The sequence below is a fragment of the Haemaphysalis longicornis genome, unplaced genomic scaffold (assembly GCF_048455015.1).
Source record: "Haemaphysalis longicornis isolate Haplotype H1 unplaced genomic scaffold, Haemaphysalis longicornis Haplotype H1 scaffold_5, whole genome shotgun sequence".
In the NCBI taxonomy this organism is placed as follows: Eukaryota; Metazoa; Arthropoda; class Arachnida; order Ixodida; family Ixodidae; genus Haemaphysalis; species Haemaphysalis longicornis.
This window is the reverse complement of record NW_027526385.1, coordinates 119,088,155-119,160,243: the sequence shown is the minus strand read 5'-3', so window position 1 is coordinate 119,160,243 and position 72,089 is coordinate 119,088,155.

Below are 72,089 nucleotides of genomic sequence, written 5' to 3'. Positions count from 1 at the left end.
CTAAGAAGCATTGGCGGAGCACATCGACTGCCGAAAGCGCTTCATTTTAAGCGTCGGACGGCTTTCACTTGCGACATCATCGGGAACGCTGGCGAGCTCTTCCTACAGTTCACCGATGCTGCGGTGTCGTCCGGACTCGCGAAATGGGCAGGTTCCGTCGTGAGTCCCGCGCGTCGGAAACAGTTACGGAAACTGTCGGCGTCAAGTCGCTCCGTGCGAGGCGCAATGTCTCAGTCGCGGTTCTTGTTCCATGGTGTAAAGCTACGTCAATGTACCCTTAAATGGCGCAAGACATAAAAGGGAAAGAAAGAAACACGTAATGTAGTATTAGCTGAATAAAAATCGTGACCTATTTAAGGCCCTTTTAAAAGTGGGACTACGCATCTACACTATTTTGCTAAGATTTTATTTAGTAAGGTAAATTTTATTACATTTTTTTTGGATCATTCGTTATGAAAGTATAAAAAAGTGGTTCTGAGTCGTTCCGAAAAGATGAAAATAGTGGGGATCTGCATCGCAAAATTTGTTTCCTTATATTGAGTGAAAATGCTTGAGAAATTTTAAGAACTTTGTGGTTCCTTTTTGTTTACATAAATATGCCCAATTCTGAAACCTTGCATTATGCTGTGAATCTACTACCCATCTCGCAAAGGTAATACCTATATAGAGAAATTTTCGAATAATTGAATTAAGCCACAAAAAGTTGCATTGCCTCTAAACTTAGTTTAGATTTATGCGTTGCTTAGGGTTACGACGCAGAGATGGAGAGGAAGACACACACAACACGAACGGGAAAGCGCAAACTAGCATCAGTTTATTCTTTGGAACGGCTCCTGAAGCTAAGCACAAAAAGGAGGAAGCAAATACTAAAAAAAGGGGTGGGGGTGGAAGGGGGGAACTTAAGACCAAACATTTAGCGCCCTTCCACTCTGTGAAGAAGGATGACCGGCAAAGTAGCACGCTCTCCGCGGAGTGCACGAAACAAACACATTTGCATGTAATTTACGACTGAGCATACTTCCCAACCAATTACCTGAATAAAATTTGGATAAGACCTGACCTTCATCCTAGAGGACAAACGTAGAGCCGTCTCTTTCCATCCTGCGTCTTAGACATATTAGTGTGTGTGTAACACGCCAACCCAATTCATTCTACCACAGATGACATCAGACCAGTCGCATCGGGTTGTTTGACGGCCACGTTGAATGTCACGGGAACACAACGGACAGGTCATCAGTAAGGGTATGAAACCTATATCTACATGTGCCCCTCCCCCCCCTCCTACCACCCTTCTCTCCCAACCCGTGCACGCAGAAACGGGCAAGCGGTCTTGAGCGGGTGCTTAGAAGTGAAAGATGCTGTTGAACACGTCGCTCTGAAAGACCTTTAAGCTGAACGAGTAACATTGGCCCGCGGCGGCGTTCCAAGCGGGCCAGTTGATGTTCATCAGGGACGGATTCGCAGCTACACGACCAGCTGGAATGTGAGGCGGCAATGGTCCCGGCAGCGGCTTTCCGTGGCGGTCGCGCCCATTCACGCTTCTGTTCAGGCTGATGCTTCTTACGTTTCCGCTCTTCTTCCTCCAAGCACACTACATGCGTCCGCCCCATAGAGAGTTAACACCTCGAGTGCTTCCACCTGAATACTAGTGGACACACACGTGGGTGTCCCTTTCGCAGCCCAGTCGTAGGCATCTCATTGTCTGTGCAACCAACCAACAAATACCCAAACCGCTCGATGGCGGAGTACACCTGACTGGGCGCATTGAGACATCAGACTGCCACGTTTAAATGCCCCACCACCACAACGGGTATGTCATCGGTAGCGGCATTAAGCCTTGCGGTGCGTGCATGCACCCCACTTCACCCCCATCCCGTGCATGCCTAAACCTTCAACGGGGGATAGGCGCCTAATGAGGCGTGAAATACACTGGCGAATGGAGAGAGAGACTTTATATGCGATCAGACTAAGATCTATTATTATTCTTCCGCCAGAAGAACTATCACCAGCTGGTCATAGAAGAACTATGGACAAGAAGCGCCGCCGATGCGACAATGTGGTTAGAATGGCTTTCAAGCTAAAGAGGAATAATCTGCTCACGCCTGCGCTTCAATGGGGCAAGTTGCTTTCAATCGACAGGGGCGCGCAACTAGTGGGCGAGGTGGAATCTGAAGCGGCAACGGTTGCGGCTACATTCTCAGCCGCGACGGTGGTGGCGGTTTTTGGGCGTCTTTACACACATTAGCGCTGGAGTTGATCATCCGCAATCATCTGATCACGGCGCTAAGGCCGTTGTCATCCGACTGCGCAACATGTTAAAGACGCATCAGTAGTGGCAGGGTAAATAATTATTGTGATAACCGTTCTAAAAGAGGGGTCGGCGGTGGCAAGAGAGGCCCCTGAGTGGCGCCGGGTAAATATGCTTCACCGAAATGAAAACTGGGAGGTGAAACATGTACTGGTTTGCAGTAAAGGGAAACAAGGAAGCACAGCAATTTTTAGAGCTGAACTATTCAAGTCGAATGCGGAGAGGCCCTCTATAATTTTGTGGGCACACGGATATACAGGAGCCAAGGTACGCCTTTTAAGAGGGCAGTTTGGCAAGAACCGAAAGACAAGGACAGCTTCTAACGCATTCTTTAAATGTGCCTGATCCCATGCAATAGGACTCGTTTTGAACAGAGCTTCTGTCTGCTCGAATGAGCACTTGCATCCTGAAATTTTGCAGTGCGCGGGCAGGCTAACAGGCCCTGTGGTCGGCTCTCACGCGTAGCGGTGCTCCCTAGGTCTGGTGGGTAAGCACCAGCTTGTCCGTCCGATGTAGCTTTTTTTGCAGTTCAAGGGGATGCTGTAAAGAACGCCAACAGTACATTCAACAAATTATTTAGGTTTCTGCTTTGTGTTACACTGATCTTTTTCAGCCACGTTTACACATATATATATATATATATATATTTATATATATATATATATATATATATATATATATATATATATATATATATATATATATATATATATATATATATATATATATATATATATATATATATATATATGTATATATATATATATATATGATCTGACGAAAGCCGGTCCCTCGGCCGAAACGTTATTAAATCTGTTCTCTTTTTTACAGTGTCGCAACAATTTTTGTGTATATTTTACCGGCGTCCAGGAAAACTTTGTTCCTGATTGATTGTGGGGTTTAACGCGCGACGCAACGCAGGCGATGAGGCGCGCCGTAGTGGAGGGCTCTGGATTAATTTTGACCACCTGGGGATCTTTATCGTGCGCCGAAATCTCGTACACACGGGCGTGTTTGCTTTTCGCCTCCATCAGAAAAGCGGCCGCCGCGGCCGGGAACCACTCAGCCACCGCGGCGGGTAAAACTTTGTTCCTATATATATATATACATATATATATATATATATATATATATATATATATATATATATATATATATATATATATATATATATATATATATATATATATATATATATATATATATATATATATATATATGTATATTGCCGCGAACCATACATTGTGTTTGTTTATTTGTGTTTTGCTTTTACCGCCCGGCTGCGCCGGTCTGTGTTATCTCTGCGCCAAGGGAAGCGCGTGTTCCATTCTTTCTTTCTGTGCCGCATGTGTTATCTGTTGTGATAGGGAGAGCATTCCGATCTAACGTGAACAGCCCAGAATAATCTTCTTGGATCTACTATGTTCTCGATGCGAATCGACGTTTCGAGAACCACGCGCGCCAAAAGATAAAAAGCCTGCAGTGCGGACGCCGGGGCATTCGATTCGACGACACTCGCCTGTGCAAGTCACTTTGTTGACCGCTGCTTCGCCGCCTCTGTATTCTTTTGAGTTGTTAGGGGAGCACAAGTTCGCTCCAATAAACGTGTTTCTTATTCAACACCACTGCATCGTCCTTGTCTTCGTGACATCTGGTGGAGGTGCTGGGTACGCACCCTTCATGCCCACTACAACCTCGAAAAGCCGCCAAGCCAGTCCAACAAGAGCCAGCCCCCGCCTGCAAGATTTACCGCCCGAGTTCGGTCTTCTGCCAGAAGGGCCCAAGAGAAGGAACGCTGCAACCAACACCATGGTGCAAGAAACAACGTCGCCAATCATCCTGCAGCAGCCCCGAGAACCGCCATCGTTCCGGGGAGCCCCCGCTGAAGACCCCGAAGAATGGTTGGAGAAGTTGGAGCGCGTCCGCATCTTCAACAGGTGGGACGATGAAGAAACGTTCCGGCATGTCTTCTTTTACTTAGAAGATGCTGCTCGAACTTGGTTCGAGAACCATGAGAGCTCTTTGACCGACTGGACTCAATTCAAGAGGGAGTTCCTTAAGACCTTCACTACCGTGGTGAGAAAAGAGCGAGCTGCGCTTTTGCTTGAAACTCGAACGCAGCACCCCAACGAAGGAGTCGTGATTTTCGTTGAGGAGATGAAGCGACTTTTTCGTCGTGCGGACCCTGAAATGACCGAGGAAAAGAAGCTCAGGTTTCTAATGCGAGGAGTGAAGCAAGAGCTTTTTGCTTGTCTAGTCCGTAACCCTCCGAAGACAGTGGCCTAATTCGCGTCTGAGGCGGCCGCGATGGAGAAGACGCTAGAAATTCGAACCAGGCAGTACGACCGCCCTGTCAACGCGCTGTTCTCGGAGACCATCGGTGCTGCAAATGGAAGCTCCGATACATTGCGAGAGACCATCCGAGCAGTGGTCAGGGAGGAGCTTCGGAAGCTTTTTCCAACGACGCCGCAACCTCAAGTGGCTTCCCTGACCGACGTAATCCGAGAAGAAGTCCAAAACGCACTGGGAACTTCTACGCCGTCGGAAGCACCCCGCGAACCACAAGCCATGACCTACTCCTCGGCTGTTCGTCAACCCCGCCCTGCTCCAACCCGTCGTCAAGAGGCTGAGCCATACCGCCGTCCAACGCCGCCCGCCCGACGCCCTGTAGACCAATACCAGACGCCAAGGAAGACCGACGTGTGGCGAACGCCCGATAATCGCCCGCTGTGCTACCACTGCGGAGAGGCCGACCACATCTACCGTCGCTGTCCCTACAAGAGGCTCGGTTTGCGAGGGTTCTCCGTCGACGCCCCACGCCCCCGATACGGCCAGCGCCCTGCTGAGATCGAAGAATACCTCTCCAACACCAACCGAGGACCAGCCCGCTTCAACCGTTCACCGTCGCCCTACCCGTCTCAGTCACCAAACCGCCGCAGCACTGCTGACTTCTCACGTGGAAGGTCCCCCAGCCCACGCGGGGGAAACTAAAAGCAGCAACTTCGGGAGGTAAAGTTGCACAACGGCGGAAAAATGAAAACCCTCCAACGACGCAGCGACTCGCTGAAGACCATCATTCACGACATACCCTCATCCCGACGACCCGACCTAGCCCTAACGAGACTCCTGAACACGACGACAGCTACACGGCGCGACGCGTACCCGACCTGACCAAGACGTCCGTTGAGAAGACGACGACAACGACGATGCACAGTGCCCGACCATCAACACGTACAAGCAGAGATACGACGCCCCGACGAACCCGCAACTCGAGGACGACTGCATCTGACGTCAAGGTGTCCATCGACGGCTTTGACGTAGTCGCCCTCGTAGACACGGGAGCTGACTATTCGGTAATGAGCGGACCATTTGCGTCTAAACTGAAGAAAGTTATGACCAGATGGGACGGTCCGCACATACGCACAGCAGGAGGCCACCTCGTGACGCCAAGTGGAACGTGCACATCGCGCGTCACCATAGACGGCACAACGTACCCTGCGGCGTTCGTCGTTCTGCCTAACTGCTCCCGCGACGTGATTCTCGGAATGGACTTTTTGACGGACAACGGCGCAATAATTGATCTGCAGACCAAGTCGATAACATTTTCCTCCAATCACTCCACGACGCCGCAGCCGAACCCCGATCACCGTGCTGCTGTCAGGATCGCCGACGATCACATCACCCTGCCACCCCGCGCAAGCTTGATGATCGCCGTCTACTGTGAGGATGCTGCTTCTGACATCGACGCTATCGTAGAGAGTGATCGAAGGTTGCTTCTCGACCGCGGTGTCTCCGTCGCAAGAGGCATTGCGCACTTTAAGCAACGCCAATCTCACGTTTTGGTCACTAATTTCACCGAAGAGTACCAGCGTTTAAACAAGGGAGCTGCAATTGCGTTCCTCGAAGAAACGCAAGAAGCAAGTGATGTGATCGCAGTCGCCGACTTTGAACGCACACCCGTAGAAACATTCAAGCTCCCGCAGCCATTCGACGTGAATCCGGCGCTACCGCAAGAACAACGGAAAAAATTATTGGCTTTGCTGCGTCGCTATAGCGAATGTTTTTCGTCGAGCGCAAAACTACGTCAGACCCCTCTAGCGAAGCACCGAATAATAATCGAAGATGGAGCCCGACCTACCCGACAGTCACCGTACCGCGTCTCTTCACACGAACGGGAAGCCATCCGGACTCAAGTCGACGACATGCTGAGCGATGACATTATACAGCCATCGAAAAGCCCCTGGGCTGCGCCCGTCGTACTCGTAAAGAAAAAAGACGGCACATTAAGGTTTTGCGTTGACTACCGGCGACTGAACAAAATCACGAAAAAGGACGTGTACCCCCTCCCCCGAATCGACGACGCCCTCGACCACCTCTGCCACGCGAAGTACTTCTCATCGATGGACCTGAAGACCGGCTACTGGCAAATTGAAGTGGACGAGAGAGACCGAGAGAAGACTGCATTTATAACCCCAGACGGCCTATACGAGTTCAAGGTGATGCCGTTTGGGCTGTGCACAGCACCAGCGACGTTTCAAAGAGTCATGGACACTGTGCTAGCTGGCCTTAAGTGGCACACCTGCCTCGTATACCTCGACGACGTAGTGGTATTCGCCCGGACTTTCGACGAACACCTTGCAAGGTTGGAGTCTGTACTCGAGGCCATTCGTACGTCGGGGTTGACGCTGAAGCCTGAAAAGTGCCGTTTCGCATACGGGGAACTCAAGTTCTTGGGCCACGTCGTCAACGACGCGGGAGTCCTACCTGACCCGGCGAAAACTTCAGCTATCGCGAACTTCCCTAGGCCGAAAGACAAGAAGGGCGTGCGGAGATTTCTCGGGCTGTGCGCATACTACCGGCGCTTCGTCGCAAACTTCGCACGCATTGCAGAGCCACTCACGCGCTTGACGAAAGATAGCACCCCTTTCAGCTGGGAAAACGACCAAGAAAAAGCATTCGGCGAGCTGCAAAAACGCCTGCAAAGCCCGCCCGTGCTCGCTCATTTCGACGGAAATGCCGAAACGGAAATGCATACGGACGCCAGTGATATAGGCTTGGGTGCCGTCCTTGTCCAAAAGCAAAGCGGCTGCGAAAGGGTAATCGCCTATGCTAGCCGTGGTCTGTCGAAGGAGGAGAAAAACTATTCTGCCTCTGAGAAAGAGTGCCTGGCTATTATATGGGCGATTTCAAAATTTCGCCCATACGTGTATGGAAGGCCATTCAAGGTTGTAACAGACCACCATGCGCTGTGTTGGCTCGCCAATTTGAAGGACCCCTCTGGCCGTCTTGGGCGGTGGAGCTTGCGCCTGCAGGAGTTCGACGTTACAGTCGTTTATAAATCCGGCAGGAAACACTCCGACGCCGACTGCCTGTCCCGCGCCCCCGTCGACCCACCACCACAAGACTCTGATGAAGACAGCGCGTTCTTCGGGATCGTGACGGAGAGCGACCTAGCCGCCCAGCAGCGTGCCGACCCCGACTTACGCGTCATAATCGAGTACCTCGAGGGATGCGACGTTGCCGTTCCTAGGACCTTCAAACGCAGCTTACCAGCATTCAGCCTGAGAAACTCCGTCCTTGTGAAGAAGAATTTCAGCCCCGGAACAAGAGCGAATTACCTTCTCGTCATCCCCGCGGACCTTCGTGACGAAATTTTGGAAGCGTGCCACGACGACCCGTCTTCCGGACATCTGGGCACAGCCCGCACTATCGGAAAAATCAAGGCGAGGTACTACTGGCCCGGCCTTACCTCTGACGTCACCCACTACGTCCGGAGCTGCCGTGACTGCCAGCGACGAAAAACGCCGCCGACAAGACCCGCCGGACTTCTGCAACCGATCGCCGTCCCATCGAGACCATTTCAACAGATTGGAATGGACCTTTTAGGCCCGTTCCCTACGTCACGATCACAGAACAAGTGGATTGTCGTAGCGACAGACTACATGACGCGCTACGCAGAGACCGCCGCTCTTCCGAGGGGGACTGCACAAGAAGTGGCGAAGTTCTTTATAAGCCAGATTGTGCTGCGACATGGAGCCCCGGAAGTCCTAATCACAGACCGCGGAACGGCATTTACTGCGGAGCTGATGCAAGGAGTATTACGCTACAGCAACACGGATCACCGAAGAACGACGGCGTACCACCCCCAAACGAACGGACTAACAGAACGTCTGAACAAGACAATCGCAGATATGCTGTCAATGTACGTTGACGTTGAACATAAGACTTGGGACGAAGTGCTCCCGTATGTCACGTTTGCGTACAACACGGCTATCCAGGAGACGACACAGCTGACGCCGTTCGAGCTTGTCTACGGTAGAAGGCCGACTACGATGCTCGACGCCATGCTTCCGCACGTAGAAGACGACGACCTCAACGCCGACGTCCACGGATATCTTCAACGTGCGGAGGAGGCCCGCCAGCTCGCTCGAGTTCGTATAACGGACCAGCAGCTGGTGGATGCGGGCCGCTACAACCTCCGACGCCGAGACGCCGAGTACCAACCAGGGGATCGTGTGTGGGTTTGGACTCCCATCCGACGACGCGGACTCAGTGAGAAGCTCCTGCGAAGGTATTTCGGACCCTACCAGATTCTACGACGTGTTGGCCAACTTACCTACGAAGTGATCCCCGATGGTGACTCCGGCACATCACGACGACGCACGCGGCCTGAAGTCGTCCACGCGGTTCGCTTAAAACCTTTCTACGGACGATGACGAACTTTTATTTTCATTTGTTCGGACTGTCGCTTATGTTAGCATCGGGTCGATGCACTCTTAGAGGGGGGGTAATGCCGCGAACCATACATTGTGTTTGTTTATTTGTGTTTTGCTTTTACCGCCCGGCTGCGCCGGTCTGTGTTATCTCTGCGCCAAGGGAAGCGCGTGTTCCATTCTTTCTTTCTGTGCCGCATGTGTTATCTGTTGTGATAGGGAGAGCATTCCGATCTAACGTGAACAGCCCAGAATAATCTTCTTGGATCTACTATGTTCTCGATGCGAATCGACGTTTCGAGAACCACGCGCGCCAAAAGATAAAAAGCCTGCAGTGCGGACGCCGGGGCATTCGATTCGACGACACTCGCCTGTGCAAGTCACTTTGTTGACCGCTGCTTCGCCGCCTCTGTATTCTTTTGAGTTGTTAGGGGAGCACAAGTTCGCTCCAATAAACGTGTTTCTCATTCAACACCATTGCATCGTCCTTGTCTTCGTGACAATATATATACATACATATATATAGTGTGAGCACAGTCTCAGTCTTATCGCAGATATCGTGTCCTGCACTGGTGAATCTCACCACAACCTGCACCATCCAGCAACACTCCCATTACCATGATCGCCTCGCCTACGGGCGCGTTGGTTTCGGGCCTCATCTTGGCTGGTCTAACAGCCAAGCCGGTTGCACCGTTGCCTTGCAATAAACGTGTCACCAGGACCCCTGGTCGACGTCTCTCAAGTGGTAGAGGTTTCCAACATGGATCTCTCGTACCTCGACCACTGCCGGCACTTTTCCTGGAGCTCCGTTCGGGTCGGCGACTTGCCACGATGACTACGGCTAATGCGACGACGGCTAGCACTCCAACCTGTTGCTGGTCTGTCACATGCTGTCAGCGTGACCCCCCGTTTTTCACTGGACTCCTCGGAGACGACGTAGAAGACTGGCTTGACAGCTACAACCGTCCCAGGCAGCACAGGACTGTTCGCCCTAAATCAAGCCGGTGTACTTTAGCCGGTGATGTTCTGTCCGGCCTTTTTCCGGCAGCCATGTTCGGCCCGTGTCCAAATGTGGGCCTTTTGGCCGTATACGGCCGTACTCCCATGGCTGTCCAACGGCCAGTGTCCGTCGGCCAGTCGACCGGCTTACGTTCATACGGCCAGATTCCAGCCGTAGGGCTCCGGCCATTCCAAAGCCACCCGTGTACGGCCAAAGTACGGGCACCGGAGGACAGCCGAGATGCGGTCGCTGGAGTCCAGCCGGACTAAAGCTGCCGGAAATAAGGCCGTGCTACGGGCATTGGGGTTCAGCCACAGGGGGCGCCGTCAAAACAGCACATGACGAAAGGGCACGCGACAAAACAGCACGCGACAGAACAGCACGGCGTCAAAAGCGCACGCGACGGAAGAGCACATCGCCAAAACAGCACAGCGTCAAAACAGCACAGCGACAGAAGGGCACGCTTTAATGGAATGCCTAACTGGGCAATCGTTTAGATTTTAAAGCGTATCTAAACATTATAGAGGGCGGAAGATGCTCTGTAGGAGTTTCTCTTCACGTTCCGCTAAAGACGAAAAGTTGGGCAATATTAAACTGGCGGCCGAGTCTAAAGTCAACGCCCGCGCTATGAACCCAAAGGAAATGCGGTGCGCCCGGAATGTGATGCTCAATCAGTATCCATAACGCGAGGATCCCAAGTTCGATACCGACCGTACGGGCAGTGGCCCCTTAGGAGCTGGGGACGATGGCGTCTCCTGGCGTCGTCTTCGTCGTCGTAATCGTCGTCTCACGTAGTCATGGTGCTAAAACACAGGAAAAGTCGTTTACGCCTCGCGCTAGAACGTTACGCGTAATAAAAAACCGGGACACTTGTTTACAAGCGCTTCATGATCATTACTAAAAAAACACCGAGACACTCGTTTACGCCTCGCGCAAGAGAGCTTCGTGCTTCAAAGACAAGAGACTTTTGCAGCAAAGCTGTATACCTCTACCGCCAGTGGTGTTATATTCGTTGGCAAAAACGCCAAGGCACCAAGAATACACTTATGCACTGCATGCATCGCCCCACCTCAGGTTTCACGTTGGTTGAGATGGCCCTGAATTTTTTTTCTTTCCAATTATTGTTATTGTGTTGTTCACTGCCGCCGGTACAACCGTGCCACCCTGGGGCCTTTGGGGTGGCACAGTGTTAGGTTACCGGTTTCATGGCGTTTCTGGTTTCTGGTTTTATGCTCTCCCGAACCACAGTTATTTCTCAGGCTTCGAGGCGTTTTGGTGAGATTTACGGACAAAGCTCGGCCTAACCAGTTCTGCTGTTTAAATGACTGAAAATTCACCATCCCGCGCATCCGGAGAGCACAAGGTAGATGTTTCCAGCGTGTTATTTTAGACTGCCCAATATACCCCCGGCTAAAACGTGAGTTGTACCACAAACAATAGCAGTGGCTAACCATATTATGGTGGGTCCAGAAAATACTAGGTATATGGCCTGACGCTGAACGTCAAAATAAGGTTGTCCGTGCCTTCAATGCATTCTATAACTCAATAGGTATCTCTTCAAACTAATAACGGGTAGTTTAAGCCTTTCGCCGCGAATTCCAGAAAACGAACCCAGAAGGACCAACTAAACCTCGGGAACCTTGTGGACGTTGTCGTGTACTTGTGATTTCTTTAATTGGGTGTATGGCCTTTCGTTCAGCGAAATGGAGTAGCCGGGGTTTGCTGGCTTCCAACCCTTCCTCTGAATAAACCAGTAAACCCAGCTACCTACCTATTTTCTAAAAGACCCAGATGGGTTCCTAGGAGTAAAAGCTTTAAACATAGCTTGACTGGGACCAAGGATTCAATACATGGCATGACTTACACTGTATAAACCTACAGTGTCGAAATATTTACAATATAAGCAATACGATGTTCCCTCGAATGCGTACCTTGTAAAAAAATGGAAAATTCAAATTCGCTAGATACGAGGATAAGAAATTATAGCAACCAACATACAAAGTTTGAACACAATAGCGAACAGTGTTTGCGAAAGAAGAAACAATTCCGTACCATCTCCACTCACGTGAAACCTGGAAAGGGGCAAAGCATGCAGTGTATAACAGTATTCTTGGCGCCTTGGCGTTTTTTCCCATGGAGATGAATCCGTTGGGGGGTAGAGCCTAGAGGTATGCAGGTTGGCTGAAAAAGTCTAGTTTCTTTGAAGCGGGAAGCGTTCTAGTGTGAGGCGTTGGAAAACGAGTGTCCTGGTGGGTTCTTTTAGTAAGCGTTTTTTCCCATGGTGTTGTCACTTTCTAGCGCGAGTCGTTGTAAAACGAGTGTTCCGGTGTTTTATCACCATGACTGCAAAGATGACAATGACAGGAGACGCAGAAATTCCGAGCCCCTAAGAGGTTTCGCCCTAAAGTAGTGACCGATGATTGGCTTAACATACAGGACAGCGATTCCGAATAAAACAGAATCAGATCATTAGCTACAACCTAACATAATTGACATTCAGTGTAGCAGGTTGCAAACTAAATACTATATACGAAGACACTGCGGTAAGCAATGTAGTTATTTAATTCAACGCAAATTATTCTTGCACAGCTGATATTCAAGGCACAGCGTGGACATAAAACCATAGCGGTGGCTTTAAACAAGTAAGCCTACAATCAGTTAACGCGCTGAAATAAACCGCCACCAAATAATGTCTTTCTTTGCGAACGGCGTTTCGTAGAAGGAGGATTCTGTCAAGACGTTTCGTTGAATTAAATCGTACACATCTAGAGACGCGTCTTTTGCGCGGATGGACAAAAGAAAAGCGAGGCTGTTGTATTATATTCACGCTTACTGCATTTAAAGTTGGTATTTCGACAGCAATCTTCTGTTCTTATTTTGTTGCACACTGTAGGTATCCATGCCGCTCATTTATTTCTTTCAAAACAAATTTATACCTATGAAGGGCTTAGCTCTTTTGGTTTTGCGGGATAGTTGCATGCATTTTTCTTAACATGGCAAAAATGTATGCATTGTTTAAGTTGCTGCCTTTCAAATGCTATATGCAAACACGGCTCCAGGACACACAAAAAAATAATCAGTCATTTAATGAGGAAGACGGCTGAAACACCAAGCTTTCTCTGGTTTAAATGAAGAAAGTGGGCGCTTACGATTCGTTTCTTTGAATTCGATTTATTCAGATGTTAGAGAAAGCACGCAATTCTGAACTATTTATTAGAGATGTTCTTGCTCGCAATTCTGCGTTATTTTAGGCCAGCGGATGGTTATGCGGCCTTTCCAAAAATGTACATTTGTGGAATATGAGCTGACATATTCGAAGCTTTTAGTCAATGTTGTTCTGTATTTATTTTTTTCTAAGGACTTAATTTATAGAACAAATCAGTAACAGTATCATCGTGTTTTTTTTCACTGGTTTCTTGTAACGACTTATTGCCATATTTTTTTTAGCAAAGCTTTGAGCAACCTGCGACAACAGCTGAGTAATATAGCGCCACGGCCTGCGTATACCAACCAATGAAAAAGGATCGACGAGCTAACCTCATTAAATAATCGCCGAAGACATTGTTTCAAAAACACGCGCAATTATAATTTCGCTATTTCAATCATGTCTCCAGTGTTATTTTTCGGAATTTATTATTTCAGCCTTTGTTATTTTAGAATATCTATAAGATGCACACTTTTTATTTGGTGAAGTAATTTTTGTAAGTTTGTTCTTTTTATTCTTGGGCGTTCAAAACTTCATTGGACCAACTGCGTCCAGATAAAATGGGTCAGCTTGTTTTGCCTTAGTCTGTGCGTATGCTTTCGTAGTACCTGCGAAAGTCTCTGTAGGTTTTTTCTGCCAGGAATGCTGCAGATGAGAGGGGGGGAAGGGAGAGTAGGTGGCGGCCGAACAGCCCTAGGGAAATAATTGAGACGCATTGTACAGGACACTTTAGACTCGCCAACTTCACGTGCGTGCCTCGGCTCACGGGGGAAGGTCGACGAACCCAAATTCCAAGGAAGGAGCTCCGGGCGCCCCGCGGACCAGTGACGGTCGTCATGGTATTGGCGTGGGTCGTCATCTTTTGGAGGGTAAAAACCTGATGCGGTGGGAAAATGGGAGTGTAGAAGAAGACGTTGAACAGAGAGGCCTGCCGGCTTGAGCCGATAGCTGGCGTGTTGCCAGAGTTTAGTCATCGCCTTGCAATATACGCAAAGTTGTAATAAACGAGTGATGGCACAAGCAATCATGATATAACGAGCCGGAGAATTCAATCTCGTCTACATCGTCGGTGCAGCCGCAACGAGTCCCAGTGTCCCCCTCGGGGGTCACGGAATCCGCACAAAAAAAGAACGTGAAGGATATGACGCGAGTAAATCAACACAGCCGCTGCTTGAGCTGGCGAACATGGGTATGTCGTGCCCGCTAATTAAAGTGATGAAAATGACTGGAAAAACAACCAAGAAGGGGGCCCTCCAGCTGGTATCCGGTCATTTCGGTGTATATGTCGGTGCACGGACATTGCGGTCTGTGGACCACGACACAACCCGAACGCCCTTTGCCAGTCTATGAATCCCCTTCTCAAAACAACCGCGTTATTTTCACTCGTGTTTACAATCCCTCCTTTCAAACGCACATGTCAGCATTTGCCCCCGTCCGTGTAACCTCGACTGCGCCCTCTCCTCGATGAAAACGAGAAGGGGGGAGGGGGGTGCGGTCAGCTTTTGTTGCACCCAAGAGGAACAAAGGGGCAAATCCCTGCCCTGGACTATACAATATCCTCCCCCCCCCCACCCCCCCCACATCCTGCGCTTCCCCTGACACACCAGCAACAACCGGGTATTCCAGGGCGTGCCCGGGGACGTACAATGCGTGCACGTGCTTTCAAACAGGTCGGTTCTTCCTCCACGACAATATCGCAGGCTTGCCTGGAGAAAAAACTAGGCACAACAGAGTTTGAAAATTCCGTTTATCGTGACAACGCAGTATACTTAAAACTTTTCATGGGATTTTCTGCATTTTTGCGGGCAAGTGAATGTTTGTAAAACTGCTTTATTTGTAAACGGAAAGTGCCCTTTATTTTCAGCAAATGTCATTAAGAATGCATTATACCGTAGTGAGCACCGCCCAAATGCCTTACTAATTTGCTTGCCGTAAAAAAAGAGCGAATATAAATTAACGACTTTTTCTGAATAAAAAAAAACATGTACAAAAGAAGGTGTTCCTTGAACGAATTATAAAACAAAAATATACAAATGCTCGACTTCTAGAATAACTGGCAAAAATCAAACACGGCATCAGCATAAAACTGCAATCACTTCACTAGATTGCTGTTCGTAACCCCCGTTATGCGGAAATAAAAAAAAAACGGCTTTTTTAAACTATAGCAGTCGCCGAAAACTTTACATACTGAAATGTCCGTGCATTGAAATGTCTGTGGACCGGTATGTCCGTGGACCGATATGTCCGTACACCGATATGTCTGTGCACCGAGATGCCCTGCACCGAAATGTCCTACACAGAGATCCGGACATTTCGGTGTAGGACATTTCGGTGCAGCACGTGTCGGTGCGGACATTTCAATGCACAGACATTCCGTGCACGGCCACTTCGCAGCCCCGTCTGGCCGTGGTGGGGTGCAGGAACAAATGGTCCCAGAACAAATGGCCCCGGGACGTATAAACAAATGACTCGAACTTCAAAGTACGAACAAATGGTCCCGGAACTTATGGCCTCAGAACAAATGGTCGCGGGCACCTCTTCGGGCAAAATTATTCCACAAAACCTTACCTTGGTTCTTTGTTTAAATATGTTGCATCTTGATGAAGTGTTGTATCGCCTTCTGTAACAAAAACTGCCAGTAAACCATCGCTTCATTTTGGTATGCATTTTAGCGCAAAGGCAAATGCATGGCGTAACACGGTTGGCCTGTTTCTTGTTATTTTTTATTTGTGTTTCCGCTGTCTTTTTCCGGCTTTTCATTTCATTCTTTGTTGTAGATGTTTGAAAATACATTTTTAGTCCTTTAGTTGTTTGCAATATCTTACTTTTAATTTCTTTCGTATTATTTATTTATTATTTATTTCTTTTGTATTTATCAAAATCACGCACTACAGTTTATCTCTATTTACGCTATTACAGCTATTAAAGCGTTACATCCGCTAATTATATATTTTTGCTAGTTCTTCCCACTCCTCTCCGAGGTTTTCCTTGTCACAGCAACTACACTAACAGCAACAAAGTCCAGGCACGGCCAGACTCCACGCTCCTTTCTCATTCAGGAAGATAGTTTATGAGTCCGGCCGTGTTCCAGAAAGGCACACCTGTCGCGAGGAGCCGCCGCGAGCAAGAGACGTCGGTGACAGGCGGAGTTCCGAGACATGGGCATACCTGATTACGACTACCTCACGCACCATCGGCTGGGCCGCTAGTCTTACGTGGCTATCACGACATTCAGCACCATGACAAATTTCTTCTAAAGAGGGCAACGAGGGCCAGCTCAAGCAAAAGAAATATTCTACCGAAGCGAACCACCTACACCCCCCCCCCCCTTCCCCGCCCGCTCCTTCCTGTTTGATTTCGCTTTTTAAGGGTCGTCCCAAAAAGGCAAGTCCAACGGCGTGGCGCATCAACTTGCATCAATCGTTGGCTTTTCATTGAACCATGACAAGTGACTGTATTTGGTTCTCGCAATTTCTGGGAAAGTAAAGCCATCAGAAAGACGAGCGAAAACACGTTTTCGTATTTGTGCAAATATACCGCATATATTCGTACTCAAATGCAATTCCGAACAATAAAGTTTGTTGTTGATGGTGGATGAACAGTTTCGGTGAGCTCACCTGCTGCCTTTAGCGATTGTTACGCTCCCGCAGCAAGCCGGAAAAATTAACAAATCATGTTAGCAGCAGTCTTCTAAACCTTGCAGCAAGATACGAGGAGTATTATTAGCTACATTGCATATTTTAGAGAAAAAAAAGTATCTAAGCTGCAAGCTGCCAAATTATCAAGGTCCAAAATCTTTATTAGCGCCGCTTCGCTTGGTCCGAATTGCAGATATCCAAGCCTTTCAGATGGAGAGCGCAGTAACGCAGCTTAGATAACGAAATATACCATTCATTATGTAAAATTATTTATTGAAATAGCGATAAATCGGCGAGCGTGATGCACTAGTACAGCTCTATGTTGTCTACTATTCAGCACTACCGGCCCATTCGCATTTTCGATACTTCCTAAATAATACTGCCACAGTAAATAGGCTCCCCGCAAAGGCTCAAGTGGGACTCGCTTCACAAGCTTTAATAAAGAGAAGAACAAAGCAAAGGAAGCGCGGGAGAACATGCACGTTCGACTACAAATTTGTATGAAGCATTTAACTCAAGTAAATTCAGCCTTAGCAAATATAGTATTTACAGGGTGATCAAAGTTAAGTCGACAGGTTTCTTTTTAAATTAGGCGTTTAATTTTACGTGAAGACCACCTCTGCAGTAAGCTTATGCGTCCAGGGGGACACAGAATGAGGGGCTAAATATTGATTGATGTCACGGAACAACTATGTGGACAATGCCCCATAACGCCATAACCCGTCACTGAAGACGACGAAGAGCTAGGATGCGGCTGGCCCGAGCGATCATCGCCGCTTGTAAATAGATCGCATCGCTCTGCGGCAACATCATGTAAATACATCACTTCATCGTCGCCCATGGTTCGCCTCATCATTGTCCTGCCGCCACGTAACATTTTGGTGTAGGTGTGGGGTCTGTGGCTTAATTAACTAAAATTGAATAATTAACTTTTTTGTGGCTGCACTAAGCAGGCACGTTTGTATTGAGAAGTTCCATGTAGTTTCATTTGAAAGAATTCTTCTAGAGCATCCGTACTCCGAGATATCGAACTGCGAAGTTTAATTACCGTTCGCATGATTACGCATGCTAGACAGAGACGACCGGCGCAAAGCTCCTCCCCTTTGTTCTGTTTCGATTGCGGTTCTAGCTGAGTACTGCAGATTGCGATAACGCCAGCCAAGACTGAGAGGATACAAGTTATCACTTTTTCTTATGCCTCCACCTCGTTGTCGAACTAAACATTGTACACAGCAGGCGCGTCACAAAAGGGAGGAGCTTTGCGATGGTCTTCACTGTCTTGCATGCGTAATCATGCGAACGGCAATTAAACTTTACGGTTCGACATCTCAGAGTACGAATGCGCTAAAAGAATTCTACCAAATGGAACTGCGTGGAAACATGATTGCCTCTAAATTTTCAATACAAACATGCCTGTTTACTGCAGCCGCTAAAAAGTTAATCAATCAATTTAGGTTAATTAAGGCACGGACATATATAGTTACCACCTCACTGTGTGTCCCCCTTGGCGCATAACCTCACTGCAGCGGTTGTCTTCACGTACATCTAAGCGTCTTTCAGAATAAATGTCGACTTAACTTTGATCAGCCTGTATATAGACACATGCAAAATCCATTGTGCACAAATACAGACATATAAATATAAATACACTGACCCCTCCCTCCTTCTCTCATAGAGGCGCCCACGCATAGGTGCAGTAGTGGTGGGACCTTTTTTTCCTACTTTGAAGTAGGGACCATTTGTTCCGGGACCATTAGTTCCGGAGCCATTTCTTCCATGACCATTTTTTACGCGACTGGGCGTGGTGTAGTAGCGGTGAACGTATGGTGCGAGAAAATCAACACGGCCGCTGTTTGAGCCAGCACGCGTGCCCCTGTCATACCCATGAATTCAAATGTTGAAAAAAAAATTGAGCGAACGCGTTCCTCAAACGACCACGTAATTCGTGGGTCGAGTGGGAGAGGGCAGCAATCGTTGGATGATAAATACTATACCAGTGCAGGGGCCGGAATTTCTTAGCCCGGCCCAACTCCGCTTGGTATAGACACGGCCAGGGCAAGGCCCGAGCCCGACGAAACATTAGGATAAAAGCCCGAGCATGGCCCAAGCCCGAAGGCATTTTATAAAAGAAACCCGAGCTCGCGCACTGTTTTTAAAGCTCAGCCCGAGTCCGCCAGACTCCAAACATGAGCCCTCAAAGTTTGGTCATTTTAGCCTAAAATAAGCATAGTATACTGAATTTACAGTTGTTCAATAATTACACCTATATGTGTACAACATAAATATCCTGACCTAAAAAAATGTATCTTTACGGAAAATTTTGGTAAAACAGCCGCTGCATTTGCGACAGTATTCGAACTTAAAGCACAATGAGGGTCACCTAAATGAGGCTGAGAAAAGTGGATATTTTTATTTATGCATTTCTTGGACAGATATTCCACGTTTCGTTATTTATTTCAATTCCTTTCCCGAAGAACTAACTGTCTTTCCTATTTGTTTTTGACGCTAGCACACCCTGCCGAGAGCTAGTTTAACTTGTACTTCTCTCAATTTAATTTGCCAAGGTTCGTTGTCGGTTTGTACCAGGTGTCTATCCAAGTCGATGCTTCCATGCTCACAAAGTTTTCTACTCAAAAAGTCGCTTTATGGGCAAAAAGCTTTAAGAAAGACCCAAGGGTACGTTGCTTATCGTTGGTGGTATGGTCTGCACAAAGTGCGATGTTCATGTCACATTTGTTTATTTTGTTTTAGTTTGAAAAACAGAGGAAAGAGACAATCATGTACTGTGCTCTCGTTTTCTGACCCTTTCTCTCCCACTATGCTGATGAAGTCCATACGTTTTCTTTTGTTGGCTTGAAGGCTTCCTGAGTGAAATGCGTCATTTTATTATTTTTTTAGCATCGCCACCGCGACAGACTGACAGCGCTTCACTTTTTTGTTTTCATTTTACCCAAACGATCAACGAGCCGAAATTTTGTTGTCAAGATTCTAAATTTGCGGCACACGACTGCCGGGATTCAGGGTTTGCCCGGGCCGGCTCGGCCCAAAAAGTGTTTTCGTTCAAGCCCAACCCCGGCCCGGGCCCGAGAAAATGCATGCTACCCAGCCCGAGCACGGCCCCGGGCCGGGCCGGGCCGGGCTCGTCCTTTTGGACCGTCCCGGGCCCGAGCTGTGCCCTAACTAGAGCACTACCCGGGCAGCAATTTCTAGGCCCGGCCCGAACCTGCCTAATAGAGACACGGCCCTCGTCTAGGCCCGGCCCGGGCCTGGCAAACTTCTAGAATGTGGGCCCGAACCAGACCCGAGCCCGGCAGAATTTGATAAAATAAGCCTGAGCCCGCCAGACTGTTGTTAAATACCCTCCCTAGTCTGAGAGGCTGTACACATGAACTCGAAGAAGTTTGCTGTTAGCTTAAAAAGCACAAAGCGAATACGACTCATTGGGATTTAAATTTCGATTAAACTGGGACCGAACTATGTACAACTCCAATATCCTCACTTAAAAACTGTTTTTGCAGTAGTCGTGAAATCCATTTGCCACTTCATTTGCCAGTCTTCAAAATCAAGACACACCGATGATACTTTAAATTATTCGGAGCAAGTGGATAATTTTTTTTAAATATTGTAATCCTTCAGCAGATACTGCAGCTTTCGCTGTTCCATTACTTGCTGAAATTTGAGCAGACGATGCGTCCGGTTTCACCTCTTCATTCTAGTATTTTTCTCTAGTTACGTTGGTAGCAATATTTTATTGGCGCTTCTGTTCTTTTTTGCCTTTCTTCATGGTTTTAAAAATATTCTTTCCGTAAGAAATCGTGGGCCCTGCTTCAAATATTGGTCCTTCAAACTCTGCACATAGTGCAAACTGCAGGTCGTGTTTGTTCTGTTTGTGTTTGTTTGAAAAGAAAAGGGAAAAGACAATCACGTTGTACTGTGTGGCTAGAATGCCGTCGTTCTCTGGCCCACTCTCTCCCTCTATGCTGATGGGTCCCAGATGTGTTTTATTGATATAAAAGTTTTCTAAGCGCCATCGTCTTTTATCATATCTTTTAACAGCGCCATAATGAATTTACACTTGACTTCTTTTTATTCTCACTTAACCTGAAAGATCAACAAAAATGTTTTTGTTGTCAACAATTTATAATTCGCGGCACAGGATTGTCCGGCCTCAGGGATGGCCCGGGCGGCTCGGGCTGGCACGGCCAGAAAAAAATTTGGTCCAAGCCCGAGCCCGGTCCGGGCCCGAGAAAATGCGTACTACCCGGCCCGAGCCCACCCTGCCAGTGCACTACGTCAGACTACCTAGCTGCGCCAACTGTTTTAGTGTTTCAAGGCTGTGCCCTTGCGGTGTGCTGTTTTGTCGTGTGCTGTTTTGACGCCGTGCTATTCTGTCGCGTGCGCTTTTGTCGTTGTGCTTATTTGTCACTGTGCTTTTTTGTCGTGTGCGGTTTTGACGCTGTGCCCTTCTGACGCTGCGCTGTTCTGTCGCGTGCTGTTTTGTCGCGTGCCCTTTTGACGCCGTGCTGTTATGTCCGTGCTGTTTTGTCGCGTGCCTTTTCGTCGCGTGCTGTTCTGTCGGTATACCAGCCACAGTACGTTAACTGCACTGATGCCGGTAACAGCATGTCGCGCAAGCAGATGACTCAGTCGCGCTGTGCAGCAGCACAAACCCAGCATTTTGGCTCCAATGCAGCCACATCAAAGTGAGCCCGCGCGCAACCACCAACCATCCAGGCTTCAGCGGAGCCTTGCTTAATTATCAGCGTCAGTTGACACCAAAATTAATTTATTAAACAGTGCTCACAAATCGTCGTTCCTTAATTGCTGTGCCTCTTTTATTTCGAATACAGAAAATATTCAGTTCTTTCTAGAGTTAGAATACATGTATTGTCCATGTCCTGATATCTTCTGTTGGGCGGCTTACCTGCAATAAACGGGGTAGGACGGGGAGTGGGGTGGGGCGGGAGGCTGTTGAATTTCACAAAGATGAAAGTGCCGCTTTTAGCCAATTTCATTTAGGACAATCTTCCTGCGCACTTTCATGCTCTGAATCAATCAACTGTTTTTATACAGTTGCTTGACCAGTTTTGTTGTATATAAAACCGGCACGAATGCCTTTACGAAGCGTTTTGGTACTCCACAAAAACTGAGGAGAATTCATAAGTTCCTTCACACAAAACGTATGTCCAGTATTTGCCCATTTTTCTTCCGAAGAAATTTTCTACTCGATCAACTTTTTTGGTGTTCTTTCACAGGGCTGATTCTAGGAGAGATCGAACAAGTGCTTACATTTTCAATCATTTTTTATGTTGTTTTCATGAGTTATGTGAACACCACTTATTAGCCCAAAAGAACTTATTTTCCTCGAATGTCGTACTACGGTAAAAAAATTCTTGACTCTTTACGAATGACGCCTTGCTTCAGGTGGCTGCAGTTGTATCCCTCTGTGTTCACGCAAGGAAAAGCATAAGGCTAGAGCTTCATAATTTGTTTAAAACCAATAACATAGCAATGGTAGTATTCATAAAGCAAACTTTGCATACTGCAACGAATAAAACAATAAGTATTTCATCGTTCAAGTTTGAATGCGGAAGGTTCTCAACCCGTCGGAGGTGAACTTGCGGATCCGCAAGATAATTTATTTATTTATTTATTTTTTATTTATTTAGTTTTCTATTTATTTATTTATTGGTTTATTAATTTATTTATTGCTATTATTTATTTTTTATTTATTTATTTATATTTGATATCGGCTTGCCTTTGCATACATTACAGCAGGGAGATACATATCTCTAAGCATAAAATATAAGAAAAATAACAAAATACTTCCAGAAAGCGTGGTGAAAATCGTCATTATAAACAGTTGGTACAATCAAACGTGGAAGATAATTACACTCTCGTATTGATCTAAGATGAAATGAATCGCACGAGGCGTCACCTTTAAAGGAAAGCTAATAATTTGCTTTAAGCTAGCGGTCCCACTTTCGGATATGTAGAATGGCGCTTGGATATACTTCTCTCCTTCTATTCGAGTTTTCGATTGATAGATATTGCAAAAAAAGTTCAACCTTAGGTTTCGTTTCTGATCTCTCCCGTCTTACCATTCAAGTTTACTTTTACTTTCCCTCCTGCTAAGTTGCGCGTGCCAATTACCTAATACGAATCGCACTACCAACTCTGTATATTTTCGAGCGTATCAACCAGCTCTTTGGTGAAGGGTCCCAGAAACACAATCGCACTCAAACATTGAGCGCACATGAGTAAGATACGGTTGTTCTTTTAAGGTAGATGGAGGTTCGCTGAAATTTTATCTCAGAAAGCAAGAAGCACGTGCAGCCGTACCTTTGTGTTGTGAACATGCCCATTTAAACTCGAACCTCTCGTTAAATAAACTCCTAGTTATTTATATTCCCCGGCCGTTCCTAATTAAAGCAGTGTAATTTACGATATATGTATTCAATTGGAATGAACGTCTTCTTGTAAAGGTGACGATAACACTATTTTAAACATTCAACGACTTTTCTGAATCAGCACAACAGGATGTTAATAAATTAGAACCATGCTGCAGGTATTCGGAATCACGTTCATTCACTATACAGTCCTGTAAACTACACAGTCATTCACGAATATTTTGAACAAACATTTCAGGCCAATAGTAATAACATTTATACATAACACAAACAAAAGAGGGCCCGCAACTAACCCTTGGGGAATTCCCGAGGTCAAGGAAACATACCCAGCCGAACAACCATTCAGAGCGACCGACTGTTGTCTTAGAGAGATAAACTCGGATATCCATGCAATAACCGATTCATACAGTTTATAGCCTGCAATGTAGTAACAAAAAACTGATATGGAACACCTCAAAATGCTGTTTTGCAGTACAAGAAAATACAGACAACTACTTTAAGCTTAACTATTGCTAGAGCCAAATCGTGCTTGAACTCAAAAAGCTGCGTTGAGCAAGAAAAACCCGATGAAATCAATGTTTGCCAGGATGCTGGCGATTATGTTTAAGCAAATGAGTCATTTCCGAAGTGTAGCTAAGCTCACCTTCAAACAGTGACACTAAATTACATCCAGGTTTCGTCATTCAAAAGGCTCTGTTGTTATGGCAAGTTTAAAATAACATGTGTTTCTCAATAGACAGTTATAAAATCTCATGAAGCAGGGCACGAAGTTGAGCCTACCAATGCACGAGCTTAGCCTCTTCTATGTTGATCACCAACAAAATAGTGTAACATTGTTTTTCGCAGTATAATAGTAAGAAGAATAGCCGCAAACTTGCGCTTTTTGCGCGCCCATGCCTTGGTTTTGTGGGGAGTCCTTGACATGGCGCCGGTTGAGCTCCTGCGTGGCGGCCGCTTGCTCGACGCCCTTGAAGGCCAGTTATTCTGGTGAACCATCTCCATCTCGGATCGGACATCTCTGCCGGGTCGATGTCTCCAATGCTCTCCATTTCTTGAGGGGGCGAATAGCCTCGAGCTGATGCGTCGACGAAGCCGGCGGGCGAGCCGTGGTAGCGGCTATGCCTGACGAAGCTTAGCTCACCCGTCGGTGTGGCAGGGACGTACCCAGAGGGGGGGCCCGGGGGGCCCGGGCCCCCCCCGAAATTTTTTGGGCCATACCCCCCTTTCCCGCGCCATCTCTCATCGTCCCTCACACACATTCTAAAGCGACGCCATACAAATCCTGGGCTTGATAGCTATTTGAGGCATTTTTTTTTCGGAATGAGCCAAATCCACCTAAGGAGAATTTGAGGGGGAAAAAAATGAAAGTTTGGAACCGGACCTAAATGCAGTGCTGTCAAAACTATTAAATGACATGCTTCACATGTCAGCTAGGGGAAATCTATAGCGACAAGTAATTAAGAATTAAGCGGAGAATTTGAGCAATATTAAGATAAGTTCAGATTTGGCTCGTACTCATTCGAAACCGACAAGTTGGTGCGGCATTCTTATGAAAACTTTATTGGAATCGACTTGTAAGAACGGTACGATACAGTTTTAAGCAATAAAGGCAATAAACATGCAACAGAGCTTAAAAAACAGCTCTTTTCGAATGGCTCCGTGGGGTACTTTTTTTGGACACGCCTGAAAACACTCATGAAGCTCTTCATTGCCTTGCCATAAATTTCCAAAACGCTTTACAAGAAGCCTGCTCAAATCATCTTCCATGGCTTGCCATGGCTTGTAAAAGGCAGATAATTTGTTAGGTACGTAAATGGGAAATATGGAGTAATAACAATAATAATAACCAGATTTCGTTCCCTTCCGCTTCCGTTCACGTTATCATATTCGTGTGTCGGCAGATCATTTGGCGATCTCCTCATTGCTGTCTGAACTCATGATAAGCCAGATCTCAAAAGCAAAAAAAATATATATATATATACGCAAAAACGCACAAAACAGCCCGAAACGTCACACCAACGCGAAATCCCATTGGGCAAATTAATTTGGCTCATTTTTGATCCATGCCACAGCAGGGTCTAGCTCATTTTCCACACGAAGTAAGATCTGCGTACACGTTTGCAGGGAATTGTCTCAACTATATTTATTTGCCACATTTTTTAGGGGAAAGTTGCCGGGATTTTCTTGGCAGTGCAGTTTTATCTGACTTAGTTGTGGTTTGTGGATTAGGTTCATTTGGAAAAAAAAGATGAATCATTTGGTGGTCAACGTGGGATTAAAAAAAAACAGGCGAGGTATTTGCTCCGTTAACGCGGAAGCCAGTACCGCTGTACACTGGCTTCGTGCGCTGCTACCGGCCTGCCACTTGCAATTCGCTGCACCCCCTTTACCCTGTTCGTCTGCAATTGGTACTTCGGTTCTCTCAGACAGCAGTAACTTATGGCTTGTTTCGCCAGGGTGGCAGTTTCAGCGGCTCGGGTCGCATATCTTTTGCTGGGGAAGAAAATGTTTGTCTTTGAACATTCAGCAAATCCCTCCATCCTAGCGCGCATTGGTGTCGGCCGATACTATCGCCCATGCCTGGTGTTTGTGGCTCAACGAATTCCTTCGCTGAGCCGAACTCAAAGCGCGTTTTTCACTAGTTTTCCTGGAAATGCTGCTTTTGTGTTTGTCGGTAAGAAGGGTAAGAAGTCTTCTTGCCGCAGAGAAACCCGCTGTAGGGTTTCTCTACGCAATGCCTTCCAACGTCCGGCTCGCGCACGTGTGCAGCGTCTGCCGAACAAGCCAAGGCGACACAAGGGATTGGAACCGGATGGCGACGAGCGGAGTGGCGCGAGGGGATGCTTGACCCCACCGTTCGGCGCCTCTAACATTACGCCCGCTTAGGGAAAGCTACCGTGGGAGTACAAAAGCCTTGTTGCACAGTCGGCGCGTCCGTCTGGACAAGAAGGATCGCTCAAAAAGGAAGCGCAACAACATTACCAAGCCCGGCGACGGCAGGGTGACAAAGTGAAGGCGCGCATCGCAGTTGCAATGTACGGCGACAAGAGACACCGGCGGCATTCCTTTGGACAACTAAAGGCAGTGACAGCGGCACTGTTGATTGACAGCCATTGTGGTTAATGGCTGCTAAGCACAACGGTGGTGTAGTGATGCCAGCGCCGGTGGACCCCGTCGGGGTGATGACCCTCCTCCCTTCTCGCCGCTTTGCCGTGTCCCCCAAGCCGTCGGTGGAGTGGCAGCCCTTTGGGACGGCCTTGCCGGCGACCTTCTACGCGGCTTTTGGCAAGACTCGTTTCCCCCCGACTTTCTGGGGCAGCGGACAGGGGGGAGCGGGGGTCAAAATCCTAATTGGTACGTGTGTTGCTGTGTGGAGGCTGCTTCGCTTGCGGCTGCATGCGCAATTTTGCTGAATTTGTCCGGAGCTGCGGCCAAGAGCGGTCGCATGAAGACTTGCTCTCGTGGCAGTTTCTGGGCGCCAGAGCCCCACGAATTTCTCGACAAACCGCGCGGCGGTTCGGCACCCGTTTTGGCCCCCGGGCCCCCATCAGGGATCATGCCGCGATACCCTTTTTGGGTGCTGCGGCACCTTTTAATTGTAATCCAGTTTTCATTACCATGTGTTATCTTATGTTCATGCTTCGTCGTCTCCTGTAAATAAGTATAAATAGACTTTTTCTTCATCATCTACTTGCCTCGCCTCATCATCGGGTCCTTCACCATCCTCCACGACGACACCACCCACCTCAACAACAAACCAAACTTTACTGGCGGGTTTATGGACCCCGAGCTGCATTCCTATGAACAGACCTCGAGAACACCGGGCTTCAGTGGGGAATCGCACGGAGTCTAAGTGGCCAATGGTCAACATGAGAGAGACGGGGTGCCGCGGGTGAACGTTGAAAATGAACCCGAGCCGGACATCTCGACGGACCCCAACCAAACTTTTGGCCGAGAGAAATTTCGGCTTGAAAATTGGACTGCGAACTGTGTGTTTGTATTAGAGAGGTTATGAAACCCCAGGTACATATGATAGCTTAGTCTCGCGATGTCGGAATATCGTCGAGGTGTCGGCAGAGAGCAACGAGTTTACTTCACCAACGGGCCGAACGAGAGGACAGAGGAGAAGCTCATTCCCGCCTTGCAGGACAAGCCACGCTGCGACGTCGAGGAAGCGACAAGGCGCACCCCTGGATACAACAAGGTTCTTTACAAAACTGCCAGAGGTAAGCGCTGACGCGCTGGCGCTTGCCACCGTTTTTTTATCTACATTTCCTGCAGTCCAGTGCGTCTCGATACTGCAATTTCCGAGGCCTGAATCATTGGTGCTTTGAATGGCAGACCGTTAAACGTCGAACTCGGAGGCTGTTTAGGGTAATAACACACGGAATTAGGCGTATGACATCTCCGATTTACCTAGCATTTTGTTTCCTTCCTTCATAACTAGTAGCCACAGGTTTTGTTTGGAGAAAAATATGGAAGCGCAAGAGGGTTGCCACGGAGATCTGAACTCTCGAGTGCCTATGCACTTCCGTTTCTGCCGACTTCGATTGCGTATAACGTGTGGGATGCTCCTGAAATGTATAGTTACTGTGCAGTACGCGTATTTATTCCCGTAAATATTGTAATTTCTGCCGTTCTTTTTTTTTTGCAAACTTCGCGTAGGGATCTTTAACGTGCGCAGAAATCTCGAACATACGAGTGTTTTTGCTTTTCACCTCCATCACAAGGGCGGATACAGTTAATTTCATTTCTCTATGCAGGTTTACGCGCATTTATGGTAAACGCTGCGCGTTTATCGTGTTTGTACTAGTAACGGCGGGTACCCTGCCCTCTCCCCTAATTTGCATAGAAAAGTTACCTTGGGTTGGGCCCCCCCCGAAAAAAAATCCTGGGTACGTGCCTGCGGTGTGGCACAGTCTTCTTGTGGCAAAAATGCATTCCGATGGCATGAAAGGTTCCCTGGTCATGTCCAGTGAGTCCTTGCTCCTTGCCCGTTCACCGAGAACACTCAATATTGTTTGACAAACGAAGTTAGTTCATTTAAACCATAGAAACACCGAGCGGATAAAAAATGCGTCTGGTCATTCGGCTCCCTAACAGTTCTTTCTTCACGCAGGGAAAAACTGGCCTACACCGGCGGGTCTCCTTCAAACACGTCTGTGCATGAATTCTCGGCGACTAGAACCGTGCCGTTGTTCGGCTGTACGCCGCTTACCGAAAGAATGACGTATAACCTGAGACCTTACGTAGGCTTGTCTCCTCTTGAACACCGGTTGCCGAAAATTCTGCGGCCGTTCGATTGCCGTAATTCGGCCGAGGACCGCTAACCGAATTGAAAATGTACATTCTGGGGCCGTGCGTCTGCAGGTCTCCTGTAGAACACCGGTTGCCCGAACAAAACGAATATTCTGCCGCCGGAGGCGCGGGATTCACCGTTGAAAGAGGGAATGTGAGGCAGCCGCGCTCCGGCCGGTCTCCTTTCGAACACCAACTGCCACAAGAATACGAATATTCTGTGGCCGGTTGCCTGGCGTGCTTCGGCTGAACACGGCTTTCCGAAGGAAAAACGGATGCTATAAAGCCGTACTCCGGCTGTTCTCTTTTTCAAGATTGGCAGCCGATGTGAACTGAATATCTGGCCGCCGGGTAGCTGCCGTTGTGCGTCTGAACACGGGCGGCCGGAGAAATACCGAAGCGCTGGTGGCCGAATGTTGGCCGCTCACCGTATGATCAGTGGCTGCCAGAACCTGGATGCTGGCCGGACATGCCAGAAAGCGGCCATAGGCGTGCCCGTCTTGGGACACACGTTCTGTGCCGCCTGGTGTGTGAGTGCCTTGAATTGATGGGACCACTCCTTCAAGATCCAGAATGTGTCGTGGTCCCAGTCCCGCGGTTGGTCACAACCGCCGATTGTGTTCTCTCTCGCGGACAGGAAACTGTCTTTTCTGTTATTTGTGCCAGTAATGCCGACGCATATGTGATTGCTATACCCGGTGGTACCTTCGCTTGCAAAGGCGTCATAATGCCTTCATGTGTAATCCGCTTTTCAGGTGGATCAGCTCTAATTGCCGCAACGAACACTACTTCTCGGTCTATTCTGCTTCCTCAAGGCACTACTGTTGCGTCTGTTTCCCAAGATGAAGTTGTTCATTTTCCCCTTTGCTCTGTTGCGCCTGTTCAGCGCACCTGTGTTCCAGAACTAACGTCCTCGTGCCTTACGTCCACTATCAGCCCTGAAGTCCCCGTTGAAAAGAAGGAACAACTCTCGGGCCTACTTAATAAGCACAAGACTTTATTCGACTCGCATTATACTCAGCTTGGATGCACATTAGCGGCATCCAACCACATAGACAATAATGGTTCGTGTATTATCCGCCGCCGCCCATATCGGGTTTCTTTGTCGGAGCACAAAATCATCCAAGAGAACGTTCACGACATGCTTCGGCGCGACATCGTTCGTCCTTCAGAAAGCTCTTGGTCATCGCCGGTTGTTTTGGTCCGCAAGAAAGACGGTTTAGTGCGCTTCTGCGTTGACTAACTGGATCTTAACAAAATAATTAGGAAAGATGTTTAACCTATGCCCCGAATCGATGACGCCCTCGACATGTTACAAGGCGCCAAATACTTTTCGAGTCTTGACCTTCGGTCGGTATTTCGCAGATACCCATGAACGAAGCCGATAAAGAAAAAACAGCTTTTGCCACACCGGACGGCATCTACGAGTTTAACGTGATGCCGTTCGGTTTATGCAACGCTCCAGCTACTTTTGAGCGCATGATTGATACCGTACTTCGTGGCTTGAAACAGAAGACCTGTCTTTGTTATCTTGATGACATTGTTATTTTTTTTGCCACTTTCACTGAACGTCTTCAACGTATGGACGAAGTACTGACCTGTCAAGCCCAAGCCAATCTCCAGCTCAACACAAAAAATGCCACTTCACCAGTACTTCCGTCAAAGTCTTGGGTCATGTTGTTAGCAAGGACGGAATCCGTCCCTGATAAGATCAATGCAGTTTCTAATTTTTCCCGGCCTCTTAGTCAAAAAGAACTCCGCAGTTTTTTTTAATTGGCTTCCTACTTTCGACGATTTATTCATAATTTTGCAACAATAGCTTCTGCACTTTACAAGCTGCTCTCATCCGGGACCTCATTTCTCTGGACTGAAGACGGTGAAACAGCTTTCAAAACCATAAAAGAAGCACTCACATCTGGACCTGTACAATGTCATTTTGACGAGGCCGCCCCCACCATTCTTCATACCGACGCCAGTGGGCACAGTCTTGGTGCTGTCCTTCTCCAACGTACCGATGCCTCCTCGGAACGTGTTGTCGCCTACGCGAGCCGCACTTTGTCCCCTACTGAAAACAACTATACCATAACAAAAAAAGAGTGCCTTGCCGTTGTCTGGGCTGTGCAAAAAGTTCGACCCTACTTGTACGGGCGGCATTTCTCGGTTGTAACGGACCACCAAGCACTTTGCTGGGTATCGTCTCTTAAAAAGGAATCGGGACGTCTTTGCCGCTGGATTCGGCGTTTGCAGGAGTATGACTTCTCTGTCACTTACAAGTCCGGCAGAACCCACAAGGATGCTGACGCTCTGTCCCGTTGTCCACAGTCATCCCCGCCAGATACTTTAGCCCCTTCCGATTCCGCAACAGCATTGCCAATGGCACCTCTGCACATCATCTGACAAGCTCCTCCCTTCTAACATTGTATTACAACGCGACCACACTTTCGGCCGACCACCCATCGACCACCTGGAAGGTTCAGGATCACCAACCAACGAACGTCCCCGCCGAAGACTAAACAAATTTTGTCTTCTGAATAGTGGAGCTTTTGACCACCTCAACTATCACCCCACCAGCGACAGATGGGTTCCAGTCATCCCTCGCTGCCTTCGGAACCAGATCTTAGAAGATTTCTATGACGACCCGACAGCTGGACATCTTGCTTTCCACAAGACGTACGACCCAATCAAAAGCCGGTTCTTTTGGCCGCGCCTTCCGGCCAGAGTCGCTAAATATGTTGCGTCATGCCCTTCGTGCCAGTTTCATAAACGCCCAACCACGGCCTCTGCAGAGATGTAACAGCCCCTTCCTTGTCCTCCTGCTCCATTTGACATTGTTGGCATCGACTTGTATGGACCTCTTCCTTTGACGCCGACTAGTCATCGGTGGATCGTGACCGCTGTGGACCATTTGACCACGTATGCGGAAACTGCCCCTCTCCGTACGGGTTGCGCTTCCGAGGTGGCAGATTTGTTCCTCCAAGCTATCTTTTTGCGCCATGGACCTCCTCGCACTCTTTTAAGTTATCATGACAAAACATTCCTTTTGGCAGCCCTTGCGGAAGTCCTTCGATCGGCCGGTACTGCCCATAAAACAACTTCAAGCTATCACCCTCAGGCGGATGGATTGACAGAACGATTCCACCGTACCCTCTCCGATGTTATTTCTTGCACATCGACCCCACCCACAAGGATTGGGACATTATTCTTCCCTTTGTCACCTACGCCTACAATACCGCCATTCAAAGTACCACCGGATTTTCGCCTGTTCTTCTTGTTTATGGCCGTCACCCTCCTTCTGTTCTGGACTCCTCTTTCTGTTCCTGCCCGTTATCTACAACAGACAACGCAGCGGATTATTTTTTTCCTGGCTAGCGCATTGTCGGAACCTCGCCCGATTGAGCACTGGGTCCTGCCAGAACGACCGAAAATCTCGCTATGACGCAGCTCACCGAAATGTCCCCTTTCAAACGGGAGATGAAGTGCTGCCTTCGACGCCTCTTCGTGCGCGCCAGGAGTGTGCCAAAAGTTTATGCCCCGCTTTATTGGCTGCTACAAAGTTCTTCAGCTTACCTCTCCAGTGAACTATTTAGTTGCTCCTACTTGTGCTGTCACCGACCGCCGGTGCCGCTGCGCGGATATTGTGCACGTGTCACGTATGAAAGCCGTTCGTCTACCGTTCTTCATCCTCTTGACTTTCGGCCAGGTGGCCACCTCGCCGCCCGGGGGGGGGGGGGGGGAATAGTGTGAGCCCAATCTCTCAGTCTTATCGGATATTGTGTCCTGCACTGGTCAATATCACCACAACCGTCACCAGCCAGGAACACTCCCATTACCATCATCGCCTTGCCGACGGGCGCGTTCGTTTCGGACTCCATCTTGGCTGGTCTCACACCAAAGCCGGTTGCACCGTGGCCTTGCAATGAACGCTTCACCAGGACCCCTGGTCGACGTCTCTGCACTTGACCTTCTGCTCGGACCTTGTGTGTTGGGCTGACAGCGAGAGTGGCAAAGCCCTCGTCTACCAGCAAGCCAGGCGTCTGCTATCTCCTTTACAATATATATACAGGGTGTCCTAGCTATCATGCACCAAGATTTAAAAAAAGAGCGAAGGAGTTACTCGAAGAAAGTCTAGTGCATAATGTTTGCGGTACTGTGGAGAAGTGGACAGTATTTTTTTCGTTAATTATAGTTGTTAAATAATTGTAATTAATTATCTAACTCGGTAATTACTGTCCTGATCCCCAAAGTGTCAATGAGGCACTTGTAGGTACCCGCCAGGGGCATCTAACTGCGGTATTTTCAGCGAAGAACTATTTGCGTACTCATTTATTCTGGCTGATAAAGAAAACCCACGAAATATGAAAAATACCACGTGACGACGCACCCGCGCGTATCGTAAAGCAGCGCCCCCAAATAAGTTGATTGAAAACAACTACTTCGCGTGTCACCCGCCTGAAGAGACAGCGTATCACCTTGATAATGGCATGCATGGAAGGAGGGAGCAGCAACAGCAAGATTCGCGGGGCACGTGTGCAGATAAGGCACAAACGCGGTCGCGATTGCTTCTGTCTTTCTTTTGTTTATTTAGTTCTGGCTAACTCCGACTCAGCCTGTTTGAGGGCATTGCTTTACGAAGCGCGCTCACGCGTGCGGAAGCGCCGTCACGTGGTATTTTTCATATTTCGCGGGTTTTCTTTATCAGTCAGAATAAATGAGTACGCAATTAGTTTCTGAAAATACCGCAGTTAGATGGCCCTCGTGGGTAACTACAAGTTCCTCATTGGCCCTTTAGTGATTAGGACAGTACTTATCGAGTTAGGTAATTAAATACAATAATACATTAAGTCTCATTAACGAAAAAAATGCTGCCCGCATCTCCACAGTACCGCAAACATTATGCACTAGGTTTTCTACGAGTTACGCCATTACTCTTTTTTTAAATCTTGGTGCATGATAGCTGGGACACCCTGTATATATAGCGAATCAGAATAGGAAATGAGGGGCTCGTAGAAATAACACAGAAAATAAATGTTGGCAGTCAAGAAAACCTCGGAAAGCAAAGGGGAGCTTGTGGTAGGCCATTGAAACATAAAGAATTTGGAAAGAAAGAAAGAACGCGAAGAAAAAATGCCCGCCAGGTGGGATCCGAACCCACGACCTACAGAATACCGGTCTGGTGCGATAACCACTAGGCTACTGGCGGGGCGATTTCCCCCCCCCCCCCCCGCTTTCTTGGGTATTTATGTCAATGTACTTTTTTTTCCTGTGCTTGGGGGTGGTAGCCAGCACCACTCTGACTTCTCGGGGGGAAGGGGACCTTCTTTTTAATCCCCGCGCCGTGACTCGAGCGTGTACGACATGTCCAGAGTGGTCAACCAGCGTTGAACCCTCTTAAGCTCCCTATGGCACCAAGACTGCCAGAAGAGAGGCCCTCGCTATGCGTGTAGCGAATCAGAATAGGAAATGAGGGGCTCGTAGAAATAACACAGAAAATAAGGGTTGGCAGTCAAGAAAACCGCGGATTCAAAATTATTTATCTGTTTCAATGGCCTACCACAACCTCCCCTTTGCTTTCCGAGGTTTTCTTGACTGCCAACACTTATATATATATATATATATATATATATATATATATATATATATATATATATATATATATATATATATATATATATATATATATATATATATATATATATATATATATATATATATATATATATATATATATATATATATATATATATATATATATATATATAAACAGAAAGAAATGCTGGAAGTCTACAACGCCAAAGCAGGCATAGGGGAATGGTTAGACTCGTTTTTTACCGTTAATGACGTTACATTATTTGTTATTATTAATATTGCATGAGAAAGAAAGAAAAACACGCGCCCAGAGTGGGGACCGAACCCACGCCTTTCGATTTGCTAACGGGCCCCTCATTTCCAAATCTATATATATATATATATATATATACATATATATATATATATATATACATATATATATATATATATATATATATATATATATATATATATATATATATATATATATATATATATATATATATATATATATATATATATATATATATATAGTATAAGTAAAGAGTCGGAGGATACACAGCAAGAGCAATAACAAACAATGTTTACTTACGTAGCGGCAACGGGACTTGCCTTCATCAGAGTAAAGTCTCTGTACTTATACTATTTCTGCGCGCTTTGTGAGTTTATCTTTCTCTAGATTTATATATATATATATATATATATATATATATATATATATATATATATATATATATATATATATATATATATATATATATATATATCAGTGTGTCAAACCGGAAAAAGTACCGGTTCGCGTATCACTGCATTATTGCTCTGACCACTACAATTCCTTTTGCGATAGCTATGGCGGATGTGTGCATTACTATCAGTATCTTATCGCACCGCCTGACCCCCGGCCGTCGTTGGGTGTGCTACAGCGGAATCTTATAACAGATTATGGTGTTACAAAATGAAAGGGAAATTTGACGCGCGGAGCATAAGATGGGACTTTTTTGGGTAGACGCTCTTTAATTCGTCCACAGCAGTACTCCCTTCCGGAACGAGTAGCAGTATAAGTAATGTAGTAAGTTGGGCAGTCAGTACAAGTGCACCTTCGAAAGAAAAGCAGATCTGAAAGGGCAAATCTGCAGAACAAGCAGAAAAAATGATAGCTGGGAGAATGGGGCAGGGTGAGGTACCGGCCTGCTGTTCTGCCCGTGTAATCTGCTTTAGTAGTGTTTCTGCTTCCAAGTCATGGTTGAGGGCTGCCGTTCCTTGTCAAGGAATTAAGTGCGCACCGTAAGAGTTTTCCCTGACATATTTGTTGCTATTTGTATCTGTAAAAACGAAACTTGTCCACTTTAATGTCCTCAAAAACTGACCACGGAACTCCCTTTCTTCGCATTGATGAACGTTTGGGAGGGTAAAGAGAAGCATAGAGGAATATCTACGCTTTGGTGCTTTTTAACTTATTGAGTGTTACTATCTTTTTCGTAATATTAAAACAACGTGATTCGCCTCTTCGTTTTTGTTGTTTTCCATGTAAACACTTAAAAAACTGCCGCATTTCATGTCCAGAGCTATATCTCTGCTCCGGGGAGCAGCCAATGGTAAAGACGTGCAGACGTATTTTAACCAGCTGCTTATATTAAACGTGGGTCAAAATCTCGTTACACGGATGTTCTCGATTTCCATCTACTTCAGAAAAACTGTCGTAAGGAAGGGAGATCGAGGCCACTTGTGGTCAGCAGCAAATGGCTTAGCCACTGAGCAGCACCAGCGATTACACTTGTCAAGTGGTGTCGGACCCTTTAAACAAATTATGAAATGCAAAACGTTAGCATACATCAGGTGTGGGCTTTCGTGTTTGCGCGGTGGAGCACTCGTGCAGTCTGACTGCTCCAACACAGTCGCAACTAGGGAAGAGCAAAGTCGTTTTATATCCCCTGCAAGCTGCCGAGAATGACATTTGGTTTGGTCAGCTTGCACTACGGTCGCGCTTTCAGCAGCAGCAGACCATCGCTACAGTGGTACTCATTCATTTGCCCTGTTGTTACATAGAGCGTGATAATATTCAATTGTCTGGAGGGGAAAGTGCGCGAGCGGGTACGAAGTTGATGGTACGTGAAAGAAAAAACGGCCTGAATTGCATAGACTGTGCAATATCAACAACGGAGGGTCGAACCGTTTCGGCATGGAATGGTAACCGTTATTTCTTTTTTCGGTTTAGTTCCGGTTCGGGTTCGCCGTGGTCAAAAACATGGTTCGGGTTGGGCTTCAGTTGCGGTTTTCGGTATGGTTCGACGCCCTGATATATATATATATATATATATATATATATATATATATATAGTAAAAAATGGGCATAGCTTCTAAGAAAACGCTTTATTGGTCGACACGTTTCGGTCGTATGCCGACCTTTATCAAGACAACATTTCGTATTTCTCTGCACGTATTTATAAGCTCGTCGTCCAACGACGCCGAAAAAGAGAGAGAGAGAGAGAGTGAGAGGGGGGATTTGAGGAGAAAAGCAACAACAAACACACCCTCTCGGCGAGTTGAGGTAAAGGTTAACAAAGAACAAAAAAGAGAAATTGAGAGGAGGAAAAAAAGGACACAAAAACAAACCCAAACATGCATAGGGGAGAGAAGAGTACACAAATCTTTCAAAACGCTGTCCTCTATCATTCGTCAGCTTGTAGAAAGAGTGACAGGGACCGCTCGCTTCAGAAGGGCGCCGCTCTGCTCAAGAAAGGAAAGCGCAAAGCAGTAACAGAAAGGATCTCACACAATCACTGGGGGCGCAGCATTCCAATGGTCACTGACATTACGGAAATAGTTTACAGGAAGCGGTCGTAGCCGCACACATGTTTCAGTGACGCCAACATTACAAACAAATAGGAAGGCTTCCTATTTCTTAGATAGATTTGCAGAAAACTGTGATAAGGATCGGGAGATGTTTCAAAAACGGAGAGGATGCATGCAGTCGGACTAAGCCTGTGTTACAACAACAACAACAAAAAAAAAAAAAAGAGAGAAAGGAGAGAGGGAGAGAGAGAGGAAGGGGTCGTATTTACAAGGCCACGGTCAATGTTGCTCCGGCATGGGGCAACGTACCTAACATGGGCTGAAAGTGCGGAAGGCTAGACAATCGCGGTTTCAAAAGGAAGGGAAAAGTATACACTACGGTGTTCAGTGGTTGGGGAGACTGGTTCCGAGGGATCCATATAGGCATGAACGAAGAATGTGTTTTGGGTGTGCACCCCGCAGATGGACAGAGTAGACACAGTACAAAAAAGAGCATTGCAAAAGAGTTAGCAACTGAACAGGAAATAGGTAGGGTCTATAGATAATCAAGGGTTAAACGTTTCTAAGAGGTGGGGGGAACGCGGCCTCCTTCCCAAGGACAAATCGCATTGTTAAGCCACAATAGGCTAATAAAGCTGCTGTATTTGAGGAGTTTCGGCGAATTCTGATGGTAAACTCAAGGGTAGGGTTAATGAAGAATGTGATAAAAATTATGAAGTCGCTAATTTTAATCGAGGCATAAGCCCGTTAGTTTTCCGTAACTTTCATTAATACCAAGCGTCGCTGACCCAAACTTAGAAATGAGATAAGATTCCCGAACCTCGCGGTCGTGGAGGATTTTGAAAGCCGATTCTAAGGTTGTTGCTATAAGATGTTCAAATGCATGACCGGGACCGGGACAGGTGCAAATAAGGGCAACTTTTTGCATGACAGCGGTGATTATGGAATCGTATTCGGAAGGGCGTTTCAGATTGGCCGATATGTTTCTGCCTACAAACAGTGCACTCTAGCAGGTATACGACATTAGCAGAGTTACAGTTGAAATTACCTTTTATATTTACGTAATAGTGTGAAGCCGTGCTGGTGGCAGGCTGTGTAGTGGTCATTAGTGGGCACACTTTACATCGGCGTTTATTAAATGGCATGCAGCCAGTAGTTTCCGGTCGGTTGGTACGAGAGTTACTATGAAAGTCACATAAAGTCTTATTACGCCTGTAGACAACGCGTGGTGGTTCAGGGAATATGCTTTTTAAGCGTTCACTTTGAATTAGAACATTGTGATATTTTCGTAGTACGGTTGACACTCTTGGAGCCGAGGCTGAGTGGGTTAGAACTAAGTTTATTTGCGGGATTATGTTCGGGGCTTTTTCTTACAGATTTCGTTACGGTCTAATTGGTTGCCTCGCACAATAGCGTCGCATATATATATATATATATATATATATATATATATATATATATATATATAGAAAAAAAGGGTTGGCAGGCAAAAAAACCTCGGAAATCAAAGGGGAGGCTGTGGTGGGTCATAGAAACAGATGAAGAATTTTTCGAGTCAGAAAAAAAGTGGTGAAAAAATGTTCGCCGGGTGGAATTCGAACCCACGTCCTCCAGAATACCTGTCCGGTGCGATATATATATATATATCTATATATATATATATATATATATATATATATATATTTAATATTTTTATATATGTACTGCGAATCAGAATGGGCAATGTGGGAAATGAAGGGCTCGTTGAATGAAGATAGAAATAGAGGAGGCAGTCAAAATCGTCGACACAGGCAAAGAATCACAGGTGCAGGACAATTTTTCTTCTCGACACAGATACACTGTTGGAATATATGACAGATCGAAAGGAATCGGAAGAATACATGCTTCCCGGTGTGGACGGAACCCACGATCTCCAAAATAACAATTTGTATACTGAGCGCGCTGGTTCCTATCAAGATTTTTCGAATAAGCAGTGGCCGTGAACGTCGAGCTCTTGAGTGAACCTTGGCCCTCACTTGCATTTGTTGTCGCTCGAGAATATCTGCATCCGAACGCACCTTTGTACAACTGGATTGATAATGTATTCAACTGCATTTGTCGCAAAACATTCTTAAGGTGCATTAAACGCATTTTTATAACAGTTATATAGGCCTTAGCTGTTTTTTCAAAGGTTTCGGGGTGGCAGAATGCTTTGTCCTGTAACACAAAAACTTCCTTAAGACTGCTTACTAGTTTTTACTGTTGCCCTATTGCATTGTTAGGGGTACAATTGTCCAAGTAGAAGGTGAGCAGTTTGCCTTAAAAGAGTTTCTGTGTTATCAACAGAAATATCTTTAGGTCTTTCTGTAATAGTAAAAATCTGCATTCTATAGCATCTAAATTAGGATAATTACCTTGTTGGGCCATAAAGTTAATAGAAGGTTGAAATGCTTCTTGCGAGAAATTGTAACAAAATTTCCACTTATGGATTTTTCCAGCCAGAAGTAGCGTGCTACGAAAACGACATTGGCTGCTTCCAAAGTGGGAATCCCTTGACTCTAAGTGGCGCGCTGCCTCGGCCACCTGATTGTGTCGCTGTCCTTACCACGCTTTACATCTCCTCAACGGAAACTCGCGGGCTGAACTACGCTGATGGGAGCTCGTTTAATAACATAAACAGACTTCGAACAATGAAAGGTCTCAAAATTTTATTTCATGGATTCAACCAGGGTTCACAAAGTCCTTGGATAAAAGATGCGACTAAAGCTTTTACAAATTTGGTAAGTTGACTTTCTCAAAAAGGAAGAGGATTTCATGATTACCACCGTATAATCTACGCATACTCATTGTGTTGGAAGGTGCAGTCTGGGCAATTTTTTTTTTAATAATTGCGTTCTCCCTGGCACCAAAAAGTTCTTATTACGCTTTTTGAAACCTAAATGACGACAACCATTTTTTAATAATCTAGTCGTGGTTTCTAAAGAACAATGACGCGGTATTTTAGTACGCATACATTTTCCACGCATGATTATATGTAAATTTGAAGCATGATATCAGACTTTCCCTTAAACCGAATCATATTTTCGATGTAGCTTTTGCGGCCCTAAGGCTGACCCGTAATACAATAAAACTTAGTAGCTGTTATTACAAGAAATGCTTTAAGTACACTCCTGGCGAAACGAAGTTCGTTTTGTAGAGTTGTTTTTCACGGTAAATGTACGTAGTGCGTGTCCGAACATAATACACATTTTTTTGATGTTCTATAGCTGAGGCATATGTTACTGTTGCTTTCTTCTGTATGGAGTATTTTACTGCAAAGCAGTATATGCCACCACCCCCCGGTAATCATTCCGGTGTCATCGGTTTATTAGGCGCCGCTCCGGGGCTCCTCCTCACCACTGCTGACACCCCTTCAACAACTATATTCCCCCTCGCCTCCACCGATGCCCCTTTGGAAAGTTGCGCAATCGGCAGGTAACGGCGGTATGCGATTATCAGATGATTGCGACAAATAAACAGAAGCACGGATGAGCGCAAAAAAATGCGCTTACGATTACTACACTCCCTAATAAGAAATTTGTGTGCACCGCGAGCTGCCGTCTTCTCGGTCATGGCGCATTTGTGCTGCGTCTCAGGAAGTGTTCGCGTAATCAGCGAACGTACGGCGGCGTGCGCTACTCCGCTGCTACCACGCAGAGCGCCGCCGCGGCCTGCCAGCATGTTGCAAATCGTGTTTGAACCTCCCGCGCAAATTTCACGTGGTTTCGGAATAGCCCCGCACAAAGGAGCACCGAGCATGTTTGCATATCGTATTTGAACCTCTGGGCCAAACGTCACGTGGTTTGGATAAGCGGAGAATGAAACAGTGTCAGGGGAAACTGTCAGGAGGAGGGCGCTTCTTAGTGGCGAGACACGAAACATGTGTGAGGGAAAGGCAGTGAAAGAGATGACGCTGTAGCCGCACGTGTCGTACTCCACTTGACCATTCGCTAGATGCTCTTCGTTTTCTTTTGTTCGTCGCAGCTACGTTGACTCACTCGGTTACCCGGACATAAACAGACACCGCCCCCACGAAGCCCGATTAACGTCTGCCGAAGGGCTTCCCCCTAAAACGACCAGAAGCCGGCATCACTGTTTCCACTCTAATTCACTTCGCCAAGTAGCTGCGAATCTATCCCGGTAGAAGAGAAACTTTCCCAGTTGGAACGCCGATTTGAGCCGATATTTCCTTTTCAACTTCGAAGGCCTTCCTAGCGACATTATCTCCGGTGTCTTTCCGGTTTATGCGTGCGCGGTTTGCGGGTAGAAAAAGGGGGCGTGCACTCAGAGCTAGGCTTCATGCCGCTTCCGATGAAATGTCGCATGTGCTGGTATTTAGATGTCGAAATTACATGGCTCCATGCGGTTAGTCGGCTGTCCTCAATCGAATGGCTTGGGTGTGGGTTGATGTTACCTTACAATCACAGTAAGATGCATACGAGGGGGCAGGGAAACGGACAACCACATGTTTGTACGCAAGAATATAGCTCAACTGTTTCTAGGTTTTAAATCGTAAAAGGACGGATGCATGCTGTTCGTTTGGAATAAGTAGAGCAAGAATCGAAGCGTTGGTCCGAACACAGACGCGAATGGGTGCAAAAACAACTGAACGCTTCTGGCCCCACCGTTACCTCCTCAAGTTCAGCACGCGGAGTAGTGGTGAATCCGTCCCGGATGAACAGCAAATTGACCGCTTGGAACGCCGGCGCGAGCCAATATCACTTCTTCAGGGGGTTTTCACGGAATATTTTTGACGGCGTCTCTCACTTATAAGAACGCGCACAGGACCGGTTGCCTGTTTATGCGTGCGCAGGTTTGTAGTGGAGAATAGTTGGAGGGAGGAGCGGAGGACTGCACGCTCAGCTATAGGTTTCATGCCCGTACTGATGAATGGCATGTCCGCTGTGCTGGTGAGAGATTTAAACATGAACGTTAAACGGCCCAATGGGACCTGTCCGGAGTCCTTAGTGGTAGTGCGGACAGGGTTTGTGTGTTGGGCTATGTTCAGATTACGCACGCCAAAACAGAAATCGTGGTTTATGGACGTAAAATAAATCTATGTCACGCGGTTCATTTATCTGAGACGTGAATAGACCTAATTCTTTAGAGTTATTGTGACAGTTGCGGCAACAGTCTGAACCCGGCCTAGACAAACTGTAAGATGCTTACGACGCGAGAGAGACACAGGCAGTTGATGTTTAACTGAAAGAACACAGCATGGATCCTTCAGACGTTCATTCGGCTAATTGGCTGGGAAATATGCTCCATCGCAAATTCGATAAACGGGTGTTTGCGATAAACAGTCCACTCCGTGGACTGCGTCCAGCTTTGCAGGTCCTTCTCTTCACAAATTGGAAAGGCACTAATTTTAGTTGGTACGGGTAGTTCTTGCGGACAATGTTGCTATGTTTATTAGTACAACTTACCAATTCTAGCTAAATAATTGAACATTTACGTCGAAAGTTTGCCAAGTCATATGTCTGAAACAGGCCGACAAAGACAGTTTACAAAGAAGCAGTCGCGTTGCGGTGGATCTTATTCAATATTCGATATAACAAGTATTGGTTCGCGGTGGATTGGCGTATGGTGATACTTGAGTAAAGCCAAGTTCTAAATGCATTTTTGTCGCCAATATGAACTAATTACTAGTAGAAGCTGCGGTAGTTATATGAACGGTTGGCCAAATGTAGAAATCGATTCTGTGGAAGTATTGCGTAGTGAAACTGGTTGGCGTGCTCGTGTTATTTAAAGGACGAGTGTATGCGTGGTTTCACTATTTGCATTTGTTTAGAGTTTTCAATTGGGTTTATTTCCATTTTTATTACGCAGTTTACGCAACAGCACAGCAGTAAACATAATATGTACCCTACGGCCTTGCCATTGACTGCAAAGGCAGTGACAGAGTATATCTTGGACGTGCATGACTGCCAATTTTAATCCGCTGTTCCTTTGAAAAAAAAAAACAGTTTATAGATATTTCTCACGCTCACAGGGCGCAGGCTAACAACGGTCCATCTGGCTCGCACCTACATTTGTTTATTAAATTTCGAACACTCAATCTAAAGAAAAAATATTTGCAATGCGTACACGAAGATTTCGATATGTGAATATTTTAATAAAAAGAAACTAATTGAATTAGCGATTAGAATTTTAGAAAACCATGTTACGTTTGTCTATTCGCATTGTCACCACACACCCTTACCAGGCAGCACACGACTGTTTGTCCTACCACAAGCTGATGTACTTTGGCCAGTGATTTTTCATGCGGCCGTTTTAGGGCAGAAGTGTTCGGCCCCTGTCCAAATGTGGGCCTTCTGGCCGTTGAAGGCGGTTCTCTCATGGCTATCCAACGGCCAGTCTCCATTCGCCAGTCGACCGGCTTACTGTCATGCAGCCAGACTCCAGCCGTAGGGCTCCGGTGATTCAACAGCCACCCGTATGCGGCAGAAGTACGGCCTCCAGACGTCAGCCGCGATGCGGACGTTAGACGCCAGCCGTACTACAGCTGGCGGAACTTGGGCTATGCTACGGGCATTGGAGTTTAGCCACGGTACGTTAACTGCACTAAGGACCGTGAACGACCACTGCATGCAGCGCAGCTAGTTGACTCAGTCGCACTGTGTAGAAGCACAATCCTACCATTTTGGGTTCAGTGCACGCACATCAAAGTCAGCCAGCCCGACAGCCCCAGCCGTTCAGCCCTCAGTGCAGCCTTGCTTATTGATAAGCCTCAGTTGGTAGCAAAACTTATTTATTAAACAGTTAGGTATTCACAACATGAGTACCTAAATTTGCTGTGCTTCTTTTAAAGCATGGCTTACTCTACGAGCGAGTGCTCTACCAGCCAGTACCTGCGGTTCTTACCTGCGTGCGGGACAATAAACGCCCAACGCGGCGGACGCGGCGGCGGGGTGGGGAGGAGGGTTTTACTTACAGAGCACAATGTAGATTGCGCTGCAAATTTGCCCGGCGTTCCCCGCCCGGAGGTGCGTGCTCGTGGGCGGGCGCGTCGGCGGTACGGCTTTGTCGTCTGCTTTAGAGACGGTTGTTTTGGGCCTGTTTTGGCGCAGCCTCTCGCCCATTGAGCGCTTCCTTCGCACGGCTTGATTAACTTGGTCAACAGCACCTCCTAGGTAACTCGAATCTCGCGGAATTAAATGGTCGCACGGCAAAGATTGATTGGTTTGCATGGTGGCAAAACAAAATGTAGAGACATCTAGCCATATACAGACATCTGGCCGCGAGAGAAACGCCACGTTTTGCGCACTGCTTGCTACTAATGGACTCGGTTTTCTAAATTCATGAATGCCAGTTTACCAATACCAATACCAATTGGTTAATACTACTGTTTTAAGAGGTATTAGAAAAACAAATTGGGCCCATCTCCCCACGAGGGGGGACTCGAGTAAATGCGTCGCGTAGGGGGTGGGTGTATTGCGTTAACGTTAGTGTTTTGGGGGGTGGTGGTGGGGTGGAAGTGAATGTGTTAACTATTATTGCTTATTACTATGAATTATTATCATTTCTTTCATATATTAATTATTACTTTCGTGATTTTGCGACTCGAGTCCCCCCTCGTGGAGAGATGGGCCCAATTTTTCTTTTTTTGTGACGCAAGAAGTGATGGCAAGGAGTAGGTTGTTGTAAGTCGTTATTTATTTATTTGCTGTTGTCGTTGTATTGGACGCTGAGAACGACGGCTTTGTGGTCGCTAAAGTGTACTGTTAAGCGGTCTGTAAGCAGTGGTCATGCGTTGCAGCAACTGGTGAAGACAAGATCGATGCAACTGCTGCCGTGTATCAGCAGCTTCTTGACGTAGTTTGAATGAGTCAAGGATATAAGGCGCGTTCGTAGCCTTTGATTCTGTGTCGCTTTTGTGGCGCAGTGGGAAGAGCACCATGTACCTCGCGTTCCGCCCACAGGGTCGTGGGATCGAAACCAGGCGCCGGTAACTATTATTTTTTTATAGTGTAGGTTGAGGGGTGCGGACGGGCAACAACGCTGCACCTGTTGTTGAGAGCGAGGAGGGTACGGGGGAGGGACGCGCACCTGCGCCTCGCCGCGACGCGCATGCGCAGTGAGCGTGTGGACGCCGCCGCCGACGGTCGAGGGACATCGTGCGACTAAGAAACGCTCCGCGGTTAAAACGAAAGCAGGAACTGATTCTGATAAATAGCGATTATGAAAGTTCCCTCAGCTTTCTCGCAATTCCCAAACTTACTAAACTAAATAGTTTGAATCGGAGTAAATGGGAATCATTAAGGTCACATGCGGAATTGTTTCGGTGTCCCCTCTTGTGTCGCGCGAAGGTGTAGCCCCGAGCTCGCACATCAGTATGGCTAGATTCCGCTGTCTCCCACTTCGAAAGACGCTATTTTACGTTTTCTTTTTGCCGGGCTACAGTGGCGGCGTCCGCCCCTCTGGCCCGGCCATGGCCGATACTGCTGCGTTTGGGACGCCGCCCCTGCAAATTCCAGGTAGCGGTTGGCAGAATCTCTGGTTTCACTATTTGTAGAGCCACGCGTACGAATTAAAGTGACGTCTTATGGGCAATTCTCGTGGGTGTCGTTTAAAACTTTGCTTTCCAATCACCTTCACCGCGTAGGTTGGAGCTGATTTTCCTTACCGCCGGGTGCAGAAAAATATTAATTTCTTTGCTACACCTGGAATTGTTGGTTTATCCAGGTCCTGATGTCATCTGTGCGTCCCAGCCGTACTTAACAGGGGGTGGGTGGAGGGCGCCCAATTAAATGGGATGAATTTCACAAACATGAAAGTGCCACTTTTAATCAAAATGTTTTATAACAATCTTCCTGACAGCTTCCATGCGCTGACTAATTCAACTATTTCTACCACAGTTGCTTGACCAGTTCAGTTGTATATAAAACCGGCCCGCATGCCTATACGAAGCATAACTTGAATGGAGAGCGCTTAAACTTTGACAGTAAACAAGGACGAGAAAGACTACAACACAGAACGAAGCACGAACTAACAACTGATTTATTAACGTGAACATATATATACACGTGCTTGTATGAAAAAGAGATACAAAAAAAGATACAGAAAGATTGCAACTGCACATGGTGTTACAAAAAAAAGTTCCTGCGTTTTGGCAGCCGCCCCTTTCCACAGGGGCGATTTTCCGTGCAAGCCCGGTGAACTTCCCAATCGTTGCAGCCCCACACAAGGGCCGAGCGCAAGGCCGGGGAGTCGCTTGTACCTATTTTACCGGTAGGTGCCCGCCGCCAGCAAGGAACACGAATTCACATGGTGCCTTCCACAGCCACGATGGACGCTCAACTCGCAACCGCCTGTGGCAAGACATGCCGCCAGACTGTTTCACCCCCCCCCCCTAATGGCGCAATGCGGCATGATGGCCGGGGGCCCCGCCAGATGGACAAGGGTCAGGGGCCCCTCGATAGGGTAAAGGCAGCTTTTCAGGCGTGGATTCCCCTTTCCATGGGAATCCACGCTCCTTGTAACACCATGTGCAGTTGTAATGTTTCTGTATCTTTTTTGTATCTCTTTTTCATACAAGCACATGTATATATAGGTTCATCCACGTTAATAAATCAGTTGTTAGTTAGCGCTTCGTCCTGTGTTGTAGCCTTTCTGGTCCTTGTTTACTGTTAAAGTTTAAGCGTCCTCCATTCAAGTTATGCAGAACCAACTAGCCCCTACAGATGCCCTATACGAAGCATTTTGACATTCCACAAATGACTGACGTACATGTCATAGGAATTCCATAACATAAAAGTATGTCCAGTTTTTGACCGATTTTCTTAGAAAGACATTTTATACTCGATCAACTTTTCTGATGAACTTTCACGGGGTTGGCTTTCGGAGAGATCGAACAAGGACTTTCATTTTCAGTAGATTTTTTATGTTGCTTGTATGAGTTACGTGCACACCACTTGATAGTTAATAAAAACGTAATTTTCCCCACATGTGGTACTTCGTTTAAAAAATTGGAGACGTGTTGCGAAAGGTGTTCTGCTTCTGGTGACTGCAGTTGTATCCAACTTTGTGTTCACGTAAGGAAAGACGTAAGGCTAGTGTTTAACAATTTGTTTCACGCCGATACCATAGCCATAATAGTATGCATTCAGCAAACCTGGCATACTAGAACAAATTAAACATAATCAATATTCAAGTGATCGAGTTTGAATGCGTTAGTCTCGCAACCCCTCGGAGGCCAACTTGCGGCTCGGTCCTATGCATACACACCTTCTTCCAGCTTTAGAGTGTAACATAGAATTTCTCGCAAGTCCCCCCAAAACAGCGTCAGCCGTGTGTTCCACGCTAACTGTTCCAGTGGCCACGTTTTCGCACTTTCAGCAGCGTCAATGGGTGAGTGTTAGTCCTTTTCTGTTACGGCAATTGACACTCAGGGAAAAACAAATTGTAGTTTGCTATTCCCATTTGCTAAAAGACGCCCACAAAGAGGCACTTTTCACGGGGTATCTATTTGTTTATTTATTTGATACCTGCTTCGCCTTCGCATGCATTATAAAAGGGGGATACATAAAAGCAAGAACCAAATTTTAGAACAAATTACAAAATATATTCCACAAAGCGTGGTGAAAATCGTCATTATAAACAATGTCTACAGTCATAGGTGGTAGGTTTTTCCACTCCCGTATTGATCTCATAGGTATAATAATTTACTATAAGACTGTAGCCCCTTTTTGGGATATGAAGAATTGCGCTTGGGTAAAACTCATCGATTCTAGTTTTCGAATCAGATATTTTGAAAATTTTCAAGCCTGAGGTTTCGTCTTTGACCTTTGACGTCTTAACACTTAAGTTTACTTTTGATTTAATCATGCTTAGTTGACCATCCCAATTACCTAAAAGGAACGGCACTGCCCAATTCTGTATGTTTTCGAGCGTGTCGACCAGCTATTTGGTGTACGTATCCCAGCAAAGACATGCGTACGCCAACATTGCGCGCATATGTGAGCGAAATACGGCTGTTCTTTTAAGTTAGATGGTGGTTCGCTGAAATTTTGTCTCAGGAGACCTTAAATACGTGCAGCCTTAACGTTTATGTTAGTTCACCTCAAACCACTCATAAATTAACTCGTAGTTATTTTTATTCCCTAGCCGTCCTTCAATCAGCGTCTTTACGCTACACGCATTCAACTGGTATGAACGTTTCCTCGAAAAGGTGGCGTGAACACACTTTTTAACATTCAAATACCTTTCTGAATCCGCACACCAGAATGCTACTACATTCAAATCATGCTGCGGGTATTCGGAATCGTCTTCGTTACAGTCCTTCGGGAACATTTTGAACGAAGATTTGAGGTGAATAGTATTATGATTTTTATATAACTGACACAAAAGAGGGCCCACAACTGAGACCTATAGAATTCCTAAGGTCACGGGAACATATCCGGAAAAACTACCGTTTAGAACGACCGATTCCTGTATCCGAGATACTCTTCTATCCATGCAATAACACATTCATTCCGTTCAGAGCCCCGCAATTTACTAACAAGGAGGTCGTGAGGAACAACGCCGAAGTCAATATAAATACAGTGTACTACTTTATGCTTATCTACTGCTACTGTTACGAATCGGCGAACGCCGCCGTATTTTCCCGCATCAGCCACCACGCGCGAAGCCACCACATGCGCCACAGCCGTCAGGCGCCAGCGTGTCGGTGAATCATACTTTCGTGTCTCGACATGCCGGGCCAGACACCTTGCTTTGCAACGCGCCTCAAGCGGTTGTCAGTGGCACGCCCCGACTTGTTTCAAGGACGTGCGCCCCACAGCCGTCAGGCGCCAGCATGTCGGTCAGTCATACGTTCACGCTTCGACATGCCCGGCTCAGACGCTTCGCTAGCGGCGCGATCAACATTCGATAGCGCGCCCAGGCACGTTTCAAGGACACTCTCTCCCCTCTCTCGGACTCCACGTGCGCCACCGCTACCGATGACTCACGAAGTGTGGAAAGAGCGTTGTGTGTGTCTGTGACGTTCGTGGCGTGTTGCTACTTTTTGGCGTTTTGACCGTTGCTGCTTTTGGGTATAAATAGAAGCAGCCCAAGCGCTGAATTTCATTCCTGTCTGAGCAGCGAATCCATGCGGTCGCTCTGCTCGAGTCCTGTATTGTAACCTCGCCCGTCGGGGCATTGTTTTTTCTTTTTGGCTCCGGCTCACCTCTCGCTATGAAGTAAACGGTTACGTTAGCCTACTGCTTCTGGACTTCTTCACGGCTGCAACAGCGGCTGGCCGCTCGCATCATACACGCTACAACTCGTATTTCGGAGGCCATGGAGCTCGGATCGGGTGCCCCCGCCCTGTCGCTACAACTGGTGTCAGCGCTGGGATGACACGGTTGCAACACTACATACAAATTATGCGTGAACTCCACAAGCTGCACTGAGCAAGAACTACCTTGACGACATTGGTGTTTACTAGGGTGCAGGAGATTGTTCAACCAAATGTGTCATAATCCCAGTGTAGCTGAGCTCGTCTTCAAACAGCGCAAATACATTGAAATCGTTATTTCGTTATTGACAAGGCTCTGCTGGTATAAAAAAATAAAATAACACTTCTTTTTAAACAGTCATTCAAAAGTCAAATGAAGAAACATAGCACAAGGCACAAAGTTGGGCCTACTAATGCACGAGCTTAGTCTTTCCTATGTTTAGTACAAACAAATTACGCTGCTTTGCTTTTCGCAGTATTATTGTTCCAAGAGTTGCCGGGAACTTGCGCTTTTGCGCGTTCTTGCGTTTCTTTGGTGGGGAGTCCTCCCCATACCACCTGTTGAGCTCCTGCGTGGTGGCCGCTCGCTCGACTCGCTTGTATTTCAGTTGTTTTAGATGAACTACGGCCATCTCGGGTCGGACATCTCTGCCGCGTCGATGTCTCCAATGCCGTCCATTTCCAAAATATACTAAGGTTTTTTTTTTTAACCTGTGCTTTTTTAACCTGTTCTGAGTGACCTCAGTACTGCTCTGTTGATAAAGTTGGACAAATCTGACAGTTCTATTCGTTCTTCACACTTCAGACTGCCATACGCAGTGCTTTGCAATATGGTCGCTACTTCTTTTTAGAGCTTTGACTTTTTTTGGGGATGTTGCTGCCCTGCGGCTATTTCTGATTCAGTGACTGCCTTCGTGTACTGCCGCGTATATAATCGCCATGAATAGACAATACAGCGATTGGGCTCCCCACATGGGTAGCTTGTGTATTCAAGGTGATGGTATTGGCCCCCATGCTCACCCTGTATACAACCGTGGCAATCAGTTGTAAGGTGAAGGGTAGAAGGCGCTAACCGTTGTAATTGGAGACATGGTAAGCTTGGCCGATGGGTTAAGGGAGCTCCGGGATCTCTCTGGCAATCACAGGAAACCCGTCCGGCTCACCGAGAGGGAAGGCGATGCTAATGGGAGCTGATGATTTTTTGTGAACATAAAATCACTCGTACAAGAACATTGGAAAGGCTCGCAGTAGACGTTTTCTTCCTTTCGCTGCCCACACCGATGACTTGTTCTGAACCCCTCCCTACCATCAGAAACCCGAACCTCATTACCTCGTTTCCTGGTCATCTACTCTGTTGACAAATCGAACCCGGTTGCTTCCGAGTGAGTAGACCTCATTTTTTTATTCCTTGACGGCATCTTTGGCAAGAATAATGACGCTAAGAAACTCAGAACAGATGTAATCCTGGTTAAAAAGAACACGCAGCAAGAAGACACAAACCTCATTAAAGAAACGCGCAAACCAGATCTGGACTTTAGGGTGACACTCCACCGCAGCCTTAATAGCCCTCACGCTATGATCTGTGAGCAAGACCTGGAGAAAAGAACAGATGCTGATTTTTTGAAGGCCTAGGATATCAGGGTGTCATGGCTGTTAGGCGCTTAACCACGCGTCGCGATAACAGTAAAATGGCAACTAAACCCATATTCCTGACATTCAACCGGCTCTACAGTCCAGAATCCATAACCGCAGGCAATAACATTGTACGCTCCGCCCCTACACCCCAAAGCCGCAACTCTGAGTCAAGTGCCATCGATTCGCGCGTGCAACTAACTCCTGCCGGGGCCGTCTTACATGTGAGAAGTGTTTCGCACATGATGATCTCATGGAATCCTGTTAAACTATACAATTCAGTTGCAGGAACTGCCAGGGCCCCACCAAGCATATTCCCACCCCTGTGAAGAGTTTACACTTACAAAAAAATAATCAACATAGAAATCACCGAAAGCATCTGTTTCCCAAAGAAGCGGGAGAGGTTTGCCTCTTCCCGCATGGGGAAGTACGCGGAAGCAGCTAACCGGGGGGCGGAGCGGCGTCTGTTCTTGATAACGACTCAGGTCAGCGAAATGGCTATGGTCCCCCCGGCTCGGTTGACTCCGGAAGACCAATCCGCTACAACGCAGCTTTTTAGGTCAGCGGCAATTGCGTTGTCAACCGTGTCTTTCAGAAGTTAGGTCGCTTCCACAGTTTTTCTCAACTGGTCCAAAGCACACGTGAGGGCATGGAGGAGATAGAGACGGACGAACCTGCAGTAGCTGCCACCCTTGCTGCACCACTTATGCCTCCCGTGGCACCCCTGCCCCTCTTGTCGGTGGTGGTTGCAGCAAACAGCATCCAAAATAGTGTAATGTCTAAGCAGCTTGATCCATCGTGTACACTGAGGGCGTCGGACGACGACATCGATGTCGCATCTTTCCAAAGTGTGTCGCAATAACAAGAACGGGTGCCCTCGTCCAGACCTTCAGAAAAACCAAAAAAGACAATATTCACTTGCCCTGAAAGACACTCAAACACACACGTACGCTTCCAGTCATTGTAAACTGTAAATAATAGGAAGCGTAACCACAGTACAACGGAACTGCAGAGGGCTTATAAAATTTTTAATGATCTATAAGATATGCTGCATGGCAACTAAACCTGTGTTATGTGTCTGCAGGAATCTCACCCAAACTGAAAACATACAATCTCCCTGAATAATTATATGGTATTTGGAAAGTAAGGAGATGGCGGCGCACACTTCTCTGGCGGTGTGGCCATTGGCGGTGTGGCCATTGCGGCGGTGTGGCCATTGCCGTATATAGTACCATCAAAAATACTGTAATTGAAATTGCCGCCATTATTACAAAAATAGTAACAAGGTAATCACGTTTGGATCCCTCCTAATCACTTCTCATTTCCAGCTACTCAGCACTGATTTCGAGGCGCTGGTAGATCACTTGCTCAAGGTTACATCCTTAGAGATGACATGAATGCACATAATTCTCATTGAGGCTACTCTCGTACGAATGCCCGAGATTAACTAAATAAAAATGCCTAGTATCTTTGGGAGCATGCCTATTTAGAAAAACGCAGCCTACATACCATAATGCAAGATGCAATATCTGCTGGAATTTTCATTGGACCAGCGGATGTGCTGTTCTCTTTTCATTTCTTGAGTGGGACGTGGGCGCGAACCCGTACGGTAGAGACCACTCCTCTACATCACTACCAAATTTAGGCCCAAGCAGTTGACTTTCCCATAAGAGGTTAAATGAAGTCCGAGCGAACTGGAGTACATTTAAAGAAACATGTAAACTACGCCATACATTCATAACACACCTACACGTGGACAAAGCAGCCGGCCTCATCATGGCGCACATCCTCGATGCCGCCAAAAAGTCCAACGCCCGGGATTCTCGTACCCCGCCCAAAGCAAGGGAGGCCCTGGGGGAACAAGGACTGTAGGCGAGCCGACAGGCCCAGAACAACGGGCCGGGTATTTTCCGTCAATACCCCAAGCCCGATAACCTAATTGCTTAAAAAAGTGCAAATGCTTTTAAAAGCGTGTGTGCGGTGCGGCAAAACCATAAAGTTGGCTCTCCTTTTTAACATTATAAATCCATACACTTGCACACGCAAGGTGTGGACACAAATACAAAATGATTAGCAGTGCAGGGGATACACTAGACGATAAATTTAATACATTTGCACAACACTTTGAACCAGTTCCCAGTTCTGTAAACTACACAAAACTTTTTACAAAACAGAAAAGGTCCTTTCAAAAAAGCCCCTACGTTGAGGGCTGCTAAGAGCCTATGTAAGCCTTCAGCTGTAGGGACAGTCAAAATTACAGACACTACGATAAGACGCTTAGACACAGACACACATAAAACACTCTTCCATTTATTAAAAAATATGTGTCTCAGGACACCTTCCATAGTCTTAGACGACACCATAATAGTGCATTTTATGAACTGGAGGCAGACCCGTTTGCCTTCTCAAGTTATCGGCTTATCGCCCTGAGAAGCGGCTGGTGGAAACTACTAGAAAAAATGATTGACAGAAGACTTGCGTACTTCTTAGATTGCAAAGTTCTTCTCGGGAGTTGCCGTAAAGGCCGAAGGCGAAAGAAACGACCAACTTGTTGCCCTTTTTGCTAGACAATGGTTTTTTATTTAGTGAATGCTTATGATAGCGCTTGTCGTTACAGCATTCTCTGCGACTTGAAGCCATTTGAATATTGTCGAATACGCTCAACGCGCTTGCAAGTTACACGTTGGAAAGAACCTTTCCCGTAAGAGCTGGTACTGCACTATCCAGTGTTCACCTGCAGGAAAATGGAGTCCCGCAGATTGGAGTTTGTAGTGGCACTCTTTTCGTAGTTCAGCTGAACTCACTTGGGAAGGCACTCTCATCTGCGATTTCCTATTCTGTGTGTGTAAACGACGTCAAGATATAATTTACATTATGTAATACCTGAATTTGTGAACGTCAAGTCCAGTTTGGCAGGAACAAACTTCCAGGTTGGGCCCACAAGAATTGTTTTAAACTCAGTCTAGAAAACAGAAAAATATTTGCCTTGTGTTCTCCACGAAGCGTGGGATCCCAGGAAGCACAGGACTGTTCAGCCTAAATCAAGACGGTGTACCTTGGCCGGTGATTTTCAGTCCGTCCTTTTTCCGGCAGCCATGTTCGGCCCGTGTCCAAATGTGGGCCTTTTGGCCGTATACGGCCGTACTCCCGTGCCTGTCCAACGGCCAGTGTCCGTCGGCCAGTTGACCGGCTTACGTTCATGCGATCAGATTCCAGCCCTAGGGCTCCGGCCATTCCAAAGCCACCCGTGTACGGCCGTAGTACGGCCACTGGAGGACAGCCAAGATGCGGTCGTCGGACTCCAGCCGGACTAAAGCTGCCGGAAATACGGCCGTGCTACGGGCATTGGGGTTCAGCCACAGTACGTTAACTGTACTGAGGCCGGTCACTGCATGTCGCTCAAGTAGATGACCCAGTCGCGCTGTGCAGCAGCACAAACCTAGAATTTTGGGTCCAATGCAGCCACATCAAAGTGCGCCCGCGCGCAACCACCAGTCGTCCAGGCTTCAGCGCACCCTTGCTTAATTATCAGCGTCAGTTGACACCAAAATTCATTTATTAAACAGTGCTCACAAATCGCGTTCCTTTAATTGCTGTGCCTCTTTTACTGTCGAATACAGAAAATATTCAGTTCTTTGTAGAGGTGGATTAGATGTATTGTCCATGTCCTGATATCTTCTGTGGGGCGGCTTACATGCAATAAACGGGGAAGGACGGGGGGGGTGAGGTGGGGCGGGAGGCTGTTGAATTTCACAAAGATGAAAGTGCCGCTTTTAGCCAATTTCATTTAGGACAATCTTCCTGAGCACTTTTATGCTCTGACTAAATGTACTATTTTTACAACAGTTGCTTGACCAGTTTTGTTGTATATGAAACCGGCGTGAAAGCCTTTACAAAGCGTTTTGGTACTCTACACAAACTAAGGAGCATTCAATATAATTTCCTTCACACAAAAAGTATGTCCAGTGTTTGCCCTATTTTCTTGCAAAGAGATTTTCTACTCGGTCAACCTTTTTGGTTATCTTTCACAGGGCTCATCGTAGGAGAGATCGAACAAGTGCTTTCATTTTAAATCTATTTTGTGTTGTTTTCATTAGTGACGTGCACACCACTTAAAAGCCCAGAAGAACTTAATTTTCCTCTAATGTCGTACTATGGTAAAAAAATTCTAGACGCGTTGCGAATGACGCCTTGCTTCAGGTGGCTGCAGTTGTAGCCCTCTGTGTTCACGCAAGGAAAGGCGTAAGACTAGAGTTTCATAATTTGTTTAAAACCAATAGCATAGTAATGGCAGTATTCATACAGCAAATCTTGCATACTGCAACTACTAAAACAATAAATATTTCATTGGTCAAGTTTGAATGCGTAAGGTTCTCAACCTGTCGGAAGCGAACTTGTGGCTCCGCAAGTTTGTTTATTTTTTTTTGTTTGTTTATTTATTTATTTATTTACTTATTTACCTATTTAGTTATTTATTTATTTATTTTATTTATTTATTTAGTTATTTGATACCTGCTTGCCTTTGTATGCATGATAGCAGGGAGATACATAACACTAGGCATCAAATATGAGACCAAATAACAAATTGTTTCCACAAAGCGCGGTAAAAATCGTCATTATAACAGTTGGTTCAATCATACGTGGAAGATAATTACACTCTCACATTGATATAAATAAAATTTATATCAAACTAAGAGCCCTTAGTTTGTTCGCTGAAATTTTATCTCAGAAAGCCAAAAACACGTGCAGCCTTAACTTTTGTGTTGTGAACGTGCCTATTTAACCTCTAACCTCTCGTTAAATAAACTCCTAGTTATTTATATTCCCCTGCCGTTCTTAAAGCAGTGTAATTTATGATATACGTATTCAATTGGAATGAAGGTTTCCTTGCAAAGGTGATGTTAACACACTTGTTAACATCCAACGACTTTCCTGAATCAGTACACCAGGAAGTTATTAAATTAGAATCATGCTAGAGGTATTCGGAATCACGTTCATTCGCCGTAGTCCTCTAAACTACACAGTCATTCGCGAATATTTTGAACAAAGATTTGAGGCCAATAGTAATAACATTTAAATATAATAGAAACAAAAGAGGGCCCGCAACTGACCCTTGGGGAACTCATGAAGTCACGGGAACATATCAGGACGAACAACCATTGAGAGCGACCGTCTGCTGTCTCAGAGAGATATACTCGGCTATCCATGCAATAACCGATTATTTCAGTTTATAGTCCGCAATGCACTAACAAGAAGCTAATATGCAACACCTCCAAATGCTTTTTTTGCAGTACAAGAAAATACAGTCAACTACTTTGAGCTTATCTATTGCTAGAGCCAAATCGTGCGTGAACTCAACAAGCTGCGTTGAGCAAGAAAAACCCGACGAAATCCGTGTTTGCTAGGATGCTGGCGATTATGTTTAAACAAGTGAGTCATTTCCGAAGTATGCCTAAGCTCACCTTGAAACACCGCAAATAAATTAACATCCGGGTTTCGTCATTCACATGGCTCCATTTTTATGGCAAATTTAAAATAACACGTGTTTATAAATAGACAGTCATAAAATCCCATGAAGCAGGGCACGAAGTTGAGCCTACCAATGCACACGCTTAGCCTCTTCAACGCTAATCACCAAGAAAATAGTGCAACATTGTTTTTCGCAGCATTATTGTAAGAATAATAGCTGCAAACTTGCGCTTTTGCGCTCCCTTGCCTTTCTTTGTAGGGTAGTCCTTGACATGGGGCCGGTTGAGCTCCTGCGTGGCGGCCGCTTGCTCGAGGCCCTCTAAAGCCACCTATTTTGGTGAACCACCACCACCTCGGGTCGAACGTCTCTGCCGGGTCGATGTCTCCAATGGTCTCCATTTCTTGAGGGGGCGAATAGCCTCGAGCTGATGCGTCGACGAAGCCGGCGGGCGAGGCGTGGTAGCGGCTTTGACTGGCGATGCTTAGCTCACCCGTCAGTGTGGCACAGTCGTCTTGTGGCAATAAATGACATTCTGATGGCCTATAAGGTTCTGTGGTAATGTGCAGTGAGTCCTTGAACCTTGCCCGCTCACCTAGAACACTCATTACTGTTTGACAAACGAAGTTCGTTCATACAAAACGTAGAAACACCAAGCGGATAAAAAACGCGTCTGAGTCATTCGACTCCCTAACGGCTCTTTCTTCACCCAGAGAAAAACTGGTCCTACACCAGCGGGTCTCCTTCCAAACACGTCTGTGCATGAATTCTCGGCGCCCAGACCCGTGCCGTTGTTCGGCTGTACGCCGCTTGCCGCAAGAATGACGTATAACGTGAGACCTTACGTAGGCTGGTCTTCTCTTGAACACCGGTAGCCAAACATTCTGCGGCCGTTCGCTTGCCGTAATTAGGCCGAGGACTGCTAACCTAATTAAAAATGTACATTCTGGGGCCGTGCGTCGGCCGGTCTTCTGTACAACACTGGTTGCCCGAAGAAAATGAATATTCTGCCGCGGGACGCGCGGTTCACCGTTGAAACAGCGAATGCGCGGCAGCCGGGCTCCGGCCGGTCTCCTTTCGAACACCAACTGCCACAATAATTCTGCGGCCGGTCGTTTTCTGGGCATAATCTGCGGCCGGTCGCTTGCCGTGCTTCGACTAAACACCGCTTCCCAAAGGAAAAACGGATGCCCTAAAGCCGTGCTTCGGCCGTTCTCTTTCTCAACATCGGCAGCCGAAAGTGAACTGAATATCTGGCAGCCGGGTAGCTGCCGTTGTGCGTCTGAACACGGGCAGCCGAAAAAATACCGAAGCGCTGGTTGCCGAATGTTGGCCGCTAATCGTATGATCAATGGCTGCCAGAACCTGGATGCTGGCCGGACATGCCAGAAAGCGGCCATAGACGGGCCGGTCTTGGGACACACTTTCTGTGCCGCCTGGGATCCATCTGAGCCCTGACATTATTGTAAATTGCTTGTGGATTCCTGTTTAAAAAGAGCACAAGTTCTTTGGCATAATATTTGGCAACGGACTGACATTCCTCCCACAATTATAACAGCTTAAGCAAAAATGCCTAATAACAAACAACATGGCTGAAGCCCTGTTACAGCAATCCGATGTTGCAGACAAGCAATCACTTTTGCGTATTTATACTGCATTGGTGGGATCTCGGCTGAACAAGTGCAGCGTCGTGTATGGGTCAGCAACAGAAACGGAACTGAGAATGCTCTTGTCAGTGCTGCATTTTTGGCTTCACCTTGGGTGTGGCGCTTTCCGCTGAAGCCCTGCCTAAAAGCTGAAGTTAGAGTGCGATACATGGTCGCTGAATCGCCTAAAATAATGTCAATAACAATTCATTTTTTAATTTGACCATCGATGGCACATTCTCACAGCATTTTTAAATCATGCATCTGTTACCATGCCGTTGCCGCAGAGTGGGAAAGAAGCTTCAGACATTCGCAAAACCGCCAACCTATTATTATTCCACCATGGCATATCCGCACTGTGTCTGGCGGGTGGTCTTTTGTCCAAATTGAAAAAAAATAGCGCACCAAGAATATCGATTCAGTAACATTTGTTATCTCTGCACGAAAAGTACCGGTGTGCAGGATTTTGAAGCCACACGTCAAAGACTGCTGCCGGTGTGCCTTGGGCTGCAGATGGACCCATCGGTTATCTGTGAAAAAAGATAACCTTTTCATTAGTGTGTTCACGGCTGAAGCTGTGGTATCGTAATTGTTCTAAATCTCATTGTTCAACATCAAATTTTAAAATCCATTTTGCAGAAGACTCTCACAAAGCTATACGCACACTATCACCAAGAAAACGTTTTACAACTATGTAATCAATTTTGTTTTTAAGGGTATGTTGTTCGCATGCACTTTAAATTTGGAAATATCTGTATGCAGGGTTCCAGGCTACTGTGGGATTTCCGGGGTTAAGACTGCGCCTCAAATGTCCGTTGCTGCTACACTGGCAAATACAGTAGAAGACATAAGAGCAATACCCTACGCTTACATCAAGCCACACATCAGGCAACAACTTCGCAAAAACATCGCATGAAGACTTTATTCAACCATATCAAAATAAACGTGGAATAGAAAAACCAAACTTGGGGCGATAAATGGCTGACTGAAAAACCAGACACACAGAAGCTACATTAGCAAATTTAAGGATACGTTACACACATGTAGCACACTCCCACCTTCTCACTAGTTGTTCACTACCTTTGTGCAGCAGGTGTAACGAACACCTTTCTCTAATCCACATACTTTCTCTAATCCACATATGAAGCCAAGCCTGATATGCCCCTGCCTAAACTCTGGACAGAGCGTCGCCGAGCAGAGATTTTCGCTAATCGCCACCCGACACAATTGAACGCTCGTGTCGCGGCAAACCGTTTCGCGGCATAAGCTCGACGCTACGCGAAGCAGTTGTCACGTCGCCGATAGCAAGACTGGTGTTCTGGCCTTGCCTCTGGCACTGGAAACATGGCCTTATGGTGGACCTTCCAATCCACAGAGAGCAGTGGCAGCCTGGATGACCCATCAGCTAGCATTCGCTTGGTTCTCAACATCAGCCCAGAAGGGTTTGCGGACAGAACGGCCGTGAGTTTCTTTCTTAACCGCCAAAAACTTCCGGCCACCCCTCCATTCTGTGGTACTGGACGAATGGGGTATAAACAAACCGTTTATGATGGCCAAGCTCAAGCCAGCCACTGAAGAATAACATGCGCCCTCTTTACCAGGGTACGATGAAATTCGTATGAGCTGTTCAAAACCTTGTAGGAGGAGTCCTTGGACGCACTACTCCATTTGATGAATGATGTGTGGGCGAAAGGTGTCATTCCACCCGAGTGGAAACACTCCGTGGCAGTGCCTATCCCCAAACCGGGAAAACCACCCACGCCTATTAATACACGAAGACCTATTTCTTTGACACCGACAATATGCCAGATATTTGGGGGAATAGGGGTCACTGAATTATTCTGGTGGATTGAGCACAACAGGAAATAGCATCCTGCTCAGATTGGCTTCAGACCGCACCTAGGTACACAGGTTGGACTCTATTCTGGCCGATGTTATGCATGTTTCACCCCACAGCCACCTTGTGTGGACTGTGGTGGCCACCAACATTTACAAGGCCTATGACAACATGGGCCACAGGACAATACCCAGAAACATGCAGTGCTTAGGGATTCCACTTCATGTATCCAAAGTGGACACTCCTTTTTGTGGTCCAGGACGTTTTCTGTACGAGTGGATGGGAAGCCGGTCGGCCTGTTTACATCGAATCGTGTAAGCCGTACCGCAAGGCTCTGTGCTAGCACCGCTACTCTTCAATATGGCATTTGCACCCTTGGCATGGAAGTTACAAGGCATCCCTTTTGTGAGAGTTCTCATCTACGCGGATGATGTCACACTCTGCTCCATAAACCCAGGCCTACATGTACAGTGTCGTCACCTCCAGCAAGCCCAGGATGAGTTAAATGCCTTTGCGGAATCAGCCGGTTTAGAAATTTCAGCTGAGGAGTCGTGCTACGTACAAATGGCTAAGGCAAGGAGGAAGTTAGCCTGCATGGCTAACCTTCAACTTAAGATTGGTTCAGCTGCCATACCCACCAAAGAAGAGCTGCGGCTGCTCGGACTTATGATCCACCACTTGGATCCTGGTATTCATTGCCTCCGAAAGGCACGCAAGGGCTCCTCGACCACCTTGCACTTGATCCACCGGATTGCAATGCGTAGTTGAAGTTCCCGTACGGAGGTGGCTAGACAACTCGTACGTGCTGTTCTCCAGCCACGCCTACTATACCGGGCACAATTTCACAAACTTACCATGAAACAATGGGCGCAACTTGGGACTACAAACCGAGAAACCATGCGCACCAAAACGGCACTTCCTCGTCTTACCCTGATACCCATCTTACAGGTACACGCCCAGGTAAATACTATCATTATCATCATACCAGCATATCTACGCCCAATGCAGAGCAAAGACCTCTCCAATTAATCTCCAATTACCCCGGTCCTGTGCTAACTGCGACCAATTTACCCTGCAAACTTCTTGATCTGATCTGCCCATCCAACTTTCTTCCGCCCCCTACAACGCTTGCGTTCTCTAGGGATCCACTCTGTTACCCTTAATGACCAACGGTTATCTTGCCTTCGCATTACATGCCTTGCCCACGTCCACTTCTTCTTCTTAATGTCTACTAATATGTCCTTAGCACGCGTTTGTTCCCTCACCCACTCTGCTCTCTTGTTGTCCCTTAATGTTACACCAATCACCTTCCATTCCATTGTTCGCTGCGTCGTCCTCAATTTAAGTTGAACCCTCTTAGCGAGCCTCCAAGTTTCTGCCCCGTACGCTGCCCCGTAGGCTGAACTTAGTGAGAACAGGCGCGAAACAATGAGTATGATGAAGAATTCTTCAACATTCTCTTCAATGTCTTGATGAGCAAAGAGCCCAAAGAGCCAAGAACACAAAAACACACCTGGTTGGGAGCGCTGGAAATCCTTCACGAGCCCTTCTTACCTCGCTCAACCTTGCTATGTCCATTCTAGTTCCAGACGCCTTATGTACACTAACCGATAAATTTACGGTACTGGAAACCGTTTGAGCGTTAAATATATCCCTACGTAAATTCCACGGGGAGCCTAAACGGCACCCCAGATTCTAGCACCTTCTGCTGTGTTGCTGGCCTCCTCGTCACTTTCGGTTGATACAATATATTGTCTAGATACTGTAGGCCAATAGTAAGGTTGCAACCTTATTTTGGAGGCGTGTAGCAAGCATACTCCACCCGGGTTCCAAATACTTTTTTTGCGAGAAAAAGGTATGTCCCATTCACAGCACCAAGAGGGAAAAATTGCGCCCATCTCCCCGCGAGGGGGACTCGAGTAAATGCGTCGCATAGGGGGTGGGTGTATTGCGTTAACGTTTAGTGTTTGGGGAGTTGGTGGTAGTGAATGCGTTGTATCAGCAGCTTCTTGACGTAGTTTGAATGAGTGAAGGATATAAGGCGCGTTCGTAGCCTCCCATTCGTTGTCGGCTTTGTGGCGTAGTGGGTAGAGCACCATGTACATTGCGTTCCGCCCGCAGGGTCGAGGGACCGAAACCAGGCGCCAGATAGTATTTTTTTTATATAGTGCAGGGGTAGGGGTGCGGACTACGACTACGGACGTCAACGCGGGTGACATCGTGAGTTACTGAAATGCTCTGCATTTAAAAAATGCTTGTAGACAGGTTGAAATTTAGGTGGTAAAAGGGGGTTACATGTTGGGATTTTGGAAGCAAACACTAATATGAAATTGTTGCTGCCTATGTTACGTATGCTTCAGTACCTGGTAAACGTATTTATCGCATAACAACGAGAATCCGGAGGGCGCTACATAATAGTACGTACGATTTTAAGCTTGTGCACCGGAAGTCCACGCGAATTAGATTCAATACTAAAGGTGTCGCTCAAGAGCTCGAACCTTCAAGCCGAGCAAAAAGGTATCGCAAAGCAAGCGCCTTTGCAGAATTGCCGATTGTACTCAAAACGCCACTTATACGGGGGGGGGGGTGAACTAGATAACATATGCAACATCGGGAAGCCAGCTGTCGGTTAATCCGACAACAAGACGGGGATATGTGAAAACAAGAGAAATGAAGTAAGGGAATTCCCTTTTCATTCTTGCAGCAATGTTGCTGAGAATGAGGTTTGTCATTAGTGCCAACTACGGGGTAGTCAACACGAATTATGTACAACAGCGGCACCGTCGAAGCGGAAGCGCTGAACAGAAACACCACCTCTCAGAACGGAACACTAAAAATTGCATATTTAATTTTACGGATATGATAACTAGAAACCAAAAGCAGAACATTGAGGAGTCATTACAACTATATAATGTACACAGGGGGTGGACAAATTCACGGTTTTAGGCTAACTTACGTACCGTCACTGAATGGTTTGACCAGGACCTTCGTCATGTACAAAATTTTAGTACAGCGACTCTAACTGTAAAGTTCACGGGAAAGCTACTGAGTTAGCAACGTTTTCCTGTACAAAAAACGTTGTAAATAATGCTGGTAGTATTGATAATTTTTGTACTTTTTTTACTTCGGTGAAGTGGTTCATTACCCTTGATTATTTATTTTAACTTAAACTTGATTCAATGGTGGTTATGGTACAGGCCTCATTTGATGCAACTCTCGTTGTAATCCAGGTTCCAGAATGTCCATACAGGCAACCAGTGATCTTCGTTGTCGTTATGAAGGAACGTGCTGCTGATAAAGTATTTTGGGTTCTCAGATCTTTGAAATACACACAAATACCTTAATAAATATTAGTAACGAAGGCGAAATAAATATGCGAAAATGATAGTATCAAACTACCTTGTAATGGAAACGGCAAAGTTTTAAGGGGCACTAAAGGTTGAATGAAATTTTGTTTTAACTAAAAGTTCATACGCCCAGAACACAAATAATCTGAAATGGGAATAAATGGCTGGTCGCATAACTCAGTACCAATCCCGAGTTTTCAAAACTCAAACTCCTATTATTTCCGCAGTTTTTTCAGTACCATATGCGCGTTTCATTTTACTGCCCCTGCAATGGGAGTTTTCAGGGGGACCATTGGGAGTATATTATTTCCTCAACTGGGAGTTTTCAGGGGGCACCTTGGGAGCAGTGTTGACGTGCATTCGAGGTATTTTTTTCTGTTTTGGGGCGTTTGATAGAAGTCCTGTAGAGGAGTTTATTTGGTCGTGATTTGGGAGGCCTTAATCAACGCACAGGCCGAATTTTCACTTTTAGTTTAGGATTACGTACTTTTTAGTCTTTTCCCGGTTCAAACGTTGACGAGCAAAACGTAAAAAGTTGGTTGGTCTCCTGCACACGGTAAATTGATTGCAGATAAATTATATAAATACGATATACGTGTGAACACGTTAATATTACAATAAAAACACCGAATCAACAAAACACCCACATCGAGAATACAAGGTATCTCGGTAAGAACTTCATCTACTACAAAACTCTTCAATGAAAAAATATAAGCCATTTGCAAACAATGAGGTCAGCATGTCGTCGATGCGCTGTTTGCTTGCACTTGCCTCACAAACACTGACTTTGACCGTGCCTAATGCCACGTTCCCCAGGAAGCCACAGTAGCACATGCATCACAGGGATAAGAAAACGCTTTAAATCTTCGGCAACAAATACAGAAGCATATTAGGCATCCGACCTGAAAACAAATAAAGAAACGGCATTGTAATGACGCCACAGTCCTCACTCTTGTGTCCAACTTTCTGTAATGTGTGAATGTTTATGTAAAGCTACGCAAAAATGCACTTCCGTCCGAGGCACTTGCGCTCACTAGTTTGTCAAAACGCTGTTCGAAAGGGGCGTGACCCTGGTGGCGACAAACTTCTCAAAATTCTTCCTTTCACTCTTTTCCTCGGGTGTAGTGTTCTGGGAACGAGCTTCAGGTTTTACAACCCGCACTTTCGCTCTCTTCCCTCACCCAAAGTTAAGGAAAAAATTCGGTCGGACTGATGCCATCCCCCCCCCCCCTCCTCCCCCCCTCCAAATAAATATGCAGTCGTCTGTCCAATCTACAGAATGCTCCCTCAAATGGCGTGGCTGGGTAAAGTTACACGCGCCTAACGCACGGAGAGCTCCAATGGGGTCCCGACCTCTTCCCTTTCCACTGAAAGCAGTGAATCGCAGGCTGCACGACGCACTAACCCTCCTCGTAGCAGGCGCGGCGGGCACCACACGTACTTCTGAATAAAAGCGGCCCTGCGACGCTTGACCGGCCAACTTCACCTTCGGCTGCCATAAGCCACAGACGCAGAATAAGCTTAAAAAAATCCTAATAGGCGTTCACAGTGCAGCCACTTTTCATTGTGCTCGCTAGTATCAATGAGTGAGTGGTCTGCTCGAGACCCGCTCTAGTAGCATTGCTTTCACACCATTCGGCCTCCCCAGTGATGTTTCGGGCAGGCGCCCTCTCACACGCACAACGCTCACCTCCCGTTGCGGAGAATCGCCCGTGCAGTGACGCGGGAAACACACTGAGCTTATATGACTCTACAAGGAACACAATTCTCCCAAAATGTAAGTTAGAATAAAAAAAATGTGCAAATGGTACCTTCAACAACCTCGCAGAGGCACAACCGCGTCCTTTTTAACGAGCCACTCTCCGTTCACGATCACTGCATTTAGGCCTCGCGTCGGTTCGGCGTACTCCGTCGGCTCGAAGGTCGATGACTCGGAGGCGACGTTACAGTGCGTCGCAGGTCTGTCTAGGCTGGTCCCACAATGACGGAAACGAGGTTCGGTTGTCGGGAGGCGCTTCGCATCCATTCGTGCGGCCGCAAGTTCACACCGACAATACATTTTCGGGGACGCTATATCTCGTACGAAACACGACAACAACTGCCAGCCATTTTGCAAGGAGGCGTAGAGAACGAAGAGGCATGCGAGTTTTTTTAGCAACAAAGGAAGTTTATTTATTTATTTAAGGAAATACTGCGGTCGGTTTTTCACCATCCTAGCAGGCGATAATCCCAATAATAATCACAATAATACAACCGTAGTATTCACAGCTAGATACTGCGTTTTTTGGGGAGGTACAATCGTGGTGTTTAAAAGAGTTAAAAAAGGCGCCTGAAAAGGAGTTTAAAGACGTATTTCAGCGAAAATATACACATTCAGGCTAACGTGTGTTTTGTGTGTACGTTTCTTAGCTCTTGGCTTTTGTTAGATGAGCCACGATGCGTTATTTGATGAGAAACAAGCAAAGGAAGCTGGCATTTCTCTCGCCCGCTTCCATATCCCTTTTCTTTGACGTAGCCTTTGTGTCACAAACAAGGAGCGATGCACCGGCAGCACGGGTGTGTTCCAGAGCGTAAAGGGTGGTTGCGGTAGCTTTTACATCTTGGAGCCATGGTTGACTGCGGCACGTTTGTCTGGCCGAGGAGGTTGCCTTGGGCATTGATGATTTTTCATTGACGGAATGAGAAACGCTCTTAAATTCTCGAGCGGCCGGTGTTCCCGTCTACTGCCGCTTCTCAGACCTCACGCAACGCAACCCACCCGGCGGGCATTTTTTCACCACTGTCTTTTCGACTAAAATAATTCTTCCTCTCTTTCTATGACCCACAACAACCTCCCCTTTGCTTTCCGAGGTTTTTTTGACTGCCAACCCTTATTTCCTGTCGATATATATATATATATATATATATATATATATATATATATATATATATATATATATATATATATATATATATATATATATATATATATATATATATATATATATATATATATATATATATATATATATATATATATATATATATATATATATATATATACATGTATATATATACGAATAGGTTGTTTTTAAAGCATTCACAATGGCTCTTATTCACACCAATCTGCTTTTTTCCGTCTACATGTGATCTTTACTTCGCCATTTTGTGGTTTTTACTATAACCAAGGTCTTTATAAGTGCACACTGTCTACTACAAGAAAACAACTACGGAAAGCATAAATGGAAAATATCAGGGGTCGTTGCACGCGTGGTGCCAAACATACAGTGTTGAGTAGCCTATAACCGAATAGCTGCCCCCTCTCCTCGCCGCAATATGCCTCGGTGTTTTACAGGCCAGGCTACAACACAGTACAATTCTGGTAAACACACACACACACCTGAATTCAATTAAACCATACACGCTGAAAGTTTTGTGGGAGCGCTGTCCGGTTTAAAGTAGGTTTTGGTTCTGTGCAGTTTAAATACGACTGAACAAAGTTCGCTCCCGGTGTAGAACTTGCAGTACGCGTAGCAAAGCTGCTTGGAAGGGGACGGGTAGAATATTTGTATGATTGACTCGGCCATGTACACCACAGCAGCCGTCACCGCAAGAACGTTGCCCACGCAACGCCAAATAACATTGTCTTCTGCATCATGCCACTACCACTGCTTCATGGATTTGGCTTCTTTATGGGTCAGAAGATTACGCTGCCTCCGTGTGGGAGTACGCAGCACCATGTAAGAGGGAAACATGGATATTGATTATTTCACATAGCTCATCATCGTCAGCTTCTTCTTTACCCCATTTAGGACTGCTGCAGTACGAAAACCTCTCTCACTGACCTCCAAGTGCTCCCGTACTGGGCTGGTCGGGTCCACTTGTTACCCCCGCGTTTCCTCATTTCCTCCCTCCCACGGATTACTGGCCTTTCCCTTCTGATAGAGCCATCTCTCCGTATCCATTCTGTTACCTTAATTGTCCACCGGTTGTCGGTTCGGCTCACTACACGGCCAGCTCAGGTCCATACTGGAAGCCATTCAAAATCGCGCCGTTAGGTTTACATAATCTGACTTCTCTTCATTCACAAGTGTCACAGAATTAAAACAACGCGCCAACCTTCCTCTCCTTAGTCCCCGCCGTAAACTCACCAAAATGACCCTATTTCATAGATACTATCATTCCCTCTCACCCAGTAAATACATCACCCCCCGCCCACAAACTTCTTGCCGCAGTAATAATTCAACTCAGCTATCATATCCCCGCCCTAGAACCACTATATTCGCTAACTCATTTTTTATAACCTGTGCAAAGCTCTGGAATAATCTGCCTGACAATGTTGTACAAACAAGTGACCCTGAACTATTCAAATTAAAACTGCTTGCCATGACTTCATTCTAGTTTATTTGAAACTGTGCTATATTGACCCTGGTGCTATGTTATCTTTAAATTCTACAACTTGTATATTGCTTTGAAACTGATGCCTTGTATTTTTTCTTTTATTTACTGTACTGTTTCTTTTTTTGTGTGTGTTTACCTTACCCACCTCTCATGTAATGCCCCTTCTCCATGGGGCCTTTGAAGTAACAAAAATAAATAAATAAATAAATAAATTTGTTTTTTTATTTCAACTATGATGTCTCCTACTTGAGTTTATTCTCTGATTCAGGTAGCTCGTTTCCTTTCCCTGAGTGTTACTCCTAACATTACGCAATCCATGGCCCGGGACGCCGACCTCATTTTAATTTCTAGTTGCTTAGTAGGACGCCAATTTTCAGCTCCATACGTCATAACCGGCAGTACGCACTGATGGTAGACTTTTCTTTTGGGTGAAAGAGGTACCTTACTTTTCATTATTTGTGAGTGCTTGCTGAGTGCTCCCCAAGCCATACCTATTCTGCGCCAGATTTCTCTTTCGTAGTTGGGGTCGGCACTATTTATCGGTCCGAGGTAGTTGTACTCTTTTACTTCTGGCGTTTTCAATCCTAAGCTCAAGAAGACATTTTTCGCAGACATATTTCTCATTACTTTGTATTTATTCATATTTATTCTTAGCCCCAAGGCTATGCTTTCTGGTTGTACTTCCACAAGATTGTTTGCAGGTGTTGTGCAGTCTCACTCAGCAATACTATGCCGTCCACAAACCTAACATGGCTCAAGTATTCCCCATGTATGCTTAATCCTATGTTTTCCCAGTCAAGCATTGTAAATACCCCCTCCAGAGATGTTGTGATTAGGTTTGGCGAAATGGTATCTCCATGTCGTACTCCCTTCCAGATCGGAAAATTATCGCTTTGCGAATGGAGGGTTATCATGCCCAAGCATTCTTGTCTTGTAGATGTTACGAAGTCTTATGTAGGTCTCCTTTATTCCCTGGTCTTTCTATCGCTTATAGCGCGCTGCGGTGAGTACGCAATCAAATGCTTCAACATAGTGTATAAATGCCATGTAAACGGGTTTAGTGTATTCTACGGATATTTGTATAACTTGATTGGCAATGTGAATGTGATCCATGTTTCAGCACCCTTTTCAAAAACCACCCTGCTTTCTGGATTGTTGGAAATCTAGACTGTTACTATGCACCCAACTATAGCACTGGGAAAAAGCTTGTACACATCATAGAGTCGGCTGATGGGACTATGATTCTTGAGGTCCTTGGGATCTTCCGTCTGAAGAATAAGAATAATGTTGTGTTTTTGCAGGCTTCGTGCACGTTTGGAGTCTTAAGCATTTTAAAAATGGTATAGCAGGATTTTCCAGTAGAATGTCCCCTCCCTTCCTCAAAAGATCAACCGTTATGCCATCGTCACGTGCAAAGTTTTCTCGTTTCATGCATTTGAGAGAGCCTTTTGAACCGGCTCTTTAGATACTAGCGGGACCTCACAAGTTAAGCTCAAGTTATGCTCTCAGTACTATGCTATGGTGCAACGTCGCTGGCAAACAGCCTCGTGTTGAATCGTTCTGCTGCCTTTATTATCTCGCCCAAGGTAGGCGTTATGTTACCGTGCTCGTCTCTGAGTGCCTGCATCCTGTATTTGCCGGTTGCTAGCTTTCTCTCAGTTTCTTTCATACTCCCCCCTATTGGCAGCGTTTCCCCGATTACTACCATGTTATATGCACGAATGTCGTTTGTTTTACAGCTATTATTCAGTATCGAAAGCCCCGCTAGTCCATCCGATCTGCCGTACTGAACACTATCAGGTTCTTGGGTTCAGCAATCAGTTCGTTTGCTTTTTAGTTATTCTTACAGTTTATTCCCCACATGTTGCTCCTCGAACAGCTGCTGCTGACTCAGTGATTGCCCACGCTAGATCCTCATTTAGCGTGGCTACACTGACCTCGTTGTGGTTGTCTATGAACGTGAATTAGTTTTGTAGAGTTTTTTTAACTCTTGTGATGTGGCTCTGGCCTGACTACACGAGAGGTGTCTTAGTTTTCACGAAGTTGCTCCTTTATCTAACCATCCTGTGATCGCTGCTTCGAATCTTACTTAGCACCTGTACGTCTTGCGGAATACTTCGGTTGTCACTTAAAATGAAGTCACTTTCGTTTTTTGTTACACCATCGGGGCTTTTCTATGAACATTTCCTATGTAATCAATTGTAAAAGAACGTGTTAATAAATCATCTCAGGTCATTTCTCTTTGCAAATCCCACCCGTAAATATCCTCGACTTTTGCGATCGTCTATTCGGAAGTTTCTAGTTAACGTTTCTCCCATGTCCTTCTTACCGAGCTTTGCGTTAAAGTCTGCCATCATAATGGTGAACTGCGTTGTTGCCTTCGTCACTGCTGATTCGGCATCCCCGTAGAAGCTGTCTACGGCTACATCATCATAGCTGCTTGTTGGCGTACAGGCCTGTACTATCTTCAACTTGTATCGCCTGTTTAGCTTGATCATAACAGCCGCGACTTCATCCCTAATGCTGAAAAACTACTCCACATTTGCTGCTATTTCTCTGTGTTTTAAAAATCCCACCCCGTGTTCTTTCTTCTCTTAGGTTCCTCTGTAGCGCAGAATGTTCCCGCTAGTGAGATTCATGAAGTTTCGCCTGTCCTTTCAAGTTTGCTTAAGTCGATATTACTACACCTAATATCCGGGAGCTCGTCTAGCAGTACAGCTAAGCTTCCCTTGCTACAGAGGGTGCGTTTGTTTGGCGTTGCCAGGTTCAAGTGCCAATGATAGCCTGTCCGGACCAGAATTTCTTAGCACCGTCTGTTGTATCGCTGTTGTGACCACCGCCGTGGACAAGTGCTCTAAAGCTGCTGGGGACCGAGGGCCGATAGTTGAGCTGTTCGGTCGTGGGCGGTGGCAGGAATCTACCCCAGCAGGGTTGCCACATCCTTCTCCTTTGAGGGAATTTTATGTGTGTCCCGAAGAGCCTTTCTAGCATGGTTGAATCTTTCTAGTGTGGCCGCTTAGCTATCCGCGATGATCGTTACTTTGGCAGCAGTTAGCACTCCATATCTGCTTGGGTACGGCACCGAGCTAGACAAAAAAGGGGAGAGAAAGCGAGAAAAGCTTCACGCGGACGATGTTGCCCAGAACGCCTGCAGTGATATTGAGCCAGCGTTTCTTGTTTTAGTCTTTTTTTACGTGCGGTTCTGAAGGGATAAGCTGACGAGCTAGCTTACCGATGAGAGATCCACTCAGGTCTGGCCTTTGGAAAAGCGAGCCAGTGCTGTGCTCAAAAATAGCGTTAAGATACATGGCTATTTTGAAGCGCAACTGGACAAAAGGGCCGCTGAAATACTTTCAGCGGCCCTTCCTCGCCTTTCAGCATCCGTCCTCGCCTTTGAACACTATTCTATTCAGAAGAAGTGTTTGTGGGAGCACCGGTGGCCTTTTTCGCAGGGCTGCGAGAAGGTTGGGAAACCCTGCGTTCTTATAAAACTGAAAGCCTTGTGACCGAAACAGATGTTTAAAAACTTTTTTTTGGTGGTTGGGAAAGGCAATATTGCGCAATGTATGGTTATATAGCCTTACAAAACTTTCCAGCGGTAAGAGGAACATACAAGTGAAACTGTATATAATTTTGGATGTCAGAAAAATTGATACTGGTAAAGGTTTTTTGAGTCGCTGAAGTGGTAGTAATAATAAATATCGGGTAAATATATCCAAGCATTGTTCGGGAAATAATGCATGCATTTCTTTCAGGGATTCTTTGTCATCGTTGTCGATTGGAGCAAGGGTCAGAGCTTAGTGAAGCCCGAGCGGAGTGCACATGACACGCCTATGGTAGGACGGGTGGCATCGGTGATCCTACGTTGGCTCATCACGAAGTATCCTACGTGGTTTCACCCATCACTAGTACATGCCATAGGATTCAGTATGGGTGCTCACGCAGCAGGATTTTTCTGCAGGCATGTTTACGCCATGACTGGGCAAAAGATTTCCAGGTTAACTGGTACGACATTTTCCATCTTTTATTGCTGGGCACTCTTTGTATCTATTATAGAATCATGTCCTGTGTGCTGCCTAACCCAGCGCGACAAGCTTCGGCACGTGGATCTGGCTCTTGGGTTGTGGGAGAAGCGACAGAACGTCTTTATTTGTATTAGCACTCACTTTGAAAGCGACAAAAAATTGACGCAGACTCATATCGTTCACGTTTGCTTGCGGCACTACCAACTAAAGAGCCCAGGAGTAAATTAGCATCAGTACGTGCCCCAGTATAGGCGTTCGCGGAAAAACAAAGCAATCGCTCTAAGTCTATTCTAAGTGTGGCACCCAAAGAGCGCTAAAATATTGTCGTAAAATGATTACAAAACTCTGATCTTCAGCTACTGTCCCCGTATGTATAGAACTTGCAAAGAAACTCGCCTCCCCCACTGATGACGTGCTTCTTGCGAGGGAACGGCGCATGTAGCCGCCGTTCGTTACTTGAGGGGGATGGATAGTTAACGCCGTTGCCAAACTACTTATCCCGCTAACTTCGCTGCTTTTTGAGCTACCGACTTCGAGTTTTGGAGGATATGTATAATAGATGTCTACTACTAGTTCACGAATAT